Below are 72,089 nucleotides of genomic sequence, written 5' to 3'. Positions count from 1 at the left end.
GCCTAAAAGTTGGGCATTGTAACACCTAAGTTCATCTTGTGAAAATAACTCACAATGCCTTACACATTTGTACATCTCTGATCATGAAAAACCTCTTGTAACATTAAGCACGCAAATATTTAGCGCTGATCGCAGAAATGTCATTAGTATAGGATGGGTCTTGTGCTATCCATTAAGTTTTCAAGCCAAAAGTGCAGTTTACAACATTGTGTCAGATGAAAGCCAAAAACTATCATCCTTTAAAAATCAATTTAGTAAATATCATCATAGTGAAAAATAGATTTAGTGGACTGGAAAAATTGCAGGTCAAAAGGGCAGTCCTCATGCTTAAAGTTCAACCTGTTGTCACAGGGCGGTCCTGCCTGGAGTGCTTTCTTATGACAAGCTGCAGCACAACAAATGTGCCTGCCTCGATTTCCCTTCTCAGGTAACTGAAGGATTCCTTGCCAGGTTTTCTTGTCTCGATAATACCCTTCTTGGGGCTGGATTATTACCAAACTTTTGTGCAAATGGTCCAAAACGTAAGTCCCAATACCTACAGTATGTCTACATTGGAGTAGAGAGGTGTGGTTCTCAGCTCAAATGTAGACATACCCACTCTGTCTCTACTCAAGCTAGCAGCTAAAAACAACTGCATGTGCACAGTGATAAGGATGGCTGCTTGGACTAGTTTCAGAGCAGCAGCCGTGTTAGTCTGTATTCGCAAAAAAGAAAAGGAGGACTTGTGGCACCTTAGAGACTAACAAATTTATTTGAGCATAAGCTTTCGTGAGCTACAGTTCACTTCATCGGATGAAGTTCATTGGACTAGCTATCACAAGTACATGCCTGCCCAACCCCAGGGTACGTATGCAGGCAGCTACCCTGAGCGCCACCCATGCTGCTGGGGACACACTGCTACTTTTAGGCACAAGCTCAAGCAGAGCTAGCATGGATATGCCTATGCCAGCTAGGAACACCTCTCAGCTCAAATGTAGACATAAGCATAGTCCATTTATCACTCCAGTGCAAGCAGTCATTAAAATTCCACGACATCTCATCTACAGATGTAAAACATACTGGCGACTTCTGCCACCCCCACACTCTTTATTTGTCCTCTTTTGTCCCTCTGCCACTCCAGCCCTTCCAGTTGGGGTGCAGCCCCACTCTTCCAATGGGAACCCCCACAGCCTTTCTGCTGGGAAATCATCCTCCCCAGTGGAGCACCCCTCACTCCCGCTAGGGCCAGCTCTCTCGAGTGGAGATGTCAGAGGGCAAACCCCTCCACTGCTCCTCCTGCCCTCTCCAACCTTTGGCTACATCTCTGCAGCACACAGCTAGCAGGCACCTCCCTTTACTTCTCCTCCCACCTTCAGCCCTCTCCGGGCCTGCCTTTCTAGCTTGGGGAGGTCAGGCCTCTTACTGTTCTTCTTACTTTCAGCCTTCCTTCAGGGCATCTTTCCAGGCCCTTCCACAGTACCCCTCTTATCTCTGCCAGATTTCACCTGCTCTTTTTTCCTGACTGAACCATAGTGTTCTGACTCACTGAGTCTCCTTCTCTCAGATTTTCCCAGGACCATTACAGCCCCCAGGTGCTGCCATGCTCTCTTAAATGGCCAAATGAGAGCACCCGTTTACTGGGGCAGTCACCCCATGATGCATCTGCTTAACACTCTGCAGGATCCAAGCCTAATATAATACTTGAAGAAGCCTTCAAAGTGTATGCATTGAATTGTTCTTTGCAGGCAGAGTGACCTAGAAAGTGCTGAGAATACAGGAAAGTACGCAATGACTAGTTTAGCAATAAGACACTTTAGGACAAGAATTATGGCATATTACTTCATGCCTGGCATGTTGTTAAGGGCTGATGCCTTAAGTGTAATGAGGTATGGAATAATACATCATAATTCATACATGAGAGTCTCTTATTGCAATTATAAATTTTTATTGTAAAATTCAATTTAAAAAAATATTTGTATTTGTTTATTAATAAGGCTCATAAATTCCAACCAGTTGTTTTTATTACCTTGTTAGATCATTCAATTTCTCCCACCAATTTTGTAATGACAATTAAGCAAGCCTTTGATTAAAATAATGCCTGTGAAACTCAAGATATTTCTGACTCCTAGACCCTTTTCATTAAGCATTTGAAGGATTTGTTTTCATTTCAATTGCCATTTATTGTCCTGTCTCAAAGGGCTTCATATTTTAAAAATAGGACTTTCAAGATTTCTCATTGTCTTTCTAGTTTATAGTCAATTAAAAGTAAAGTACTGTTTTGTAATAGTTAAGTAATAATTTAAAATATTTGCTCATACTATGGTTGCTGTAAAAACAGGTATGCTACACCTAAAATTAAGAGGCAGTGCTTCCATTGCTGAGAACCACTGCTGACTACAGAGGGCTGCTGATGGCCTCTTTGAAGAATTACTGCCCCTCGGCCCAGCCTTCCACATTATGGACTGTGAAAGACATCCTTTCCTCCCACCCCTCTTTTCTGCTTCTTTGCTCCTCTGAAGTAGCTCAGAAATGGAGGTCCTCAGCTCTGACCACCAACAGCACACAGAAGGAGCTGCAACTGCTCAGCAATATGCTCAGTCCATGGGTGGCAGATATAAGTGGCCAGGGGAGGCTAAGCCTCCCCAAACAAGATGCAGTGCCCCTCCTTTTGGAGTGCCACCCCAAAAGGCACCCTAGCCATGGTCCTGCCCAAGCTCCTCCCTGAGGCCCCACTCCCTTTCGTCCTCTTCCCCCATGGCCCCTCCTGCGCTACTCTTCTTCCCACCCCTGTTCTGCCTTTTCCCCCAAAGCCCCACTCTCGCTTTGTCTCTTCCTGCCCCTGCTTTGCCTCTTCCCCAGACACCTCCCGCCACGCGTACCTCTCCACCCCCTCCACCAATGGCCCTCCCAGCCACCAGGGGCAGAGAGGCCCAAGCAACAGGTGAGGGGGCCCTCAAGGGAGAAGGTGGAGAGTCACAGGAAAAGGGGGGCTTGGGGAAGGGGACAAAGAAGTTCGAGCAGTGGGTGGGGGATCTCGGGGAGGGGGCCAAGCAGGAGCGGGCTGGGGTCAAGCAGGGCTGGAGCAGGAGGCGGGGCCACAGTCCAGGAATCAGTGTCCCTCCCCTACTTCTAGGGAGCTTCCGGCGCTCACAGACAACCTCCCCAAATGCAGGAGTCACACACCACCCATGTCTCAATCTTTCTCTAATCCTCTGTTGAGCTTCATCTTTTCCATGCCCTTCAACTTAAACCCTACCACAAACCAATATAGATAACCTGTTTCTCATGCCATTTAAATGGCAGATGGTAGGGGTCTTCTCTACTGTTCCACATGGTCATTCTGGAATAATTCCCCCATGCCGTCTTTTTCATCCTCACACAACCGTTTCCTTTAAGTGATAGGCTGAATGGGTTTATAAGGCACATGGACAAACCAAGGCACAAGGCCGGACTTCTGGACAGATGTCTGTTGCCTAGGCTGCAGCTGGATCTGAGGGATTTGAACCAGCATGAGAATAGGGCCATGAATAGGGTGTGAGCCATGAAACCTGTCAGGCAACCAGCAGTAGTTTAAAGGGTAGAGTACAATAAGAACTGTCATGACATTGCTCACAAAGAACACTGAACAGATGCAGTATCCAAAGAGGTAGGCAAGTGGGGAAGGCCAGATGTTCACATGTGTCCATTATGTTATTGGGCATATACTTGCAAATAAATATACTTGCAGAAATCTACAAGAATTTGCAAACAGAAAAAGACTTTGATAATTGTAGTCACCAAGCAAGACAGTCTGGAATGCAGCTATTTAAATAAAGCCAAATAGAATACCATATCCTTCTCAGAGACCAGCATCAAAAGTGTGTAAAAACGTAGATATGTCTGATGCTTCTTAATGATAAAAAAGTAGCACTGTAGTGACCATATTTGTTCATTTGTATAGTCTCACAGAATGGTTTGATGCGTAAACATAAATACCAATTAATGCTTGACTATCTTAACTATTTAAAGTTAAGATGAGCCAGAACCTGCAACCTCTCCTGCCAATCAATCTTGCTTGACTTCAAAGGGATGTGGTTTTCAGGATTAGGCCTTACATTTGGGGAAAAGTTGGGTTTTTTTGGGAGGGGATATTTATTTAGTCTGAATTTATTTAGGCTTGAATTGTAAAGAAGTTAGATTCAAACAGAATAAATCCCCATACTGGTTCTATTCCTGATATTCTTGAGCAGATTGAGTCCTAATAGCAAATTAACATGAGATCTGACACTCTTACAGGACTCTACAAAGTAGCCTGGGACTTGGGACTTTGAGGGCATAGCTTTGCTTGATTATTGCAATTGTTTTTATTTGCCTGAATTCATGAAATACAGAGCTTGTAGGAAAAGTTCTTGCCTGAGACTATTTCGTCAGAAATCTAGAAAGGACTCACAAGAACTGTTCAGCTGTTTCGTTACTTAAAATGAAAAGCAGTACTTGTGGCACCTTAGAGACTAACAAATTTATTAGAGCATAAGCTTTCGTGAGCTACAGCTCACTTCATCGGATGCATCCGATGAAGTGAGCTGTAGCTCACGAAAGCTTATGCTCTAATAAATTTGTTAGTCTCCAAGGTGCCACAAGTACTGCTTTTCTTTTTGCGAATACAGACTAACATGGCTGCTACTCTGAAACCTGTTACTTAAAATGTTTCCCTATAGCTGCAAATTTATGCACAACCTCAAGTTGAAATGATAAGAGAGACCCATGGGAGGCTGTTTGGAATGGATTTTAATAGTATAGTTACAGTAAGCTTTGTTTGTTAGAACAACATAATACCAGAATGATTACTAAGCAAGGCATTTTTCATGAACACAACACATCAAATCCCTTTTAGATTATATCATGAAAGCTAAAACTAGACAATTTATTGATCAGAGAACTTTGGTAAATACTTTAAATTTGCATAAGTCAAATTGCCTTCTTGAATTATTCCAGTTACATGAGTGAGAGGAGGGAGGGGCTACATTGAAAAAATGCTTAATAGAATATAACTGGAGCAAAGTTTACACTTATGTTACAGCTATGTTACAGCTGTTCTTAATACACAGAAAATAGGAAATATTTGAGTCAATATAAAATAGCATTGCATGTCTCCTGGATAAGAAAATAAGGAACTTTTCCCCTGTAGACACAGAAGATATTATTCAGAGGCTTTCATGTATTCTCCTTAATTTTAATACATGAATCTAGAAAGTTAATCTTCAGAGAAAAATTCTTAGGGCTTTATCCTTTCCCTTTTTTTGATGCAATTTGAAAGATGAGGAAGACAGCTCTCTTGTAAATTTCTCTAAATCATATTGCCATTGTCAACCCTCTCGATGCATTTCAGGCCATATTCAAGTTGTCCAAGGAAGGTGTTACCATAAACAAAGGATATACTAATGGGTGTTATTTACTCAAATCAGCAAGCTACAATAGTAGACTCACTTCACATTAATTAGACCATTTTCTAATTGTCATGTTTTTAATATAAGAGCTATCCCCAGTCACTAACTATGGGCCCATATAAATACAAATGCATAAATGTAAATACATTCTAGTTCCTTTTATATTTAGTGTCAGGTTTCAGAGTAGCAGCCATGTTAGTCTGTATTCGCAAAAAGAAAAGGAGTACTTGTGGCACCTTAGAGACTAACAAATTTATTAGAGCATAAGCTTTCGTGAGCTACAGCTCATCGATGAAGTGAGCTGTAGCTCACGAAAGCTTATGCTCTAATAAATTTGTTAGTCTCTAAGGTGCCACAAGTACTCCTTTTCTTTTTATATTTAGTATCTTTCATAAATATACTTTTAAATATTTCTCATGATCAATATATGGTAATTTAGGATTTCCTGTTGAAGATTACCATATAAATAAGATACTATGGCTAAGATTGTTCTCATGAAGATTTTGCAGAATCAGCTCCAATATATATGAAGTAAGACTTTGGCCCTTTGATTTTTGTCTCCGTCTGTTTCTTCAATAAAATATCATTTTTCATCAAGATTTTTTTAATCACTATCAAATTATGACTAAAGAAAAAACACCTGTTGCAATTGCTCAGTTTTCTTTGTGTATTGATTACATATGCAAATGTGATTAAACTAAGGAATAAACCCCACTAATTACAGATGACAGTATAGTTATCTAGTAGAAAAATACTTTTTCAGTATATCAAAGGAGCACTTATTTTCAGACAAGTTAGATATCCTTACAGATGTACAAATGTATTAATCCTAGTTAACCACTTTGCCTACAGTCCTATTCACTGTTAAATCAACATATTACATCTAATTTTTAATAGCTAGATTTTGAATCCTTGTAACTATCCAAGTAAATTAATTTCTTTGTAAACATGCCTTAATTAAGGGTATGACTAGACTTTACATAAATCTATCAGATATGTGCTAAGCACTGATCTCCTACTGTTCTGGAATAACTCATGTGCTCATGTAATCAGTTATTAAATTAGCTCCTTACTTTAGGATTAATTTTCTCAGTGTACTTGAATACAACTTCAACAGTGTTACTATATCTTTTGTAACTTTAGTTTTAAATGGAAGAACGAGCAACATTTCACTAAGTATCAAGCACTAATTTTGTCTTTTAGAGGCATGAATTGCACAGCCATGCATGGGTGGGGGGTGAAGCTTCTCCTGGAGGAGGCTAGCTCCCTGTCCTGCCTCTTCTGCCCATAGCCATGCCCACACACAATCCCGGCTTCACCCCAGGCCTCCCCAGCTCTGCCCCAGGCCCTGCCTCCTCCCCACTCAGCCCCCTGCCTTCTGATCGCGACATCTCAACTCACCCCCCATCCTCCATGTCCCTCCTCCCTCCCCTCCCCCATGAAACTCCCCCTTGCCCAGTCCCAACTCAACCCCTGCCCACCGCGTGCCTCCTAACCCGCCCCCCCCCCCCACACACACACACACATAGGGGAGTGGTAGAGAGGAGAGGAGAGAGATGACGAGTGGCGGGGACCTCCAGAGTAGGGAGGATAGAGAGGAGGAGAGGAGGAAGACTCACCAGGTAGCAGCAGCAGACTCGGGGAAGAGCAGAGCAGGAAGGGGAAGAGGCGAGGCCACCATGACACAGGTATCCTGTGGCAGGTCAGCGCTGGCTGCGCCAGGGGAGGCTTAGCCTCCCCTGGCCTATTATACCCGCTGGCTATGGAGCCATTCCTTCTATGCCAAACTTTCACATATGTATATTTTGGATATACTATCAAAAGTATTAATCAATAAAAGACTCTGAAACATATTGGTAGACTACTGAAAGAGAAGGAAGGATAACATGCTTAAAAATAAGGGCCAGGTTGGGCCCTTGTTCCTCTATCTTGCAAGGTCTTGCTAATCATGTTAAATGTTTGCTAAATAAGAAGGAAGAGTCTTCAGGGAAAGGATTTGTACTGCAATAGCTTTAACTTTTTTTAATAACAATCTTCATGTGACCCCTAGAGAGAATCTTTTATCATCTCACTGTACCAAAACAAATGTGTAGTGTACTGTGTTAGGTAGGTACCTGGATATTGAAATACTCACTTATAGAAATTAAAGGATTTATTGGAACACTGAAAATAATAACTCCAGCACACTCAGGCAGGGCTTAACTTCCTCCTAGCCCTCCTGAAAGAAGACAGCAACATAATATGAAAACAAGACAATAACTTAGGACTAAGCTACAGCATTGCCTAATGATGGAATTGCTCTCTGCACTGATCATAACAATGTTTGAAATAAAGAGATCACCACAAAGCTGCACAGACATTATATCTTATCTTTTTTTTTTCTTTTTTTGATTTGTTTCTTGATTTTACTCTTAGGACTGTTTTTTCTTTTGACAAAAAATAAAATAAAATAAAATAAAAAGGTTCATGGCTTAGAAACTTTCTGGTATTCTTTTGTAACTGTGGATTTAAAGCATCTAACTGGATATCATCTAAAAGAATGTACTTAAGCCAGTACTTTGGGAACTGAAGACCTTTAGAGTCATTTATAACTGTCTGGCATTGTCCCCAAAGAAAAGATGGAAATCAATGGAACTGAAGAGCTAAATAGACTTGTCAGTACTCTGAACACTGTTGAGATTCATGATCTAGATGAGTGGCCAAGGATGATGAGGAGAGGAATGAAGAACAAAGGAACCAGAAAGAGGGATCATTGAATCATTCCTGCTTTATTCTAGTTTTGTTTTCCTCTTTTTCTCTTCCATGTTGTTTATCTGCTTTTGTCCCTGGATGATTTGCTGTAATTATTGTAAATGGTTGGAATTAAGGGGAGTTACTCTAACTGAATTGTGAAAAGATCACATACATGTGCTTTCAGTCTGCTATGCCAAATGAAAGAACTGCAGTTTTCAAGCCAAAACATGCTTTGATAAAAGCATCCTAGAAGCCACTGTACAATCCAAATTCTTAGCTACAAAAATCAGCTAATCATGTGCTGCTGTGGATGATGATGATGATTAGTAAACAGGAGAGAGGATGTTGCAGAGATGTATCCACCATGCAGAAGTGTTCTGCGGCTTTCTGCCTTTCCAGGACAAATGCAAGAATATTCCCCGCCCTGTAAAGGAACTCTAATCCCATTGCCTGAATCATGCCATAAAAGACTTTTGAACCTGCTTGTGGAAATTCAGTGTGTGTTTTCTGTACTACCTGCTAGCAGGCATACAGTAGTTTGTGACTTTGTCCACACCCCTAATTCACTGGCCACGCTGACTTGGGCCTGTGAAGTGCCATCAGGCTAGCTCCACCCTCTCAAAAAGCACTAGCATCAGTCAGGGTTCTGCCTGTGTCCTATAGAGATGCACTAGGGTGAGGATGCTGGGAGAAGCTTGAGGCCTTGTGCTCTCACCCTTCACTAACAACCTTCTCGGAAAGGCATGCCTCTGTCTGTACTGTAGAGCAGCTAAAGAAATTGGAATTTATCTCTGTGGGCTAGGTCCACAGATTTTCAATGTGGGTCATCACCTTCCTGTAGCTGCGGGGGGCAGAATCAAAGCTGACTGGATGGCTGAGGAGGAACTAGACCCCACCTTATGAAGACTTCCTCAGTTTTGTTCTGCCCCCTGTAGCTATTGGTGGAATTAGGGTTGCCATCTTTCTACTTGCACAAAACTGAACACCCTTACCCTACCACCTGCGCCGCCCCTCCTCTGAGGCTGCGCCCATGCCCTGCCCCTTCTCTGAGGCCCCGCCCCCACTCACTCACTCCCCCCCATCTTTGCTCTCCCCACCCTCACTCACTTGCTCATTTTCACTGGGCTGGCTCAGGGGGCTGGGGTATGGAAGGGGGTGAGGGCTCCAGCTGGGTGCAGTTTCCAGGGCAGGGCCAGAAATGAGGGGTTCAGGGTGTGGGAAGGGACTCTGGGCTGAGGCAGGGGGTTGGGGTGCAGGGGGAACAGCTCTGGCTGCGGGTGCAAACTCTGGGGTGGGTCTGGGGATGAGCAGTTTGGGGTGCTCCAGACTGGGATTGAGGGGTTCAGAGGATGGAAGGGGGCTGGGGCAAGGAGTTGGGGAACAGCAGGGGGGAGTGAGGGCTCCAGCTTGGGGTGCAGCCTCTGAGGTGGGGCTGGGGATGAGGAGGTTGGGGTACAGGAGGGTGCTCCAGGCTGTGATCGAGGGAGTTGGAGGGGGATCAGGGATGGGGCTGGGGGTTGGGGTGCAGGAGAGGGTCAGGGTGCAGGCTCCAGACAGCACCTACCTCAAGCAGCTCCCGGAAGCAGCAGAACATCCCCACTCTGGCTCCTATGTGGAGCGCAGCCAGGCCACTCTGTGTGCTGCCCCGTCCGCAGGCACCACCCCCGCAGCTCCCATTGGCCATGGTTCCTGGCCAGTGGGCACTGCAGGGGTGGCGCTTGAGGAGTGGGCAGCAGGCAGAGCCCTAGGCGTAGGAGCTAGAGGGAGGGACATGCTGGCTGCTTCCCGGGAGCCACAGGGCGTGGAGGCTAGCAGGGAGCCTGGCAGCCCTGCTGCGTGGCACCACCAACCAGACAGTCAACAGCCCAGTCAGAAGTGCTACTTGAGCCACCAAGATCCTTTTTCACCTGGGTGTTCTGGTCAAAAACTGGACACCTGGTCACCCTAGGTGGAATCCAGCACCTGCTGAAAAAGAGAACTTTAGTTCACTAGTAATATGGATAACATTTGATCTAATTTGGACATATTGGTCACCCTCAAAAAGACTTGAAAAAGTGGTTTATCTCCTGCCTGAAGGTACCACAATGCCAGCCACCCTGCTGAGGTAACAGGCTAGGAGGAGGATGGAGAAGGATCCATAAAAGAGGAGTCTGAGATTCAAGGCCATATTCCTCCTACTATGTACCCCTACCAGAGGGTGCAGAAGGAGAAGTTTGTATCTTCTGCACTCCAGCCTCCTCATCTGCCATGACTGGGAAGGGTTCTCTTTGGCTCTCTTCTCTGACACAAGAATTGGTTCCCCAGGAGTTCCCCACCAGCGGGAAGTCTGGAAGCCGGGCCACCAAGATTTTGGAGAAAAGTAGGAAGATAAAAAGAACTATCCCAATGCCTGAGGCGGATGCATGAGAGAACAGCAGCCTGTCTCGAGGAAACCATTAGTAGGACCAGCTGAATCCAATGTATACAGAGCTAGAAGCAGCTGGTAAGATTTTGTGCCTCGGGCAGTGGCTGCAGTGTCCCTTTGCAGGCTTTCTATCCACTCTCAAAGGGGCAAGGAGAAAAGAGAAGCCTGTTAGCTGAAGAAGTTTGCAGAACTTCTCATCTCGCTCAGGTTCCCAAACTCCACCTCCCTTCCAGAAACTGCGGGAGGGCTTTACCAGATCTCCTGCTCAGAGCAACAGCAAAAGAACACAGCCAAAAATGATTTAAGCATTACTGGGCTTTTATTTAGCCTCAGGAGAGTGCTGCCACAGGATTGCTAGAAACCCTTTCTGATTCCAAGGTCACTGGCTACAGCAGCTTACAGTGTGATATGTCTGCGCAGGCCTTTCTAGCTGAACAACTCACAGGCAATTAAAGGAATAGAGAAGTTAGCAGAAAAGGAAATAAAATGCCTGGGTTAACCAGATCCACTTATGCTGTGGTCAGCTATGCCACAACTACCAGTCTACCTGAACCCTGCCCATGATGCAGGTCAATCATGCCTAGTCAGGCCATTCATCCAGTTTTAAGATCTACTGTCCTGTTTTTCTATGGTTTGTCCCCTGTTTGGTACTGAGCCAAAAACGGATGTGGTTTTTGTCCAGTATCACGCACTGAGAACAGCTTTTTGAAGAGCACACCACTTCACTCCTGCCAGCGTGACTTTCCACGCACAATAAATGTAGGTCACACAATCGGGGCAGGGTGACACACTCTTCAAAATAGCATACTTCATGCAGTGTGACCTTGCATGCATAGTGTGTGTGAGGTCATGCCAACAGAGGCAGGTTCATGTGGAAGGAGGAAGGCCCACGCCATTCCCTGAAGTACTGGAATGTTCGGTATTCTGCCAGGCTAATGGGACACTGCTCATTGAGGGTCAACCCTACCCCAAGCAGCCTGCCTTGCAGGACTGAGAGGGAGAGAAGCCCAGATGTGGAGGAACAAACAGGTGGTAAGGGTTTTTGACTAATTAACTCAGCCCACTTTAATCAGGTGTGAGTCATAAGGACATAAAAACAACCATATTGGGTCAGACCAGTGGTCCATCTACTCCAGTATCCTGTCTTCCAACAGTGGCAAGTGTCAGATGCTTCAGAGGGAATGAAGAGAACAGGGCAATTATCAAGTGATCCATCCCGTCATCCACTCCCAGCCTCTGATAGTTAGAGGCTAATGACATCCAGAGCATACAGTCATATCCCTGATCATCTTGGCTAATAGCCATTGATGGACCTATCCTCCATGAACTTATCTAAGCCTATGTCTATACTACCACTTACGTCAGCAAACTTATGTTGCTCAGGGGTGTGACTATTCGACCACCCTGAGTGACATAAACTACACTGCCATAAACATTAACAAGCACAGTGCTATGTCGGCAGGAGAGCTTCATCCTACAGTTCTTCAGTGTTGTCAATGCCGTGGGTAGACATAAAGGGAGAGATAATTTGGTGCTTCTCTTCTTTGAGAATCATCTCCAGCTGAGGTTCAGGAGACAGGAAGTCTGTGTGAATCAGCTGTTTCTTTGTCAAGATGTAGATTTTCACTCACATCCTCTTTCCTGCTAAAGAATGGCCACTTAATCAGGTCATGGTCCATTTGATTTTGTTAACACCTGGCTGAGGCGTCAGCTAACCTTTTGTCTCTGGGGACACAGGTGCCAACTCTGTGGGTGCTCAGGGGCTCAAGCACCCATGGAGAAAAAATAGGGGGTGCTCTGTACCCACGGGGCTGGCTGGGGCTGCTGCTCTGGTGGCCCTGGAGCTAGCCGCCAATCAGCTGTTCAGCAGCTGGCAGTTCTTCAGCGGCTGCCCCGTGGATCAGCTGTTGAGCACGCTGCCCTGCCACTCTCTCCCTTTCTGCCCCCTTTCCCCCTCACTGCCTTTTAGGCAGGAGGGGGCTGAAAGGAGCCAGGAGGCGCTCAGGGGAGAATGCCTTGCAGGAGGGGAGAGAGCCAGTATGTGGCACTGTAGAGGGGTTTGGCCAGGACTCGTCCCTCTCTGGGTAGCGGGGAACCACACTGCCTCGCTACTTCCTTTCAGTTGTGATGGGGAATTAGCCTGGCCATGGGAGTCTCTCGCCGCAACAGCAGTAGAGGCAAAACGCAAACAGTTATTCATGCCTGGTCGGTGGGCAGTAGTGAGTCATGGGCTCAGGTCCTCAGACAGGAGCTGGGTCAGGGCAGGGCAAGAGAGCATCAATGGCTCAGGCCCTCAGGCAGGGGCTGAGCAAACAGTTATACAATTAGCAGGCCCAGGCCCTGGGTCAGATCGAGGCAGCAAAGAGGCAATGGCTCAGGAAGGGGCTGAACAAAGGCAGGTAAACAGAAAATCCATACTCTTGGCTCCGAAGGGCCTGGGAGAGGGGGAGACTGCCACCCACAAGCTGCGTGTCAGGGGGGACACAGGCCCACCCACTCCAGTGCATCCCAGCCCAGGGCCCTAGCAGTGGGAGAAGACCCGCTGCTGAGTCAGGGGGCACTGGCAGTGCTGCCGGCAGACTAGAGCTGGCTGCCCCTGGGCTACTTTCTAACTGCCCCTCTAGAGGTAACTGCGTCCAGAGGTGTCCTTCGGGGGGGTCAAGCACTATGGGCTCTTCAGGGTACCTGGCAAGGGGTAGGCTTGGCAGCTCTTCTGGGTAACTTGCGAGGGGCAGGCTTGACAGCTCCTCTGGGCTCCGGTCAGTATCAGGTATGGGCAGGTCAGGCCAGTCTCCGGGTTCGCTGCTGATTGCCAGGGTCTCCCAACCGGGAGCTAGTCCACAGGCATCTGGCGTCTCCGGCGGCTGTTCCTCTAGTGAGCTCTGGGGTTGGGCTTTTATACTTCCTGTCCTGTGCCTTGACCTCTGGGGTCCAGGTGCAGGATTCACTGGCTCCGCCCATTTTGGTGTCCGGAGAGGCTCGCCCCTCTCCGCGGCGGCGGGGAACCACACTGCCTCACTATAGGCACCCATCAGCAAAACGAAAAGTGAGCACCTATGTCTGAGGAACTGTTTTGTGGCTGCTCTCCAGACTTGGAACATGTCTTAGTAACGTCATACAGTCAAATCTTATACCTTTACATACAGTGTTGCCACACATATTTTACCAGGACAATACTGATCAGCAAATTTCTAGTTTTCAAATACTTCATATGAAATGTATCAGTCTTGTAAAAGGAGTGAACATGTTACAGTAGTAGTACAGTAGTAACAGCTAATTTAGACCCCATCTTTTAGTATGTACAGTTGGAATTGTTTTATTTTGCATTTATCAACAGTGAATTTCATCTGCCATTTAGTTGCCCAGTCACCCAGTTTAGTGAGATATCTCTGTAACTCTTTGCAGTCTGCTTTGGACTTAAGTATCTTGAGAATTTTGTATTGTCTGCAAATTTTGCCACCACACTGTTTACTCCTTTTTCCAGATCATTTATGAGTATGTTGTACAGCACTGGACCCACTACAGGTCCCTGGGGAACACCACTATTTATCACTTTCCATTCTGAAAACTGCCATTTTATTCCTACCCTTTGTTTCCTGTGTTTTAACCAGTAACTGATCCATAAGCCGACCTTCCCTCTTATCCCATAACTCCTTACTTAGCTTAAGAGCCTCTGGTGAGGCACCTTGTCAAAGGCCTTTCTAAAAGTCCAAATACACGATATCCACTGGATCACTCTTGTCCACAATTGTTAACCCCATCCTGTCCCCACCATCACAAAGAATTCTAATAAATTGGCGAGGCATGATTTCCCTTTACAAAAGACATGTTGACTCTTCCCCAATAAATCATAAAAAGAAAAGGAGTATTTGTGGCATCTTAGAGACTAACAAATTTATTTGAGCATAACCTTTCATGAGCTACAGCTCACTTCATCGGATGCATACAGTGGAAAATATAGTGGGGAGATTTTATATACACAGAGTCTTGTTGGAGTCTGTTTTTGAAGTTTTTTTGTTGAAGAATTGCCACTTTTAGGTCTGTAATCGAGTGACCAAAGAGATTGAAGTGTCCTCCAACTGCTTTTTGAATGTTATAATTCTTGACGTCTGATTTGTGTCCATTTATTCTTTTACGTAGAGACTGTCCAGTTTGGCCAATGTACATGGCAAAGGGGCATTGCTGGCACATGATGGCATATATGACATTGGTAGATGCGCAGGTGAATGAGCCTCTGATAGTGTGGCTGATGTGATTACTCCAACAAGAGACTGCTGAATTGGAATTAATTTGGAAACTGGATACAATTAACTTAGGCTTGATAAAGACTGGGAGTGGATGTGTCATTATACAAAGTAAAACTATTTGGAATAACAGAGACTTGGTGGGATAACTCACATGACTGGAGTACAGTCATGGATGGTTATAAACTGTTCAGGAAGGACAGGCAGGGCAGAAAAGGTGGGGGAGTAGCACTGTATGTAAGGGAGCAGTATGACTGCTCAGAGCTCCGGTACGAAACTGTGGAAAAACCTGAGTGTCTCTGGATTAAGTTTAGAAGTGTGTGCAACAAGAGTGATGTCATGGTGGGAGTCTGCTATAGACCACCGGACCAGGGGGATGAGGTGGATGAGGCTTTCTTCCGGCAACTCACGGAAGCTACTAGATCGCATGCCCTGATTCTCATGGGTGACTTTAATTTTCCTGATATCTGCTGGGAGAGCAATACAGCGGTGCATAGACAATCCAGGAAGTTTTTGGAAAGCGTAGGGGACAATTTCCTGGTGCAAGTGCTAGGGGAGCCAACTAGGGGGAGCGCTTTTCTTGACCTGCTGCTCACAAACCGGGTAGAATTAGTGGGGGAAGCAAAAGTGGATGGGAATCTGGGAGGCAGTGACCATGAGTTGGTTGAGTTCAGGATCCTGACGCAGGGAAGAAAGGTAAGCAGCAGGATACGGACCCTGGACTTCAGGAAAGCAGACTTTGACTCCCTCAGGGAACAGATGGCCAGGATCCCCTGGGGGACTAACATGAAAGGGAAGGGAGTCCAGGAGAGCTGGCTGTATTTCAAGGAATCCCTGTTGAGGTTACAGGGACAAACCATCCCGATGAGTCGAAAGTATAGTAAATATGGCAGGCGACCAGCTTGGCTTAATGGTGAAATCCTAGCGGATCTTAAACATAAAAAAGAAGCTTACAAGAAGTGGAAGGTTGGACATATGACCAGGGAAGAGTATAAAAATATTGCTCGGGCATGTAGGAAAGATATCAGGAGGGCCAAATCGCACCTGGAGCTGCAGCTAGCAAGAGATGTCAAGAGTAACAAGAAGGGTTTCTTCAGGTATGTTGGCAACAAGAAGAAAGCCAAGGAAAGTGTGGGCCCCTTACTGAATGAGGGAGGCAAGCTAGTGACAGAGGATGTGGAAAAAGCTAATGTACTCAATGCTTTTTTTGCCTCTGTTTTCACTAACAAGGTCAGCTCCCAGACTGCTGTGCTGGGCAACACAAAATGGGGAAGAGATGGCCAGCCCTCTGTAGAGATAGAGGTGGTTAGGGACTATTTAGAAAAGCTGGACGTGCACAAGTCCATGGGGCCGGACGAATTGCATCCGAGAGTGCTGAGGGAATTGGCGGCTGTGATTGCAGAGCCCTTGGCCATTATCTTTGAAAACTCGTGGCGAACGGGGGAAGTCCCGGATGACTGGAAAAAGGCTAATGTAGTGCCCATCTTTAAAAAAGGGAAGAAGGAGGATCCTGGGAACTACAGGCCGGTCAGCCTCACCTCAGTCCCTGGAAAAATCATGGAGCAGGTCCTCAAAGAATCAATCCTGAAGCACTTAGAGGAGAGGAAAGTGATCAGGAACAGTCAGCATGGATTCACCAAGGGAAGGTCATGCCTGACTAATCTAATCGCCTTTTATGATGAGATTACTGGTTCTGTGGATGAAGGGAAAGCAGTGGATGTATTGTTTCTTGACTTTAGCAAAGCTTTTGACACGGTCTCCCACAGCATTCTTGTCAGCAAGTTAAGGAAGTATGGGCTGGATGAATGCACTATAAGGTGGGTAGAAAGCTGGCTAGATTGTCGGGCTCAACGGGTAGTGATCAATGGCTCCATGTCTAGTTGGCAGCCGGTGTCAAGTGGAGTGCCCCAGGGGTCGGTCCTGGGGCCCGTTTTGTTCAATATCTTCATAAATGATCTGGAGGATGGTGTGGATTGCACTCTCAGCAAATTTGCGGATGATACTAAACTGGGAGGAGTGGTAGATACGCTGGAGGGGAGGGATAGGATACAGAAGGACCTAGACAAATTGGAGGATTGGGCCAAAAGAAATCTAATGAGGTTCAATAAGGATAAATGCAGGGTCCTGCACTTAGGATGGAAGAATCCAATGCACCGCTACAGACTAGGGACCGAATGGCTCGGCAGCAGTTCTGCGGAAAAGGACCTAGGGGTGACAGTGGACGAGAAGCTGGATATGAGTCAGCAGTGTGCCCTTGTTGCCAAGAAGGCCAATGGCATTTTGGGTTGTATAAGTAGGGGCATAGCGAGCAGATCGAGGGACGTGATCGTTCCCCTCTATTCGACACTGGTGAGGCCTCATCTGGAGTACTGTGTCCAGTTTTGGGCCCCACACTACAGGAAGGATGTGGATAAATTGGAAAGAGTACAACGAAGGGCAACAAAAATGATTAGGGGTCTAGAGCACATGACTTATGAGGAGAGGCTGAGGGAGCTGGGATTGTTTAGTCTGCAGAAGAGAAGAATGAGGGGGGATTTGATAGCTGCTTTCAACTACCTGAAAGGGGGTTTCAAAGAGGATGGCTCTAGACTGTTCTCAATGGTAGCAGATGACAGAACGAGGAGTAATGGTCTCAAGTTGCAATGGGGGAGGTTTAGATTGGATATTAGGAAAAACTTTTTCACTAAGAGGGTGGTGAAACACTGGAATGCGTTACCTAGGGAGGTGGTAGAATCTCCTTCCTTAGAGGTTTTTAAGGTCAGGCTTGACAAAGCCCTGGCTGGGATGATTTAACTGGGACTTGGTCCTGCTTTGAGCAGGGGGTTGGACTAGATGACCTTCTGGGGTCCCTTCCAACCCTGATATTCTATGATTCTATGATTCTATGATTCCCCTTGTTTATTTCCCCTCCTACTGTTCTTGTAAAGTGTTGGAAATGGCCCACCTTGATTATCACTACAAAAGGTTTTTTCTCCCCCACTCTCCTGCTGGTAATAGCTCACCTTTCTTGATCACTCTTGTTACAGTCTGTATGGTAAAACCCATTGTTTCATGTTCTCTGTGTATATAAAATCTCCCCACTATATTTTTCACTGTATGCATCCGATGAAATGAGTTGTAGCTCATGAAAACTTATGCTCTAATAAATTTGTTAGTTTCTAAGGTGCCACAAGTACTCCTTTTCTTTTTACGGATACAGACTAAAACGGCTGCTACTCTGAAACCAATGAATCATGTTCATTTATGCGTCTGATCATTCTGTTCTTTTCTATAGTTTGAACCAATTTGCCTGGTAGTAAAGCTAGGCTAGCATAGATTTATAGTAAATTTTAAAAAGAGTCATCTGTTCATTTTGGAGTACTTACTTCATCTTAGAGTGATGATAAACCCAAAGGCCCACAAAATCTTTCTTGTCAGCCGAAAGCCAGAAAAAGATCAGGTCAGTGATTACCCTCCTGATGAAATGCCAGAGGATGTCAGTAAGCACTCTAATGAGCGTTCTAGGGATGATCATATCCTGCATAGTGATAGTGTCCTGGGCAAGAATGGATCTGAAGACTCTGCAGATCTTTCTGCTGTCCCTTCCCCAGCCATTTTCTGATTTTTCCATATCAAAAAGTGGACATTCCCTCACTTGTGATGAATTGACTGGAAAAGTAGGTGAGTCCAGAAAGGTTCCAGGGAGGAATGAACGTGGTGGAAGCAAAGCGGTCTGTCGTAACAACAGATGCAAGTCTGGAAGGATGGGGAGCGTTTTCTGAGAAGTCACTGACTTAAGGGACATGGTCCTTGGAACAAAAGAAAAGCACAAGTTTTCTAGAACTGAGGGCAATAAAGTATGCTCTTCCACAACTGGTTTCAGCATTGCTGAACAGTCATATACTTATAATGATGGACAATATGCCATCAATCATTTACGTAAACCATCGGGGCGGGGGGGGAATATGAGTTCAAGGATATACAGAAGGAAAGAGCATTACTCATACAGTAGGCAGAGGCCCATCTACTGTCTATCAGGGTCTTGTAAATCAAGGGCACTAGAATACAAATGCCAATGCACTGAGCAAAAAGAAAAAATGATCAGGCAGAATGGGGTCTTCACAACAAATCCTTTCAATCAATCACCAGATTTTTTTATTTGTGTTTTTATTGCATCCAGGGTAAACCAGAAGACTTGCCAATACTTGACAAGGAGGAGAGAGCCAGAAGCCCTAGGCATCGATGTTTCATCGCTCAAGTGGTCAACGGACTTATTTTATGCCTTTCTCCCAGTGCCCATCACCTCCATGGTAATATAGAAGATCAGGAATGAAGATGCTGAAGTGATCTTAGCATCTCCTCATTTGCTCTGGAGGCCTTGGTTTCCTAACTTGGAGAACATGTCAGTGAAGCTACCATTTTTCTTGAATCAAGGCTGGATTTGTTATCTCAAGGATAAGTTCTTCACCAAGCTCCAAACAATTTAAATCTAGCAGCTTGGCATTTTAAAGGAAATTTCTAGAACAAAAGGGTTACTCTGCTAGTCTATGAAACTGTTGGCATCTAGGAGAAAGTTGACAAAGAGGTCTTACTCAAGGATTTGAGTAAATTCAAAGCTTGGTGCAGAGGAAGACATAGCATCATGTAAGCCAAAGCGTCTCATGCACTGGAGTTTTTACAAGATAGTTTCCATTTCAGGTTGCAGGTGAATACCTTGAAAGTTACATGTTTCTGCACTTTCAGCAATTTTGTGTGTATCAAGTCTCCCATTTCCCACCACAAGGACATATGTCACTTCATTAGAGCAATTCAGCTGTGGTATTCTCCTAAGGTGCAAAAGAGCTCCAACTTGGGATTTGAACATTGTGCTCCATGCTTTAATGCAGGCACCCGTTGAACCTATGAAATCAGTTTTAATGTAATACCTGAATATCAGAACAAACTTTTTGATTGCTATCACCTCAGCAAGAAGGGTGTCAGAGTTGGGAGCTTAGTCAACTGATCCATCCTGCTGCATCTTCCATAAAGATAAAGGTAGTTTTGTGAATGGACCTTTATTTCCAAAGTATGTTCAATTTTTCATTTAACATAATAGATCTCAATGCCTTCCTTTTGTCCACATCTTTCTTATCTAAGGGAGAACATATGGCATTTGTTGGATGCAACAAGGCAAGCCTGAAAGATTTATCTGAACAGAACCGAGCTTAAGAGAAACAACAGCCTTACTGGTCTTATTTCATCCCAGGAAAAGAGGTGGTAAGGCATTTAAATCATAAGTCTCAAGGTGGATATGCTGATGCATTGCTGAGGTGTATAGAGCATAACAACTCAATCCTCCAGTGAGCACAAGAGTTCACTCAGTACGAACAATGGCGGCATCAAGGGCTGAGAAAGGACTGGCACATTATGAAAAAATCTATAAAGCTGCAACACTGTCATCCCTACATACTGTTACAAGAGAGGTACTCAGTCTTCAGCCAGTGCATGCTGTGATGATTCCTTAGAGTAATCACTTTCTCTAAATGACATTGTTTTGTTCCCTTCCTAGGAATTTTGACACTGCAGAGAAAATCCCACACTGAGGATCTCTGGACCTAGCCCTAAGAGAGAATGGGAGAATTTGTGGTCACTTACCTGAACATTTTCTCTTCTTCAAAGGAATAAGTCCACAGATCCAGCCTTGCCTGAAAATCCGTTAAGGGAGGCCTGTTTAATTTATGGTTAAAGTTTTCTGCTTGTTCCTAAAGATTTTTGTTCAGTTGGTTTTTTTTCTTTACAAGGTGCTGTCACAGGACATGAGATTATTTTTTTGTTTAACAGTCCAGATTGCAGAAGGGCTAGCTTTGGAAGTATCTCAAACCGAGGGGGTCTTGGGAAGGTGGGGGCTAGTCCCTCTTCAGCCACCCAATCTCGTTTGATTCTGCCCCTAATAGATACTGACAGGCGATAACTCATATTGAGGATCTGTGGACCTATCTCTTTGAAGAAAGGAACATTTTCAAGTAGCAACTCCAAATTCTCCCATTTTAACACTCAGTGGAATTCTGCTAGTAAAATAACTGCAATCAAACAGTGAATAAATGAATTACACCTAGACAAAAATACAGTGACAAGCTATAAAGAAATGCTATCTGTCTTTCTTTTTTGAGTAAAGAACTTGATTGATAGTATAAGGTTATTTAGTTCTGTCATTGTTCTGTCACCACTATAATTATCAGTTCACTAGTGCTGGGATTTCTAAACTTCAGATCATAAAATATATTATTGACTGGATTTAGGTCTTTTGGTTTTCCAACACTTTTAAAAAAAATCTATTAAGTAATAAGATATTAAGGAGTGAGTGCTGTTTCCACTGAGCGACAAGGTGCGTGAGACAATATCTTTTATTCAATCAACTTCTGCTGGTGAGAGAGACAAGCTTTCAAGCTTACAGAGCTCTTCTTCAGGTCTGGATACAATACTGCATGCAACTGTTTCCCTTCTCAAGCACACTTTCTGTTTCAGAACTTCTAACAAAAACTTCAGAAATGTATCGGAAAAGGTTCCCACAAACAGCTAAATTCAGAAGAGACCATGTTAAAGTTTTCCGTAATATCTAGCTCAACTATAAAGATAGTTAAGCACTGGAACAGGTTACCTAGGGAAATTGTGAAATCCCCATAATTGGAGGTTTTTAAAAACAGCTTAGGCACTGGTCAGGGATGGTCTAGGTCCTCCCTCAGCGTGGGCAAAAGGTATAGACTAGATGAACTCAAGGTCCTTTCCAACCCTATATTTCTATGATTCTATGTGAGTAATACAATCTACCACAAACTTGGAGTCTACATAAAATGGGATGTCACAGAAGAACTTATCTTTTTCACTACAGGCAAATTAATACGCCTCCTCTGCCTTATTCAGTCTCTTTGCTACATCACAGGTTTCTTTGCAATAATTCCACGAGTTGGAAGATTTATTTGCTTGGTATAGTTTAAGATCACTCATGCCATATTTATTGCTTGCAGTCCACTGCTATGTCCATTTCAAGCTTCCCCTCAGAGTTTTTCTATTAAACCCTTTGGACATGAATATACATATCAGAGAATCAGATTAAGCACAGTCAGCAAGGCAAACTGACTGTGACAACATCAAGATTCTGTTCGCACTGCAGTGTGATCTATAGCCTGATGCTTCACAGATTACAAGGTGAGGTCAGTGTAGAAGGACCCTGGATTTGCAGTGGGAGGGAAAAGATGATATGTCTATATTCGATTTAGCTGAGACTAAACTGTGGGGACAAGGCGATGGAATAGACGAGCTGATCAGTCTTCAGCACCTTGGGGAACCAGATCAGCTGAAGGCAACTAGCATGGGAGAATTGATAGATAGGCAGAAAAGAATAGTGACCTTTGTCTTCTAAAATCTTAAAAAGCAGCAGCACCAACTGAAAGGGTAAATGAAAGAGCTGGCAACATGCAGGGCAGAGGAAGGGGGAACCCAGTTTCCACCCCGTCTAGTGCAGCAGCCTCCCAAGGAGGTAGAGAGGAGTAGAGATACCTTAGAGAGAGAGAGACAGAGGGGAACACTAGGGTACTGCAAGGGAGAGCAGAAGTACCACAAGGGTGGGAAAGGGTTCCCTGGGAAGGCTGAAAGAGAAATGAAAGATGGGATACCCAAGAGAAAAGTATGGGGAGAAAGGCTCCAGGAGAAGGAGAGAGAGGAAAAGAAAAGGACCAACTGGGAAAAGACAATGAAATAGAGTACTTGTGGCACCTTAGAGACTAACAAATTTATTAGAGCATAAGCTTCCGTGAGCTACAGCTCACTTCATCGGATGCATCCGATGAAGTGAGCTGTAGCTCACGAAAGCTTATGCTCTAATAAATTTGTTAGTCTCTAAGGTGCCACAAGTACTCCTTTTCTTTTTGCGAATACAGACTAACACGGCTGCTACTCTGAAACCTGAAATAGAGTGGAGGACAAAGGTGGTCAGAAAGAGAGAGACGCAGGAAGAACAGTGGGCAAATGGGAAAGAATAAGAGAAATAAGGGGAGGCGAAAATATAACACAGAAGAGGGCCAAGGGGTGAAGAACACAGAATGAGGGGAATCAAATTACAATAAAATAAAAAAGACAGGAGGTGAGGGAATGAGGATGATGCTTCTCAATTAGAGGGTTGGGTGTTGTCCCACTGCTGAATGGCTCCTTTCATCAGCAAAACCTGGCCCTGAAGGAGAGGGCTATATTCAAGCATGAGCAGTTTGTATTGGAGTAGGAGAAAGCCAGGGCTGACCAGGTAATGACCTTTGAGCAATAGGTGAAGGAAAGGAAGGCCTGACTGTACGAGATTGCCCAAGTGGATGGATGCCAATTATCCTTTTGCTCCTCTAACAGACCCTGAGTTCCACAATAGGGAATAGAGGAAAAGACAAGTGGCTTAAAGGTATGTCTGCATCTCTCCAGACACATCATAGGCAACATTTGAGACACTTTGAGAATTGAAAATTCTCTTTTCCGTGGAGGTTTCACTTATAGCAATGCATTCCATGTATAGGGCACCTGTCTGCCAAAGTGCTTTCATTTTGAAGGAAATCTAAAATGTAATAGTTATCCTACAGGCAATGGAAAGAGAGTGGACCTGCGCCATACCAATTATACTGTTTCTCAGAGGGATCCATTACAAGCACTTAACCTCCCTCAATTCAGCATCATAAAGGCAGTCTGTGTCAAAAGCTGAAAGCTACTAGCTGAATTCTGAGTTACAGAGCTTCACTCTCAAGGATTTGGAAGAGCGGATGAATGCCTGATGCCACCCATAATGATGAGGAAACTTCTTTGAAATATTAAAATTCACACTGCATGTTCCATACTTATCTATTTGTACATGATTCATAGGCAGCTAATGATGAATGCAATACACAGAGATAAACAGTTATAGTAATATTTACTTTTCAAAACCACTATCTTTTTTCAGAAAAAAAGGAAATGATCATAAAAATTAATGAAAACTCTTCTATATTTTTCCTTGGATTTAAATTGCTTTTTATTCCCCCCAAGTTGTATTCATTAATAAGAATGACTACCTACTGGTAATTAGGTCTTTATAGCTTTTCATACATCTCTATCACTATACTCTTGGGAAAATAATGGGAGAGGGCAGCTATGTGGGACACTAGACAGAATTTGGGGAAATGGGATTAACTCTTCAGGTTCAAGGGAAGGTGATGAGCTTCCCTCTCAGCTCTTTGAATGCTATTTCTCCAGCCTGCAGGCTGGAAAAGAGGTGGTGCTGGGCCAACCACATCCCTATGCATAGCATTATAGTGATTGGATATGTATAGTCACAGATTCCAGGGCTCCTCTCCCTCTTCTGTGCTGATCTATTTGAGTCTGGCATGGATCTACCCTCAGTGGATCAGAGGATGCAGAGGAGAGGCCACCCTGCAATGCCAGCCCAATCAACAGGCTCCACACAGCCCCAAATTGAGGCTTAACAGGCAATCTTTACGGCACGGATGAATTTACTCACTGGGTTGGATTGTGGCATAAAGTCTCACATTGCCTTGAGAAGGAACAATAGCTAAAGAACACCAAAGAACACAGGAAGAGTTAACTACAGTGTGTGTTGAGAACTGTGCTGAATTGCAAGCTATCGCTTCACTATCCTGCTCCTGGTTGCCAGCTAGGATGCTCTGTAGGGAAGCATGCATGGTGGGTCTCAGCAACGAGTTTGGGTCAAGTCAGTCTAGAACAAGGTGGGGTGAGTTGAGCCTCACAGTTTTAGGGAGAAGCCTACTTTGTCTCTTTCTATTTGTGGTTCTTGTGTGTTATTCTGAATTCTAAGAAATAAAGTAGTATTGCATTGCAACCTGCCAGCAAGAGTAGTTTATGTTTTTTTTATCTAGCTTCTCTGTGATGATGCCATGAACATAACATCAACTTTTGCACCTTCCTTGGCTAGGGTGCAACATCTGTTCCCCTCTGCCCACCAGCCACTACTCCAAGGCTAGTACTTACGCTGTGAAAGAGTGGCTCCTGGTACCCCTTCCTTTCTTACACATTCCTGCAGTGGCGAGGCCCTAGTTCTCTTAACGTGCATGACTGCAACTCACATGTCCTGCAGCAGCTTGAATAACCATAGCATGAGGTGGGGAAGACGATTAGGCAAGTCTTGTTGCATCATTCTGGAAAGATTTTTTTAAAGCAAGTGCAGTCAAGTTACCTGATCCCCAAATCAATGCATTTTGCCTGAGTAAGAAGTGCATGATCAGGCCCAAACAGATTGGCCCTCGGAACATTAGAATAGGTTGTATTTTTCCAACAGAAAAATTATGCCTGTGTTCTGTAATTTGAGTTCAGCACCTCTCTCAAAATTGTAACTCTTCATTTTTTCTTCCCCTTCTGAAAATTGTTCTAATAGGATTTAAATAAATCAATATTTGGCAGAAGCATGTTAAAATGGGGCTATGGAAGTGCAAAGGCAGAATTTTTTTCATATCCCTGTAGAATTCAAAAGCAACTGAAGATATTCACTCAGACTTTCAACAACAAAGAAAAAATGCTTTACATCAGAGATCAAGCATGGAAAGTTTCAGCCCCGAACATGAATATTCTCAAGTGTTATGAGTGTTTGAAAGAAGCAGGTTATACTTATAATGAAAAACTTTGGAAACCTTAGGGCCTGATACCAAATGTGTCTTGCAAACAGTTCTGAGAACCCTCGACTGTCATTAACTTCAACGGCAGCTGAAGGTGGTCAGCGTCTCACAGGATTGGGCTGTTAATTATAGCTGAATTCTCAGTGCCTGCTGTAATACAACTACCACTGTACGCTGGTACATGACCTCGGGGTCTACTTATTGGTGGGCTAGCATAAACAAGCATGGTCCTCAAAATTATGATGCAGGAAAGATCTTAGTAAACAGAACTATTTATTATTCCTACCTATAACTAGCAGAGGGTACAGAGAAGAGCTGATCAAAATATGGGGATAGGAACAATTTCAAAGTCGTTCCCATTTCACAGGGTTCAAGAGAGACCTATTTTTCATGATATTTTTACCAAAATCAGCATTCAAAATCATTATTGAAAGATTTAATTTACTGTAAAGCCATGTTTATTTACTGCCAATTGGGTTTTCAGTGAACAATCATGTTTTGACAATTACATAAAATTTCAGCTTCAATTTCAAGTAACTAAATCTCATGCCAAAAGCACTGGGGGAAGCTCAGTACTGCTCTTTCTCTCTCCAACCTCATCCACCATCCTACAGCATCAAGCCCTAACATTTTAAGTTCCTCAATGCAGGGACCGTGCCTTCACTTGATATCTGTTAGCACAAGAGAAATAAATAATAACAATAATAATAAGCCCATTAATAAGACTTTATCTTGGAAACCCTTTGTTGGTTCAGATGTACTGTAACTTGCTGAGACAGAACTTTCATAAGGTCACCAAGATGCATTTACCTTACAATAGAGCTGGCCAAATAACCAATCTGTCTGCTGGGACAGGAATTTGACCTGGGGTCTCTCTCCTGCCTAGGGAAAGCCCTAATTACCAAGCTCTAGAGTCATTCTTATTCCCTACTTGACTGACTAGCCAAGTAGTTTATACAAAGTGGAACCTCTTCAACAGGAAAGATGTAGAAAGCCTCTACCCCAAAAAACCTGGGAATTAGGGCACTCACCTGAGAGAGGAGATACTTAGGTTCTAATCCTTGTTCCAAAGTGGGCATTCAAATATGGGTGTCCCACTCCCTGCGTAAGGGCTCTAACCAGTGATGAGCTGCCAAAATCTTAACAATGGGTTCCCTCCTCACCCCACGAGGGAGTCGTGGCCCACCCCCGTCCCCCACTCCTGCCCCATCCAACCCCCCGCATTCATTGATGCCCCCCCAACCCCATCTATCCCCTCCCTTGTCCCCTGACTGCCCCCAGAACCGGGCAGGAGGGTCCCATGGGCCACCGTAGTGGGTGCCCACCTCACCCCTAAGAGCCAGAGGCACCTCCTGGGGGGTGAGGTGGGGAGTCCTGGAGGTGCTTACCTGGGGCAGCTCCCAGGAAGCATCTGGCAGGTCCCTCTGGCTCCTAGGGGTGGGGGAGTGTAGCTAGCGGGGAGCAGGGGGAGTGGCTACTCCCTCCACTGATCACATCAAAAGTGGCGCCTTAGGCTCCAATTCCCTGGGTGCTCCGGGGTTGGAGCACCACAGGGAAAATTTGGTGGGTGTAGAGCACTCACTGGCAGCTCCCGACCCCGCGCCCAGCCGCAGCTCACCTCACCTCACCTCCGCTCCTCCTTCTCCCCTGAACGCACTGCCCTGCTCTGCTTCTCCACCCCCCCATCCCCGGCTTCCCGCGAATCGGCGGGAAGCCGGGGCGGGGTTGAGAAGCAGGTGGCGGCTTCCTGCTCAGGGCCAGGGCGGCGGAGGTGAGCTGGGGCGGGGAGCGGTTCCCCTGAGCTCACCTCCGCCTCCCTGGGCCTGAGCAGGAAGCCACGGCCTGCTTCTCAGCCTGCCCCAGCTTCCCACGTGAACAGCTGATTTGCAGGAAGCCTGGGGTGGGGGCGGTGAAGCAGAGCAGGGCAGTGCATTCAGGGGAGGAGGCAGAGGCGGAGCGGAGGTGAGCTGGGGCCGGGGCCGGGCCGGGGTAGAGAGAGGAGGGGAGCTGCTGGTGGGTGCTCTGCACCCACCAAATTTTCCCCTTGGGTGCTCCAGGGCTGGAGCACTCATGGAGTCAGCGCCTAAGGCACCACTTTTGGCTGGTTAAATTTAGAAGCCCTTTTAGAACCGGTTGTCCCTCACAGAACAACTGGTTCTAAAAGGGCTTCTAAATTTAACAACAGGTTCTAGCGAACTGGTGATAAGCGGTTCCAGCTCACCACTGGCTCTAACCCCTGGGTTAAAAGTTGTAAGGTGAGCACCAACACCACTATCTCCGCCTCTGAAGAAGGAAAAAAAATCTGACCAAAATTACTCACCATATTTGTGTCAAATGCACAAATAAGTTTGAGTCAACCAAAACCACAATTTTGGCAAATAAACTATTTGGCTGAAATTTTTCACCCAGTTCTACTTGCGTCAGAGGTCAGGTTCTGCTATTCCCTTCTCTTTTGTCTTATTCCTACATGGTACTTTTTTCCTTTCTGCATAACATAGGTGCAATTTCCTCAACTAAAATGTAAAAGAAGATGAAGCGTAATTCGTTATACAAAAGCAATTAAATATGTGATATATCACAGAACAGATGCAGCAGTAACTGAATGATCAAGTCCTTTCTCTGTATGTAAAATACTGGGGAGAGCAAAGAACTAAGAGATATAAGCAATTTAGGACTACCTTCTTTTTTTCCTTCCTATTCCAACTCCCCAGTAACACCTGTGTTCAAAGATAATGAAAATGGGATATAATTTGACAAAAATGGGTCATTTTAACCCTTTGCTCTGATGGTCATAGAATCATAGAATATCAGGGTTGGAAGGGACCTGAGGAGGTCATCTAGTCCAACCCCCTGCTCAAAGCAGGACCAATCCCCAACTAAATCATCCCAGCCAGGGCTTTGTCAAGCCTGACCTTAAAAACTTCTAAGGAAGGAGATTCCACCACCTCCCTACGTAACGCATTCCAGTGCTTCACCACCCTCCTAGTGGAAAACTTTGTCCTAATATCCAACCGAAACCTCCCCCACTGCAACTTGAGACCATTACTCCTCGTTCTGTCATCTGGTACCACTCAGAACAGTCTAGATCCATCCTCTTTGGAACCCTATTTCAGATAGTTGAAGGCAGCTATGAAATCCCCCCTCATTCTTCTCTTCCGCAAACTAAACAATCCCAGTTCCCTCAGCCTCTCCTCATAAGTCATGTGCTCCATCCCCCTAATCATTTTTGTTGCCCTTCGCTGGACTCTTTCCAATTTTTCCACATCCTTCTTGTCGTGTGGGGCCCAAAACTGGACACAGTACTCCAGATGAGGCCTCACCAATGCCATATAGAGGGGAATGATCATATCCCTCAATCTGCTGGCAATGCCCCTACTTATACAGCCCAAAATGCCATTAGCCTTGTTGGCAGCAATGGCACACTGTTGACTCATATCCAGCTTCTCGTCCACTGTAACCCCAAGGTCCTTTTCTGCAGAACTGCTGCCTAGCCATTTTAGTTCCTAGTCTGTAGTGGTGCATGGGATTCTTCGGTCCTAAGTGCAGGAATCTGCACTTGTCCTTGTTGAACCTCATCAGATTTCTTTTGGCCACTCCTCTAATTTGTCTAGGTCCCTCTGTATCCTATCCCTACCCTCCTGGGTATCTACCACTCCTCCCAGTTTGATGTCATCTGCAAACTTGCTGAGGGTGCAGTCCACGCCATCCTCCAGATCATTAATGAAGATATTGAACAAAACCGGCCCCAGGACCGACCCTTGGGGCACTCCGCTTGATACCGGCTGCCAACTAGACATGGAGCCATTGATCACTACCCGTTGAGCCCAACGATCTAGCCAGCTTTCTATCCACCTTATAGTCCATTCATCCAGCCCATACTTCTTTAACTTGCTGGCAAGAATATTGTGGGAGACCATATCAAAAGCTTTGCTAAAGTCAAGAAATAACACATCCACTGCTTTCCCCTCATCCACAGAGCCAGTTATCTCATGGTCTCTAATCACTGTTTCATATTCAAGTAATGGAAACATTAATGGTCTTAGCAATATGTGCATTACTGAAAGAACCAATTCTCCTTTTTTACAGCTATATTTATTAGGATAGGTCCATAATCTGACTGGTTTCAAAACTGTCATAATCATCCTCTGGGGATTTTAAATATCCAGCCCCAAAAAATCAAGGAACAAAAATAAAATACCACAATTATATCTGCTCTCTTCTCTATCTGCAGAGTGTATTTGCACTTTCATGTAGGTGGACTTTAACTTTTGGAGTGAAATTCATAACAGCTCCAGCATCAGCATAAATATACCCTATGACTGTAATTATTTTAGCAAGATGCACAAGAAACAATGTGACTTTTTCCTAAGACCTCACTATCAGGAGTTTATGAACAAACAATATTCCCAGATACTGGATCAGATTCAGTCCCAGGTTCTTCAGTCTTCTCCAAATAGAAACCTGGATACAGGGTGTCACAACCTCAGGCATTCCCCTGGGGAAGGCAGATCAGCACTGCATGTTGCTAACGCTATTGCAAGCATCGCAAAGTATTTTGGAGAGGGTCAAAGGTGTGAGTGAGTATGAAATGAAGGTTTCAGAGTAGCAGCCGTGTTAGTCTGTATTCGCAAAAAGAAAAGGAGTACTTGTGGCACCTTAGAGACTAACAAATTTATTAGAGCATAAGCTTTCGTGAGCTACAGCTCACTTCATCGGATGCATTTGGTGGAAAAAACAGAGGAGAGATTTATATACACACACACAGAGAACATGAAACAATGGGTTTATCATACACACTGTAAGGAGAGTGATCACTTAAGATAAGCCATCACCAACAGCAGGGGGGGGAAGGAGGAAAACCTTTCATGGTGACAAGCAGGTAGGCTAATTCCAGCAGTTAACAAGAATATCAGAGGAACAGTGGGGGGTGGGGTGGGAGGGAGAAATACCATGGGGAAATAGTTTTACTTTGTGTAATGACTCATCCATTCCCAGTCTCTATTCAAGCCTAAGTTAATTGTATCCAGTTTGCAAATTAATTCCAATTCAGCAGTCTCTCGTTGGAGTCTGTTTTTGAAGCTTTTTTGTTGAAGTATAGCCACTCTTAGGTCTGTGATCGAGTGACCAGAGAGATTGAAGTGTTCTCCAACTGGTTTTTGAATGTTATAATTCTTGACGTCTGATTTGTGTCCATTCATTCTTTTACGTAGAGACTGTCCAGTTTGGCCAATGTACATGGCAGAGGGGCATTGCTGGCACATGATGGCATATATCACATTGGTAGATGCACAGGTGAACGAGCCTCTGATGGTGTGGCTGATGTGATTAGGCCCTATGATGGTATCCCCTGAATAGATATGTGGACAGAGTTGGCAACGGGCTTTGTTGCAAGGATAGGTTCCTGGGTTAGTGGTTCTGTTGTGTGGTGTGTGGTTGCTGGTGAGTATTTGCTTCAGATTGGGGGGCTGTCTGTAAGCAAGGACTGGTCTGTCTCCCAAGATCTGAGAGAGCGATGGCTCGTCCTTCAGGATAGGTTGTAGATCCTTGATGATGCGTTGGAGGGGTTTTAGTTGGGGGCTGAAGGTGATGGCTAGTGGCGTTCTGTTGTTTTCTTTGTTGGGCCTGTCCTGTAGTAGGTGACTTCTGGGTACTCTTCTGGCTCTGTCAATCTGTTTCTTCACTTCAGCAGGTGGGTACTGTAGTTGTAGGAATGCATGATAGAGATCTTGTAGGTGTTTGTCTCTGTCTGAGGGGTTGGAGCAAATGCGGTTATATCGTAGCGCTTGGCTGTAGACAATGGATCGAGTGGTATGATCTGGATGAAAGCTAGAGGCATGTAGGTAGGAATAGCGGTCAGTAGGTTTCCGATATAGGGTGGTGTTTATGTGACCATCGCTTATTAGCACCGTAGTGTCCAGGAAGTGGATCTCTTGTGTGGACTGGTCCAGGCTGAGGTTGATGGTGGGATGGAAATTGTTGAAATCATGGTGGAATTCCTCAAGAGCTTCTTTTCCATGGGTCCAGATGATGAAGATGTCATCAATGTAGCGCAAGTAGAGTAGGGGCATTAGGGAACGAGAGCTGAGGAAGCGTTGTTCTAAGTCAGCCATAAAAATGTTGGCATACTGTGGGGCCATGCGGGTACCCATCGCAGTGCCGCTGATTTGAAGGTATACATTGTCACCAAATGTGAAATAGTTATGGGTCAGGACAAAGTCACAAAGTTCTGCCACCAGGTTAGCCGTGACAGTATCGGGGATACTGTTCCTGATGGCTTGTAGTCCATCTTTGTGTGGAATGTTGGTGTAGAGGGCTTCTACATCCATAGTGGCTAGGATGGTGTTTTTAGGAAGATCACCAATGGACTGTAGTTTCCTCAGGAAATCGGTGGTGTCTCGAAGATAGCTGGGAGTGCTGGTAACGAAGGGCCTGAGGAGGGAGTCTACATAGCCAGACAATCCTGCTGTCAGGGTGCCAATGCCTGAGATGATGGGGCGTCCAGGATTTCCAGGTTTATGGATCTTGGGTAGCAGATAGAATACCCCAGGTCCTGGCTCCAGGGGTGTGTCTGTGCGGATTTGTTCTTGTGCTTTTACAGGGAGTTTCTTGAGCAAATGCTGTAGTTTCTTTTGGTAACTCTCAGTGGGATCAGAGGGTAATGGCTTGTAGAAAGTGGTGTTGGAGAGCTGCCTAGTAGCCTCTTGTTCATACTCTGACCTATTCATGATGACGACAGCACCTCCTTTGTCAGCCTTTTTGATTATGATGTCAGAGTTGTTTCTGAGGCTGTGGATGGCACTGTGTTCTGCATGGCTGAGGTTATGGGGTAAGCGATGCTGCTTTTCCACAATTTCAGCTCGTGCACGTCGGCGGAAGCAGTCTATGTAGAAATCCAGGCTGCTGTTTCAACCTTCAGGAGGAGTCCACCTAGAATCCTTCTTTTTGTAGTGTTGGCAGGAAGGTCTCTGTGGGTTAATATGTTGGTCAGAGGTGTGTTGGAAATATTCCTTGAGTCTGAGACGTCGAAAATAGGATTCTAGGTCACCACAGAACTGTATCATGTTCGTGGGGGTGGAGGGGCAAAAGGAGAGGCCCCGAGATAGGACAGATTCTTCCGCTGGGCTAAGAGTATAGTTGGATAGATTAACAATATTGCTGGGTGGGTTACGGGAACCATTGTTGTGGCCCCTTGTGGCATATAGTAGTTTAGATAGCTTAGTGTCCTTTTTCTTTTGTAGAGAATCAAAGTGTGTTTTGTAAATGGCTTGTCTAGTTTTTGTAAAGTCCAGCCACGAGGAAGTTTGTGTGGAAGGTTGGTTCTTTATGAGAGTATCCAGTTTTGAGAGCTCATTCTTAATCTTTCCCTGTTTGCTGTAGAGGATGTTGATCAGGTGGTTCCGCAGTTTCCTTGAGAGTGTGTGGCACAAGCTGTCAGCATAGTCTGTGTGGTATGTAGATTGTAATGGATTTTTTACCTTCAATCCTTTCGGTATGATGTCCATCTGTTTGCATTTGGAGAGGACGATGATGTCTGTCTGTATCTGTGCGAGTTTTTTCATGAAGTTGACAGATTTCCACTCTATACGGCTAAATTCAGTGCCTTGCATAATCACAGGTTTCAGAGTAGCAGCCGTCTTAGTCTGTATTCGCAAAAAGAAAAGGAGTACTTGTGGCACCTTAGAGACTAACAAATTTATTAGAGCATAAGCTTTCGTGAGCTACAGCTCACTTCATCGGATGCATTTGGTGGAAAAAACAGAGGAGAGATTTATATACACACACACAGAGAACATGAAACAATGGGTTTATCATACACACTGTAAGGAGAGTGATCACTTAAGATAAGCCATCACCAACAGCAGGGGGGGGAAGGAGGAAAACCTTTCATGGTGACAAGCAGGTAGGCTAATTCCAGCAGTTAACAAGAATATCAGAGGAACAGTGGGGGGTGGGGTGGGAGGGAGAAATACCATGGGGAAATAGTTTTACTTTGTGTAATGACTCATCCATTCCCAGTCTCTATTCAAGCCTAAGTTAATTGTATCCAGTTTGCAAATTAATTCCAATTCAGCAGTCTCTCGTTGGAGTCTGTTTTTGAAGCTTTTTTGTTGAAGTATAGCCACTCTTAGGTCTGTGATCGAGTGACCAGAGAGATTGAAGTGTTCTCCAACTGGTATGAACAAGAGGCTACTAGGCAGCTCTCCAACACCACTTTCTACAAGCCATTACCCTCTGATCCCACTGAGAGTTACCAAAAGAAACTACAGCATTTGCTCAAGAAACTCCCTGAAAAAGCACAAGAACAAATCCGCACAGACACACCCCTGGAGCCAGGACCTGGGGTATTCTATCTGCTACCCAAGATCCATAAACCTGGAAATCCTGGACGCCCCATCATCTCAGGCATTGGCACCCTGACAGCAGGATTGTCTGGCTATGTAGACTCCCTCCTCAGGCCCTTCGTTACCAGCACTCCCAGCTATCTTCGAGACACCACCGATTTCCTGAGGAAACTACAGTCCATTGGTGATCTTCCTAAAAACACCATCCTAGCCACTATGGATGTAGAAGCCCTCTACACCAACATTCCACACAAAGATGGACTACAAGCCGTCAGGAACAGTATCCCCGATACTGTCACGGCTAACCTGGTGGCAGAACTTTGTGACTTTGTCCTGACCCATAACTATTTCACATTTGGTGACAATGTATACCTTCAAATCAGCGGCACTGCGATGGGTACCCGCATGGCCCCACAGTATGCCAACATTTTTATGGCTGACTTAGAACAACGCTTCCTCAGCTCTCGTTCCCTAATGCCCCTACTCTACTTGCGCTACATTGATGACATCTTCATCATCTGGACCCATGGAAAAGAAGCTCTTGAGGAATTCCACCATGATTTCAACAATTTCCATCCCACCATCAACCTCAGCCTGGACCAGTCCACACAAGAGATCCACTTCCTGGACACTACGGTGCTAATAAGCGATGGTCACATAAACACCACCCTATATCGGAAACCTACTGACCGCTATTCCTACCTACATGCCTCTAGCTTTCATCCAGATCATACCACTCGATCCATTGTCTACAGCCAAGCGCTACGATATAACCGCATTTGCTCCAACCCCTCAGACAGAGACAAACACCTACAAGATCTCTATCATGCATTCCTACAACTACAGTACCCACCTGCTGAAGTGAAGAAACAGATTGACAGAGCCAGAAGAGTACCCAGAAGTCACCTACTACAGGACAGGCCCAACAAAGAAAACAACAGAACGCCACTAGCCATCACCTTCAGCCCCCAACTAAAACCCCTCCAACGCATCATCAAGGATCTACAACCTATCCTGAAGGACGAGCCATCGCTCTCTCAGATCTTGGGAGACAGACCAGTCCTTGCTTACAGACAGCCCCCCAATCTGAAGCAAATACTCACCAGCAACCACACACCACACAACAGAACCACTAACCCAGGAACCTATCCTTGCAACAAAGCCCGTTGCCAACTCTGTCCACATATCTATTCAGGGGATACCATCATAGGGCCTAATCACATCAGCCACACCATCAGAGGCTCGTTCACCTGTGCATCTACCAATGTGATATATGCCATCATGTGCCAGCAATGCCCCTCTGCCATGTACATTGGCCAAACTGGACAGTCTCTACGTAAAAGAATGAATGGACACAAATCAGACGTCAAGAATTATAACATTCAAAAACCAGTTGGAGAACACTTCAATCTCTCTGGTCACTCGATCACAGACCTAAGAGTGGCTATACTTCAACAAAAAAGCTTCAAAAACAGACTCCAACGAGAGACTGCTGAATTGGAATTAATTTGCAAACTGGATACAATTAACTTAGGCTTGAATAGAGACTGGGAATGGATGAGTCATTACACAAAGTAAAACTATTTCCCCATGGTATTTCTCCCTCCCACCCCACCCCCCACTGTTCCTCTGATATTCTTGTTAACTGCTGGAATTAGCCTACCTGCTTGTCACCATGAAAGGTTTTCCTCCTTCCCCCCCCTGCTGTTGGTGATGGCTTATCTTAAGTGATCACTCTCCTTACAGTGTGTATGATAAACCCATTGTTTCATGTTCTCTGTGTGTGTGTATATAAATCTCTCCTCTGTTTTTTCCACCAAATGCATCCGATGAAGTGAGCTGTAGCTCACGAAAGCTTATGCTCTAATAAATTTGTTAGTCTCTAAGGTGCCACAAGTACTCCTTTTCTTTTTATGAAATGAAGGATTCCTTTGCAGGTTGCAAGAGGCCGGGGCAGTGGGAGGCGGCGGGGGGGGAGACAGAAGAGAGCAGAGAACAGGTTAACTCCACGCTCCTGTTAGACTCGAAGATAAGATGCTGACTCCAGCCAGCTCAAGGCCACGGTACACATCTGACTCTTGGCTGCCTGCCAAGAAAGAGGGAGGCCAGGAATCCACCGATCAGCCGTGAGAGATTCAGCTGAACAAACCTGCAGAGCCAGCCCACAACAAGCAACGCAAGTGAGGCCAGCAAAGAAGAAAACAAGGTCTAAGACTGCAGAGATTGAAAACACCAGCGAGACGGCAAGAGGGGGAGCCAAGCCTTGTGTCCCTGAAGCCGGGGTGTTTTGAGAAAGCTGAAGACACCATGGAAAGCCAGTTTGGACTGGCACAGAGGGCACCAGGAGCAGAGATCCCTGAATGAAGTACCCCCCCCAAAGGAGCCTGGGACTTAAAACCCTCCTGAGAGCTGGAGCAACTTGAAGATCACTTTGGATACTCAGACGACCTTAGACCAGGACAGCACTCCCGTCCACCCTTCCCCTCCTCTTCTTCTTACGTTACACCCAGGCTTGGCCAGTTTTGGGTAGGGCATATGTGAGTAGGAAAGTGGGTTAGGGCTTGGGGCACTAACCGTTTCTTTGTTCCCCTGAGTGACGTGGGGGCATTCCCAACACTCTCTGCTCTTATTTTATTATTTTATCAATAAAGCTTTAAAATTTAGACATTTGGTGTGTTACATCACCTCCTCCCTTCACGATCCTGTGGCCTCAGATTGATCACCTGACACTTCAGGCAGATTGGTAACAGAAATCTGTCACAAGGGCCTCCAGTGATGGTAGGTCCACAGAGAAGGGGTTTGCAAAAGGTCCGCACATCTCTCTCTCTGCTTGGGAGCCAGAGTCAGCTAACACAGCTCCAGAGTGAGTGGCACTGACTTGTGAAAGGACATTGCCGGAGTACCTGGGAGATGTGCAGATTCAGTATACCTCCTGGACATCTTCCACTGGTGAGATTTCTAAGGAAAAGTAAAGCTGCCTTCCCATTGTTTGCTGAATGACACCTGAGAAAGGGCTTTTGCAAAGGTGATAAGGGTGCAGGTTGGTGAAGAGGAAAGAGGTCTTGTTCCTATATGTAGGATTTAAGTTCAGGATTGGTTAGGATAGATATGTAAGCTACATTGTGGGTGCATTCTTATTGTTTTTACCCATCCTATGCAATACAGGGAATGCAAAAATGTGAGCAATACAAGTGGGAGAATGCCTGTGAAAGGCATTCTCTGAGAGAGATGTAAACTACATGTGTCTGCTCAACTTGACAGATGAATTGGCATTAGTTGAAGTGTGATGGGCCCAGATCTTCAGCTGCTATGTCGGTATAGCTCCATTAACTTCAGTAGTGCTATAATAATTTACATCAGCTAAGGATCTGGCCCCTGGTGTTTAATATCTGGTGCAATGTTTCCTGTGGTTTTGATCCAGTTCAAGAGTACCATTCATGGCTAAGTAACCACTGAGATGGGGTTTATTACAACATGCAGCTGTACTGTGTAACAAAGCTACCATAGAATAATTTTTTTTGCTTTTCAAAAGTTGCTGCCAAAAGGCCTTTGTTCTTATTTGGAATTAGATCTCTTTTAGTTTAGAGCATAAATAAAAAGGATCTGAAACTGAGATATTTATAGCTTTTGCCATTCTATAGATCAAACATGGTTCTTTTGAATTAATAAACTTCTCAAATTTTCCAGCTTTGCTGGGCAAATACTGTATATATAGTACGAATAAGTCTGTAAACATTTATGATAAATGGTAAAAAAATAAAATAATTTAAGAAGTGTCTTCATGGACTGACAGGTTACATACAGAGCTTTGGTTTGAAATGTTTGGAAATATCTAAGGTTTAAATCATAAATGCCGAAGTTCAAAAAAAAAATTAGGAAGGACATGGCATAATAAAAATTAATAAAGAATAGCTACAGAGCAAACTCACTAGCTATTTTTCAAATCTAAATGTCTCTATCATTTTAAAGTATGCACTTCCCCCTCTCTCTCCTCTCCAACATACTAAAAAGCAACACCCTTCATTAAGGAATTTATCCTGATCGCAGATGCATCACCTACACTGGAATGATCTCGATTCCTGCAGAAAAGTTACTCGATTGGGGTACTGCCGGCTTCTAAAACACATTTAAAGTCAGATAAGTGTAATATGTCTAACATGCTTGTGTTTAAAAGCAATAAAGATGAGACATGGCTTGGCCTGATAATTTTAACTCTATGCACCTTTGTTTTATATACCTGATTGCAAGTAGAGTATATTTTTAAAAGCACATTTCTGGTGCACTATGCAGCACGTTACACGTATTTACCATACAAGCCTCCTTAGACACACAGGGCTAAAACCCAATGTAGGGGTATGTATGGGTTGGGAAGGACTGAATCATCTAGGACATCTATGCAGATCAGCCATGGCTGCACTGAAAGATAGAGAGTGGAGAGGCAGAAGCAGCTTAGGATTCCATCTGCCCCCACACTCAATTCTCAAATACCTGCCTCAGGCAAAGTCCTTTTATTCAGGCTTTGCTTGTGAGATCATGATTTAGATGACTAAGCTTTCATTTGATTAAAAATGAATCCTTTGAATCAGGGAGCTGAGATATTCACATATACATCCTCAGTTGCCATCAATTCAACATACTGTGTTGTACTGTGGCTCAAGGAAAAACGTACCAGGTAGGATTAGCCTGGATTCTTCAAACCACACACCACCATTTTGCCTTTCCTAGCCCATGCACAATCTAGTGTTCCACAACTGGCAAAACAATCATTTATTCATTCCTGCTCCTGTCACTTACACTCAAGTATCAAATACCAACACAACAGGCTTGATCCTACAGGGATGCACCTCCAGTGAGATAAAAACACAGAGAGCACAGGCAGACCTATCCCTGCATGAAATGGAAAAAACCTACAGTGCAGCCATCTATTTACTTCTACCTGGTAACAGAATTGAGGCCAAAGAAAAGAGCCTGTAACTAAGTGCTTCACTAGTATGATGTAGATATCACCTAAATCTGCATCTCCTCAAACATATCCATCCTCTGTCCATATCCTACCACTTTGTTACCATTCATTCTTCCGGAAAAGATAGTGAGAAAAGGTGAGAAAAGGCCTTGGGACTCACTTCTTCACAGTGAAGACTATGCCTAGTGTTTCAAGTTTATTGCACACATGTGTAGCTTCCACTATCGCTTGTGCTGGAAAGTAACAACCTTACTTCATACAACTCAAGGTAAAAGTGTTAAAACCTTTTTGTTTCCTCAACTAGAAGTTGGCACAAAAGTTGGAAGCTTTAAAAAACAATCTGTGGGACAAATTCTGCCTTCATTTATGATGGTGTTAATCTGGAGTAACCCCACTGAGTACAATGGAGTTATTTCAGATTTACACTAGTACAACAGCAGAATTTGGTTTGGTTCCCCCAATACACAATGTTACATAGGGCTCTTGGGATTTGGAGAGGTTTTGAAGACAAGGAAGGAGGTTTGGTGGGCAGGCAACTTGTGCAAATCAAATTTCAGCCAGATGTAATTAGAAAAAATAATGTACAATCTCTTGAAAATCATAGTTTATAATAGAAACTGACAAGACTCTTCACTGTGTGACATTGCTGGGTTCTATACTAATACTTTAAGACCAGAAGGCTTAATATCAGTATGTTTTTAGGAAGTGTATAGCAGGCTGGTGGAAAATCAGGATTAGGTGATATCTGGAAGCAGAAGGATTAGCAATGGTTCTCCTGTGAGACACCATTGAGGGTTACTTATATTTAACAAAGGAACTCAGATTACTTGTCTGCAAAATATATCCAGGGAAAGAAAAAATAATTAATAAATTAGAAACGGATACCAACCTTTCTTTTTCACTCCCTTGTGAGGATTATGTATGAAATATATATTTCCAGGAGGATAGAATAAGGTAAAAATAATACATTTAAAACTGATGTGTAATAGGGAATCCCCTGAAACCTAACTGAACTGCTCCCCCTTCAATCCTCACTTCCTCCACAGAGACCTGCAGCAGCAGCGCACACAACAGACAGATGAATGCACATACATCTAGACTCCTCTGAGACTGGGCACTCACTTTACATCTCATACCTGCTGATACTGTATGATACCCTGTCTGAATGAACATTATTCAGGCAAAATTCCCATTAACTTTAGTAGAAGTTTTCTCAAAGTGAGGAATCCACAATCAAAATTACTGTCAGCTGAGAGTCCTTGACATTTTCAGAGGGTTAGACCGTAAGATTGTAAATTATCTGTAGCAAGTCTTTGATTATATTTGTACAGCACAATGCACACCTGTGGTGTTAATAAATAATAATCCCTAGCAGAATATTTATGTTGGTTGGAGAAGTCTCCTATTATTAGGAAATGTTTTCTATAAGAATTTGGTCTTACATTATTTTTCAGCTGTATAACAATGAAACTCAGATATTTTTGTTAATTAAGTCATTATTGTAAAATAAAACCAACTGAATTTAATGTTTTTGTTGTCCTTCCTCTTAGTTATTTCTTTCGCAACATTCTTTCTCAGGTATGCAGCACCTCTGAAAATCAGGTCACTTATTCTGGGGGACTAAATTATAAAGTTAGATAGCTATGTACAGCTATCCTATTTTGATAAGTATTGCCTACGTTATTTGCCTGAGGACATAGCAAATCAGTGGCAGTTTCATGAATAGAAACGATGCCTCCTGACTGACTGCCCAGTGCAGTATGGTTTACGGGCCATAAAAACATTTGAATGTGAAAATGCACACAGTTCATTTTGTGGGTATAATAAAATCACAAACACACCTGTATGTAATTATGGCCTACAAACCACTTCCACAAAGAGATATTTCTTTAGAATTATGGCACAAAATTGTTTGTTTTATGACATGCATCAGGAAGGATGTGTTAAATTATAGTCTGTTACACCAAACAGCAACAATTTTGTATTGCAGTCATTTAAAATAGGATATACATTTATTTACAGTCTCTGACTCTGGGCTTCTATATAGTATTTGAAATATCACAAACTACTATTAATAATAGCATTAAAACTATACTTTACAAAGGTATTTTTCAGATACATGATTTGTACATTATCAGAAATTCTCCCTCTTTTTGAGTATCCAAGATGATTGCTCAGGGAAAGTTAGGTGCAATTTTCTTATAAAGAAATAATTGCTATTTTGTGGAGACAATTACCAACTGTAATATTCAATACTATTGGACAGCTAATGATTATGGTTATGTCCAGTAACTAGATACGGATCCAAACAGCCCCAGATTTTTAGAATATTTGAAATGTGAATCCAGGTACAAATTTTATAGCTTGGACCCATCTCTAATACTTATGCAGGATACATTTTAATAGTCCACCTCCATAGCTTTAACAGCTGTTCCTCAAAAATAAGGCTATGTTTTAGTCATGGGTATTTGTAGTAAAAGTCATGTACAGGTCATGGGCAATAAACAAAAATTCACAACCCATGACCTGTCCATGGCTTTTACTATATACCCCTAACTAAAACTTGGGTGGGGGGCCACGGTTGCAGGGGGAGGTGGCCTGGGACCCTGCTGGTGCTGGGGGCAGGCCCGGACAGCAGCAGACAGCCCAGGACTCCTGCTGATGCTGAGGGGGTGGAGCACAGGCCGCAGCACATGGGCTGGGACCCCCATTGGTGGTGGGAGGGGGTTTGACGGGGCTGGCAGGGGCTCCCTACCCGGTTTCGCATGTCCCTTCAGCTCCTAGGTGTGGAGGGGCCAGGGGGATCTGCATGCTGCTCCTGCCATGAGTGCTGGTTGCACAGCTCCCATTGGCCAGGAATCACAGTCACTAGGAGCTGCGGGGACGGAGCCCCCTGGCCCCTCTGCCTAGGAGCTGCAGGGCCATGCCAGTGGGAGCCAGGGAGCTCCCCTGTCCCAAGGTAAGCGCCTCCCCCGCATCCCCCAACCTCCTGCCCCTAGCCCTGACGCCCCTCCCACACACCCAAACTGCTGCCACAGAGAAGTCACAGAGATCACGGAAAGTCACGGAATCCATGACCTCCATGACAGACTCACAACCTTACTCATAAGTGCTTATTAGATGAATCTGCCAACATATATGAGATGTTTATTTCACATATGTATAATTTAAGGATACATGATTCTGGGTTTTCTCTGTTTGGCTTTCCCTTACCATACCCGACTTTAACCTGAAAATCAGTCCCAGTTGATTCCTTTTTACTTTATTTTTACACTGAAGGTCACCATTTACTACTTTTCCATCTACACTCAGACCTGCTGTATATGCATTGACCATTGCAGAGCCTTACTTCTAGTAGTGATGATGGGCTACATGCATTAGCCCCACTGGGATGACTATTCAGGCTGTCTTCTCAGCTATCCTGCAAGGTGAGCTGAAAGAAAAAAGTGGCCTGTAAGACTCTGCAGGCTATATCTACTGTGAAAGACAGGGAAAAAAGGCCCAGGGATATTAATTATTTGTATTATGCATATAGGGTGGAATTCTGGCACCACTGAATCAACAGGAGTTTTTCTATTGACCTCAGCGGAGCCAGGATTTCATCTACAATATACAATGTGGCATGCAATGAGCATTAAAATAAAATTATGACAAGCACCATAGTTACTTACTGTTTTTACCCCAGTCCTGAAAACACTTGCACAAGTGCTTAATTTTCTGCACTTGAGTAGCTCTTTTGAAACCACTACTCATGTTCACACAATTAAGTATATGTGTAAGAGTTTACAGAATTAACATCCAGGTACATTAGCCACTTTTCAAATTTAAGGTGAAAGCTCCAGTCATTTTTGCTGTTCTTCAAAATAGAAAGACAGCCTAGTCAATACTATAAATTTATCATTTGCAAAATTATTTTTTTAAATAATGCCTTATTTCATGAGAGCATAAAAAACATCATATCAAATGTCAAATTCTGGTGGGTTGCTTTTCTGTAACTAAAATATGCCAATTGAAAATGTTGTTCAAAAATTGTCATCTGGGCTGAGCATAGGCATGCCAAATTTAAGCCCAATGAGAATTAAAATGAGATTTAATAATAGAAACACTGTCAGATCCTTAAATATACCAGAGCTTCCAGCACAGTTATACTACTAGCAATAGTTGTTTGCAGATGTTCTTGTCATTTTAATCATCTAGTTAACAGAATTAGCAATGACAATTAGCATAGTTGTCTTTAGTATTCTGTTCTGTTATGTTTTGAAAAGATGAGGACAGTCATGATAGTTTAGTAGAAAAACTTTAGCTCTTTTTTAAAAATTGTCATTCACAATATTTAATGTGAAGTGCTGATAAAACTGTATTAATTTTTTTATTTTTAAGAACATTTTCCTTCTGTTTTACTGCAATTTTCATCCCAAAGGAAAATTAGAATATTTACTTTACATCACTGTTATTACCAAATATGCTTTCATAGTAATGCTCTTATTATCTATTTCCAAGTTATCTCTTATAGGCATTACAGTTGTTACGTATAGTGTTATCAGTTATATATCAAGCACATCTTAAAAAGCCTATAAAAATGTGACTGAGAATTGAAAAGGTCCCCAATAGATTTAGACAAATACTGTGAAACTGTCATCTAAATGAAACCCAAATTATTGTTTTACTGAATAGGCAAAAATACATTATTTCTAATCTATATTTTCCTTGTTAAAGAGTCTAAGACTCCTTCCTGATATGCAGTAAGTGGCCACTATATATTCTAAAAATTATGGTTAAAATTTTCTAACTTGACTGCCTCAATTTGGTCACCTAAATCATCTTTTAGGCATCTATTACTATTATTATTAATCATGTTTATAGTAGTTCCTAAGGATCAACCAAGAATGGGGCCTCATTGTGCCAGGCACTGTATACGCAAAAAGTAGCAAACAGACCCTGCCCCAAGAGCTTATGAAAAAATAGACTGGTTTTGGGAGGAGCCAAGAACCTGCCACTGCCATAAATCTGAGTGGCAGTTGAGTGTTCAACACCTTTTAAAGCCAACCTGCTTCTTTGGCTGTTCAACTTCAGGTGCCATCCTTTGAACATGTAGGCCATTGGATAGCCTGCCAACATGTAGTGCTAAAATTAAAGTAACACATAAAAGTGCTCTTGCTAATTTCTTTGTCCATGTCTTATACAAAAAATCAGTTTGGTACCACAATTGCAAGACTAATGCACCCTTAATTTTGATTGCAGGATCCTCAGTACATCACAGATTGTGTACTTATGTCCCACTTCATTAAGATATTTAAATATGTGCATACTTTTAAGTATGTGTGTACTTCAATGGGAATACTCATGCTGAAAATTACATATGTACTTAAACGCCTTGAAGAACTGAAGCCCTAGTCTCTTAGAAGAGTCTCAAATTCTTTAAGTACTAAACTTTTGAAAACTTACCTCTCGCTCTCAAAACTGTTTACATCATTACACACTTGATCTGCTGTAGGATTTACAAAGGACCCATGTGGGCACTGAACTCGATTGGTGTGCATTTGGCAAACCAAATCAATGAGATAAGAGATTCTTTGCAACACTTCTGTGATCTGACATAACAACTAACCAGCTAAAGGACACTGAAGAGTTTGATTACAAGAAGTGATCAAATTAAGTTGACCATGCTGATATTAGTTTGTTTGGCCAATTATCAAAACTACACTATGTACAGTGCTTTAGTATAAAATAGCTTTTCTCCTTTTTTAAAACTACACCAACTCAGGCAGCCTAAAGAAGCTCCAATCCAGAAGTCAGAGATATGTATGGCATGTTTTTCATTAAAGTATCTACATAGATATATGTAGAGCTAGAGAGAGTTGGGATTTTTAATAGTAGATCTGCAGCATACAGCTACAGGCTCTGCACCCTCAGCAGATCCAAGACGCCTCCTCATGAAGGGGGGCACAACCCCTGAGGGAATGAAGTGAGCTGTAGCTCACGAAAGCTTATGCTCTAATAAATTTGTTAGTTTCTAAGGTGCCACAAGTACTCCTTTTCTTTATGCAACCATGGTTACTCTACTATTTTTAGTGTGCTAGCTCAATGAGAGTTAATATGAATATATCTACTTGAACTGGGAATCACAGCCCTAGTGTTGCTATATACCAGATATGGCCAAACTTACTGACTGTCTGAGCCACATACAACAATCTTTAGAATTTCAAGAATCAGGGTACTCCTGCCAAAGCTTGGGGCTTCTGCCCAGTGGGGGAGGATAAGCTCGGGGCTTCAGGTGACATATGGGGGGGGGGAGAATGTGGGGTCATTTCCTTGCCCCCCCCCCGAGTTTTGCCAGGGTTTGCTGGCCCTGCTCAGTCACCTGGTGCATGGCAGCTGCTGGAGCGAGTAAGGTGGGAGATGCAGCCATGAAGACAGGCAGCAGCAAAGAGCTGCAGGGAGAGCTGCTGCTTTTGCTGCTGTCTCTCCCCATGGAGCTAAAACAGCGGCCTCTCCCCGCAGCTCCCAGCTTTTTGCTGCTACCTCTCCACAAGGAGCTAACACCTGGGAGCTGCAGGGGGGTCACTGAGGGTTAGAGGGTGTGTGTGCTGGGGAGGGGCATGACTGAAGGTATTGGGAGGTATACCTTTAAATTGTACTCCCCACTCTTATCAGGCACCAGACATCTGTGGCAGAAGCCCCATCACCCTGTCACAGGGTAGAAGCCTCGAGCCTTTCTCCACCCCAGTCTGGTAGGTGGACAATGGAGGAAGCTCCACAAGCCACATTTTAACTCTAAAAGAGCTGGACACAGCTTGTGAGCCACAGTTTGGCCACCCCGGCTATATACCCTCCCCCACCTTCTTTCATTTTTGGCATGCAAAGAGTAGAATTATGGCTACTCTTTGCAGACATATTCAGGAAGAAGAAAGACTCCTTTTGCCCTGAAGCAACTTATCCCCCTGGCCTCAGGTATGGTCACTGCCTCACTTTCTCTCTTCTTGGAGTCTAAGTCTAAATGGTGGGGAGAAAACCCTCCTTCCCTTCTAGAGTGAATGAAAGACCACCATCTTTCCTCCCAGATCCATGCACCATTCTTCACTTGCTTCAGGAGATGGGGGTGGCAAGGGTGATCTATTTCCTTTTGCCCTCAGGTTCTTCACTCCCCCCGGGCCTCACAAAAAACAAATTCAGGCATTCCCTTCCTGGGTTTCTCTCCTCCAGCCAAGAGGCTTTCCTCATAAGTGCTTCACTGTGTTTTGCCCCGTCACAGCATTCCCAACTCCAACCAGTCAGAAGTCATAAGATTAGCTTAAAACTCCTGAGATTTTTTTTTAAAAATAGTAAGTTTGGGGTTTAGTGATTTGCCTTCTACTTTCTGAGCCTTTAGGATAGACACCTTCAAGCTTTTCTCTTTTGGGGTGAGATTCTCTTGTTTACCACTGGGTCCTGGAGCTAGGGCTTAGAGGGAAAAAAACAAATATAACGAATCTAACAATAAAATCTCAAGATCTGGCAACAATGGAGAAAGACCCATGAGCAGTCCCTAATCACTTACAGCTATCTGTCTGCTTATAAGGAGCTTTTTTATATCCATGCACCCATTTCCCAGCACTCCTTGCTGTCCCAGATTTCATTCTGGGCTTAAATCAGTAAAAGACCTGGACCTGACTTTAAAGGGCCAGCACACCTAGTTATATATTCCCTCTGCCCACCACGGGGAAAAAAATTAAAAACGTTTTGCATAGTATATTTAATGAACTGATTTAATCTTTTCCTTGTTATTACAGTATCTCCTCAGGGACCCAGGAGATCAGAGCCCCATTGTGCTAGATGTTGCACACACACAGAGTAAAAATCAATCCTTGCCCAGAAGAGTTTACAATTTCAAGACACAAGACAGACAAAGGGGAAGTTGTAGGCACCACTGAAATCAACAAAATACCCACTCAGCTGCTGCCTAACACTGTAGGCACCTAAACTCATTTGGTGCCTACATTTTCACTGTGAAGTTCCCTAAGTACCTGTGTTTCTGCCTCTGGGCATGTGCACTGTTGCCTCCCTGTAGTTACCCAGATCCCTATCTCCTGCCTAAGCTGCAGTGCAATACATCAGAGGGGGAAGAGAACCATTCCTCCACCTAGCTTGCCTGTGAGGCTTGATCCAGTAGGCATTCTCAGAGCATGGCAACCACAAAAAATGGTCGGGCAGGGGAAGATGTACCTCCATGCCTCCCTTATAAAAATTAGCCCAGTGGTTTGGTTATTTATCTAGGAGATGGGAAACCATGGTTCAAGTCCCCTTTCTGCCTAATGAAGATAAGGGATTTGAACAGGCATCTCCCATCTCTGCAGTGATTACTCTAGCTTTGGACTCTGAGATATTATGATGTGGGTCTCTTTCAATCTCTACTGAAGTTGTTTCACTTTAATTAAATAATTAAGAGAGAATCACTCTATACTCCAGTGGCTAGGGCATTCACTTGGGAAGTGGGAGATCCCATCTTCTCATCAGGTTGAGGAGGAGATTTCTGACATCCCAGGTGAATACCCTAACCCCTGGAGTAAAGGTTATAAAGGAGCTCCTCTTCCCTCCTCCATTTGTTTTGCGTGGAGTTAGGCATCGACCTAACTCCTTCTTACAAGAAAGAGCTTAAATGCCTGAGTCACCTGATTCAGGAGAGGGTTCCTGCTAAGGTGACCAGATAGCGAGTGTGAAAAATCGGGACAGGGGGTGGGAGGCAATAGGAGCCCATATAAAAAAAAGCCCCAAATATCAGGTCTGTCCCTATAAAATCAGGATATCTGATCACCCTAGTTCCTGCTTATGAATCACAAGCAGACATTGACCCCTGCCTGCACCCTAGACTTATTTCCAGGAGACGGATGGCACTTTGGACACACCCCTCATTGGTATCTCTCATTGGCTAACTTAAGCAGCTTCCCACCTAGCATACTGGTTTTGTGGATCCCATTCTTTGGCACCATTCATTATATAAAGAAAAGGAGTACTTGTGGCACCTTAGAGACTAACAAATTTATTAGAGCATAAGCTTTCGTGAGCTACAGCTCACTTCATCGGATGCATTTGGTGGAAAAAACAGAGAAGAGATTTATATACACACACACAGAGAACATGAGACAATGGGTTTATCATACACACTGTAAGGAGAGTGATCACTTAAGATAAGCCATCACCAGCAGCAGGGGGGGGAAAGGAGGAAAACCTTTCATGGTGACAAGCAAGGTAGGCTAATTCCAGCAGTTAACAAGAATATCAGAGGAACAGTGGGGGGTGGGGTGGGAGGGAGAAATACCATGGGGAAATAGTTTTACTTTGTGTAATGACTCATCCATTCCCAGTCTCTATTCAAGCCTAAATTAATTGTATCCAGTTTGCAAATTAATTCCAATTCAGCAGTCTCTCGTTGGAGTCTGTTTTTGAAGCATTTTTGTTGAAGTATAGCCACTCTTAGGTCTGTGATCGAGTGACCAGAGAGATTGAAGTGTTCTCCAACTGGTTTTTGAATGTTATAATTCTTGACGTCTGATTTGTGTCCATTCATTCTTTTACGTAGAGACTGTCCAGTTTGGCCAATGTACATGGCAGAGGGGCATTGCTGGCACATGATGGCATATATCACATTGGTAGATGCGCAGGTGAACGAGCCTCTGATAGTGTGGCTGATGTGATTAGGCCCTATGATGCTATCCCCTGAACAGATATGTGGACAGAGTTGGCAACGGGCTTTGTTGCAAGGATAGGTTCCTGGGTTAGTGGTTCTGTTGTGTGTGTGTGGTTGGTGGTGAGTATTTGCTTCAGATTGGGGGGCTGTCTGTAAGCAAGGACTGGTCTGTCTCCCAAGATCTGTGAGAGTGATGGGTCGTCCTTCAGGATAGGTTGTAGATCCTTGATGATGCGTTGGAGAGGTTTTAGTTGGGGGCTGAAGGTGATGGCTAATGGCGTTCTGTTGTTTTCTTTGTTGGGCCTGTCCTGTAGTAGGTGACTTCTGGGTACTCTTCCGGCTCTGTCAATCTGTTTCTTCACTTCAGCAGGTGGGTATTGTAGTTGTAGGAATGCATGATAGAGATCTTGTAGGTGTTTGTCTCTGTCTGAGGGGTTGGAGCAAATGCGGTTATATCGTAGCGCTTGGCTGTAGACAATGGATCGAGTGGTATGATCTGGATGAAAGCTAGAGGCATGTAGGTAGGAATAGCGGTCAGTAGGTTTCCGATATAGGGTGGTGTTTATGTGACCATCGCTTATTAGCACCGTAGTGTCCAGGAAGTGGATCTCTTGTGTGGACTGATCCAGGCTGAGGTTAATGGTGGGATGGAAATTGTTGAAATCATGGTGGAATTCCTCAAGAGCTTCTTTTCCATGGGTCCAGATGATGAAGATGTCATCAATGTAGCGCAAGTAGAGTAGGGGCATTAGGGGACGAGAGCTGAGGAAGCGTTGTTCTAAGTCAGCCATAAAAATGTTGGCAACTGTGGGGCCATGCGGGTACTCATCGCAGTGCCGCTGATTTGAAGGTATACATTGTCTCCCTCCCACCCCACCTCCCACTGTTCCTCTGATATTCTTGTTAACTGCTGGAATTAGCCTACCTTGCTTGTCACCATGAAAGGTTTTCCTCCTTTCCCCTCCCGCTGCTGGTGATGGCTTATCTTAAGTGATCACTCTCCTTACAGTGTGTATGATAAACCCATTGTTTCATGTTCTCTGTGTGTGTGTATATAAATCTCTCCTCTGTTTTTTCCACCAAATGCATCCGATGAAGTGAGCTGTAGCTCACGAAAGCTTATGCTCTAATAAATTTGTTAGTCTCTAAGGTGCCACAAGTACTCCTTTTCTTTTTGCGAATACAGACTAACACGGCTGCTACTCTGAAACCATTCATTATATAGGGAGTCTAGGCACCTTACTCATGCTTTGTGATCCTCAGTCTTGTTCCAGTGATTTTTTTAGGCACCTAAAGGTTAAGCATCGCAACACCTAAGTCCTCTTTTGGATCCAGGCTAGAGAGATTGCCAGTAAGTGCCTTGCCCAAAGACAACAAGAAGTTTGTGGCAGAGCCAGGAGTTGATTCCAGATCTCCCTGGGCTCCATGCCGTGCTTGAACCGCAAGCCCATCCTTTTCTTTTGTGATACGAGCAATATTTAATGTTCTTTTTGAAAAAATATTTTGGCATCCTCCACTCACCTATATATTTATTCTATTTTATTGGACTGAATGAAGCAGAAACTAGCTCGCAGAAAGTTTTTCATTGACATTACTAACCAATGCACTCATACATAGTGTTTCCATTATACCAAAAGCCCACTCAGTAGAGATTAGAGTTAATGAAACATACTCTCACCACTGGGGGGTGTCCCTCTTGGGGAGTGAGATGTAATTAGGTAGGGAATTGTTCAATAATCAGTGTCTGAAGTTGAAAATTGGAATAGCCTGAGGCTTAGTACCAGTGAGACATCAGAGTTGACCTAGTTCTTTTGAAAGGTCATACTTTAGGAGGAGATGACATATTCTTCCTGTTTAGATATTACACAGTGAAAAAATCAATCATTTCACATGAAGCAGTCAGGGGGACCAGACCTAAGACATATGACATCATAATAACCTAGTTAGGATAGTTATATTTAAACTCCATTTAAAATATATCCGTTTTTATTTTACTTTAAATGCGAACAAAACAAAGCCTCGTTTTTCATCATTAGCCAAAAACTAAATAAAAGGATGGGTGTATAAATCTTGAGGTATGCCATGCATTTCAGCTTCCATTAGTGTCTATGGGAATTGCAGGTGCTCTGTGCCTCTCATGTGATGCTTGGCAGCTCAAAAGATCATGTCCTAATGTTGTTACTAAGTTGCTGTTCATTTTTCCTTAGTAAATGAAATACAGTGTATCTGAAGTGAGAGCTTCTACAGAGAAGCAGAGCAGGGAACTGAATCTGGGTCTTCCACATCCTGGGTAAATGCTCTAACCACTGAGGTAAAATTTACAAGGAAGGTGGAACCACCTCCTCCACTGTCGTTTCTTGCAAGAGGAGCAGGCTTAAGACACCCTCTACCCTCCGCATTCCCAATTGTGAGTTTATCCAGCTCCCCATCTAGTGTGCTGGCCTTTGTGGAACCCATTCTTAGGTTCCTGTTTCTCCCCTTGCGCTGTATAGGGATCCTAGGTACCTAACTCATGCTTTCTGTACCCAGTGATTAAGTTCACAAAAGTTAGGTATTACATTACATCACCTAAGTTCCTGTGTTGATCCAGGCCTAAGTGTCTTGTCCGAGGTAGCCAGGAAGCTGTGTCAGAGAAGAAAGTGTATTCAGGTCTTCTGAGTCCTACGCCAGTGCTTAAACCCAAGATCATTGTTCCTTTAGTTATCTGAATCAAATCACCCATCTTGCTTTGAGAATGTATGGATTCAGACTCCGCAGCTACCTTGAAAAGTAGTATGAGAAATCAAAACACCACAAATGCTTCCAAATCTAGTCTCATGTGAATTTTAAAGAAACTTTTCACCATAAAAGTGCATCATGCTAATGAAGGCTCCAATTTAGCAAGGTTTTTAAGTACTTGCCTAATTTTAAACATGAGTAATTCCATTGAAGTCAATAGCACATGCTTAAGTAGCTTGCTGAATTGGGGCCTATTCCTAAATGGGAAAAGAAAAAAAAGACCAAAAAAATCAAAGCCCTAATCAAAGTAATTGTACTGGTAAAAAAAATGTGTTTAAACCAGGCCTTAGCTTGTTAGATAATCCATCTAGATTGGGGCTTAGCCAGATTTGTTAAAATTTACTGGGACATGTGTTCACAGATCCTCAATGGACATTTACTTGCCCAAAATCCTCTACCGTTGAGTGCTGTCCCTTGCCCCAATAATTTTATTGTGTGTTTACACTTCATGACTTTAGCTTGGAGTTTCAGAACTGAATGAGCCAAAAACTCAGAGTGAAACTCAATCAGAGCCACCAAGTTTCACCTGGTTTCATGTTGAAACCATGATAAATTATGCAATATCCCCTGCTTTCAGTGAAAATCTATAAATACACCCAGATGAAGTGCAAAGCTTCACAACTCTGGGCTGAGTTTCATATCCCTAAAAAACCCACGAAGTTTCACATGGTTCCAAACACTACAACTAAAGTTGGGCATTTAGCTCTGTTATGAGGCCTTACTATACTGTACGTGATCCATGGGGTTAGTTCTTTATCCTCATTGTGTTGCAGCTATAGATTGTATAAAGAGAAAAGAAAACCTTCACAGAACAATCAAAATGCATTTATGATTATGCTGTAATGATACTGGGTTGCTTAATTTCTTTTTACCTAATTAAGTTTAAATACCTTCATAAAAGATAAGTATTTTGTTGCTACCATATTCCACTTGAAGCATTGCCACAATTGCCTGCAAAATGCAGCTATTTGTCTTTGCAGTCAAATCATTGGCTAGCTCATTTAATTATTAGGAAGACATTTTATTTCACCAGCCACTGTGTGGAAAAAGATTTCCCAGGGCCTTGGCTTACATCTCTTGAAAATATAAAACATGCTTGAAACTTTGCGTCAAATACAATCAATGGTTTATAAAAAAAAGTATCTGTGTTTAACAATGAATATAGCAATGAAAAAGATAAAATAATGTGTGTCCTGTGCCTAGTGTTAGTGAATTAGCAGATTAGACAACAGTGATATATGAATCCCCTTTAATCTTACAGAAAACCACAGCTTGATAGAGAAGGATTACATGACATGAACTCATTATCAGCCATTTACTTCTGGCTTATCATGAAATGTCTGTCCCTTTTGTACAGTAGGAGTTGAACCAACCCATAACTAAATGTGGAAGGAGGGTATCAGAAAAGCCCCTTTACCATCAGGCCCTGAAGAACAAAAATGAAACTTAAGTTAAATGGTCTAGTTTAAAATAATTATGGCATAGTTATCTTTCACCATCGTACACTCTAAGATGTCAATCAGCCACACACAAAATCCTTTTACAGCACTTGTTGGGATCCACATTAGCAATGGAAAAGATCAATTCTATCCAGTAATTTCTGTGATAGTGCATAATGCCACACTAAAACCATCTCTATGGAACAACATGAACCTTTGAGGAAGGGGATCCTGAGAGAGAATCATGTGTGATTTTCTTCCCTAGTCTAAAAATGTCCCTTCCTAATTCACTGAGAAATATGTCATTGAGACACCCTGTCACCCCAATATTCACCAGTATCATGTAATTAGGATATGCTTTGTGAGGTATCATTCTAAAAGTCTTGATCTGCTAGACATTAGTATCTCATTGGATTGTATGTGCTATTGTCGTATGTGAAGTTATGAAGTTTGGCTATGTGTGTGTTATTGAAACATGTTGTGAGGTTGAAAACACCCACAAGCAGCCTTTCAGATACAACAGTAAAAAGGCCACACAATGTGAATGGCTTATTGAGGAAATGCACACAAGCACACAATTTACCCCAGGAACTGTGTACAATATAAACCTCTCAGAGATATCACTACACAGTGGGAACTGTTTGACCCAGGTCACAAGAAAAGACCTTTCCAGCAAGTGGGAAGAAGATATAAAAAGGGGACAATGACATCATGATGGTACCTCACTCTCCCTATAACACACCTGGAAACACCTGAGGGGCACCGACTGAATTGTGGGAAGTGATGGTCTGAGGTTAGAGGGATTTTTAGCCTATGAAAACCTGGGAAAGCCAAGGCAGCTTGTGCCTTAAGAATCTGCCAGCCTGTTTATCACTCACAGTGAGAATTTGCTAATTCATATCCTACCTATCTAATATGTTAAGCTCAGTTTGCGATTTTGTTTATTTACTAAGGTGATCTACTTTGATCTGTTTGCTATCACTTATAATCACTTAAAATCTATCTTTTGTGGTTAATAAACTTGTTTTTGTTTTGTCTAAAACCAGTGTGTAGAAATTATAACTTGGGGCAGAAAGCTGCTGTATATCTCTCTCCACATTGAGGGAGGAACACAAGGTGGTATAATTTTGGGTTTATCCTCAAGAGGGGCTGTGTGCCTTAGCAACTGGGAGATGCTTTAGTTGAGCCTTCCCATGCAGAGCTGATCTCAGCATATGTGTGTGAAGCTGTAGCTGGGTGTGTCCCTATCTGTGTGTATGCTGGTGAAAGAGCAAGCTTGGAGAGTTTGGCAATTTATCACAGCACTACAGTATGAAAAGGGATCCCAGACTGGTGAGTCAGGTGGGCTCTGTGGTACCCCAGTTCCAAGTGTCACCCCAGGGGGAACCCATCACAGTTATCATTTCACATTTGCAAATAATTTGTATTTTAAGTACTGTCACCTGCTGCTTGTAAGCCCTGAGCCTTTTTAAAAAAAGTTTTGGCCTTTTCTTACAATAGCTACAATGAAAAACTCTGTTGTTCCCATTGGTCTGCTGCATTAAATGAATGTAAAGAATCATTTACTGAAGTGTATATGCTGGCCTCTTGTCCTAAACTGTCTTTTCCGGATTTAACTTTTTCAACCAGTAACTCCAGGGGGAAGATAGAAAAATAAATGTGTTACCCAAGAGGACAAGTGCCACACATTTTTTTCAGTCTCCAGAACAGCCTAATTTGGAGACACCTTAGGTGTATTTCTGGTAACTTTATTTCTTGTTTAATAATCATAGTGAATGAAGAGCTGGTAAAAAAGAAGCACTTGACTTCATGCTGTCCCAGTACAATACTTATCTGATTGTGCATGATTTCTACTATGGTTCAGCCATATCAGGAAATGATTTACTTATAAAGAGCTAGAGATGATCTAATAAAGTATTAGTTGAAAAATAGCAATATTCATCAAACACTTTTTTTGACAAATACTTTTGGGAGTAATCAATGAGCTGTACAGCTGGTCAAGTATTTGCTGAACAATGCTAATATTTTCAAATTTTTCAAAAATTCCTTTTATATATTTGACCAACAATATAAAAACATCTAGCTATAAATTATTTCCCAAATGTTAATAATTTTTGAAATTGCCACCCAGAAAAGTAAAACTCCTGATGGAGAAAAAAATGCAATCGGTTCGTCACACGCTGTTATTCGCATTAGAGCATGTCAGCATTAGATCAAGGGCTTGATCCTTCTCCCATATAAATCAATGGGAGAACTCCCATTGACTTCAGTAGTCCAGGATGCATAACACACCCCTTGACCCATGCCGCTTCCCGCAGCCCCCATTGTCCTGGAACGTCAAACTGCGGCCAGTGCGAGCTGCGATCGGCCGAACCTGCAGATGTTGCAGGTAAACAAACCGTCCTGGCCCACCAGCAGATTTCCCTGATGGGCCGCATGCCAAAGGTTGCCGATCCCTGGTCTAACCTGTTCTTAAAAACCTCGAGTGATAAGTATTTCACAACCTCCCTAGGCCCCAATTCAGCAAGATTCATAAGCATGTTTGCCTAGCTTTAAAGACAACTTGTTGAATCAGAGCCTTAGTGCAATATGATAGATGTAATTTTCTAATTTGGGTACCAAGTATTCCCCCTTGATTTTTAACGCTTGTAAATGTAATATAAAGGCCAAAAGCTGTGCCACGAGCTTTTAAGCAGACCTCCTTATTAAAATGAATTTGAAGTCTGCATGGCATGGCTCTAGGAAATGAAGTTCTGAGATAGCACATTTTTAAATTGGATTATTTTTATGTCTGGTTTGATGGAACAGTGGCACTGCTAGGGAAGAAATAATTCGGAGCAGAGTATGTAGCACTGCAATGAGCATTTGGTGTGCTAACAGGGGCATGCCTCCCCCCCCGAAAAAAAATCCATGTGTCCCAGTAGCCTGTGGAAGGAGGAAGCTCCCCCCATCCCTACAGCTGCTGCTTCTCCTTCCCTGCTTCTGGAGTCCCACGCATTGCCTCTGCCTCCACCCCAGACTCACCTCAGCGGGAGGTCTGCAAAGCCAGCCCTGGGCTCCAGCAGCCAGGAAGGAGATGCTGCAGCTGTAGGGGCCAGGGAGGAGCTCAGCCAGCAGCCCTGCTGCTGCTTCCTCCCTCCCCGAACTGCAGGGACACAGAGAATGCCGGGAGAGCCAGTGCCTCCTTTCTGCTGGGTGTCCCTGCCAGAGGTGTCCCAAGAAATCTGAGAGTGCTCAGGCAAACCTTTCATTTGTGTGTCTTTAACGTGCCCCTTCAAAAGCGGTCACATTTAAATTCCTGTGCACACCCCCCTGAAGGCTAACACATAAAAGTGACAGGTTTCAGAGTAGCAGCCGTGTTAGTCTGTATTCGCAAAAAGAAAAGGAGTACTTGTGGCACCTTAGAGACTAACAAATTTATTAGAGCATAAGCTTTCGTGAGCTACAGCTCACTTCATCGGATGCATTAAAAGTGTTTAGCAACAGATATTTTGTTACAACTTTATTGATAGTGCGACAGCACACTGTGTGCAACAAAAATGTGCACCCAAATGCATGACGACATTTAGACAAACAATTACTGTCACTATGTGCGGACTAAAATACTTGTCAAAGCTCAGTGCACAGTCAGGTATTGGAAAGGATTCTGGTTTTATTTATTGCTGAAGCTGTATTAAGCATCTCCGACACATTTGAAAAATAGCTACATGATCTTAGCTATAAATTAATGTGTTTCTGCATTATTTACACACCCAAAACTCCCACTGCAGTTGAGTAGAGTTTGGGAGATAGAAAAAAATAAAGGGGTTCATTAGTGGGCTTTATTAAGTAAAATCACACGTACTATATAATCTTATTATAAGGTAAATTATTTGGGGCAAATACTGATGTAACGTAAGTATTATCTTAACCAGCATTATTGTTTGTTATACACTAAATAAAATAATGCCAATTTGAATTCAATGAGAGCTTTGTTCCTGACTTATATTAGGAGAGGATTTTTGTAAATGATAGCATAAATGGCTTTATAAGGCTTTAGCTTTTAATGTGGTTGTCTTACAAAGTATTTCCAAGGACAGAAAGATTTTTTGTTTATGTTTTAGTATTGTTATCCATTGTTATGTATGTATTTTATTGCATTCCCAATAAATGCATTACTTGTGGCCTTGCTATCAGTGTAGCAATGGGTACCTCCTTTCCCATGGATAAAACATGTATATTTTAAAAACACCAGAGAACGGCCAAAACAAAACACTTCACTGCACAGACAGCTCTCCCCCCTGGGGAGGATGGCAGACAGAACAACCCACAATGACAGATGTTAGCCATGTTGCTTAAATGCACTACTGGATGCCACTCAGATGCTACAGGGATGAGGGCAGTATAAGAACCTAGCTCTAGATCACATTTTAAAAACTTAATTAAAATAACATTTAGGGCTAAAAAGTTGAGCACTCAAAAATTAGGAAATGCCAGAATTAAGATTGGTAATGTAACCTTAACTCTGCCCGTTGTGTGTATTCATTATGATACTGTTTTATGCTCACACACTGTTTTTTCCATAGTCATTAATATATAATTAAAAAGCCTTACTATACCGTGTCCAAGTGCTTGATTCCATATTCCTTACCCTTGATAGATTATTTATGTGAGTAAAGATTGTAGGATCAAGTTCCAGACTCTACAGGGCAATTTTTTATCACAGCAATCCTTACTGTTCTGCTTAGTGCTAAAAAGTATCATATTAACTATTCATTCTTGGTAAGGGGCTGAGCCAACTCTCACTTAACTCATTGGAAAAACTCTAACGGACTTAAATGGGAGCAGGTTTCTGTTGTTAATGTGTAGACTAAGGGTAGGCCTACACTTTGAGCTGGAAGTGTAATTTCCAGCTTGAGAAGACATACCTGTGCCAGCTCTGGTTGAGCTATTGCACTAAAAATAGAGTGGAGTAGCAGTGACATGACAAACTAGCCACCCACATATGTCCCTATGATTTCAGATGGGATCATTCTCAGGGCAGCTAGCTCATCCCACCACTTATGCTGTAGTGGTTATACTTCTATTTTTAGCATACTAGCTCGATCAGTGTTAGCAGAGGTATGTCTCCTTGTGCTGAAATTTACCCCTCCATCTTGAAGGGTAGATATAGCCTTAGTCAGAATATCCTGGTAAATGTGAATATGGTACTCCTGGAGGAATTTTGTGCCAAAAAATTAAAAATTCCGCACACAATATTTTAAAATTCTGCATATTTTATTTGTTAAAATACCACTAAATAAACACTCCAGTTTCAATTATTTCAGTAATTTCTTTCAAAATACCTGTCAGTAACTATTTCTGTAACAATACAGACACAAAAAATTCCCCCAGAAGTAGAGAGTTAAAGAAACCCCTGTTTCTCTGCCCTCTCCCCCTCCCCCTCAGAGCCCAGCAGAGAGGGCAGATGCCCGCACCCTCTATCTCCCAGAACCCAGCCAAGGAGTGCCCCCCAGCCCAGACACCCAAATCCCTTCCCCCCAAAGCCCAGATACAGAGCCCACCCCCACCCAGACACTCAAACCCCCTCCTCCCCAGCTGTGCCCCCCCAGCCCAGAAACCTTCATTCCCTCCCCGCCAGACGCCAGCTGTGGGCCCCCCTCTGCCCAGACATCTCCACTCCCTAACCTCAGAACCCAGAGATCCAGAGGGAGAAACAGTCTGATGCTGGGTCCCAGGCTTGTGTGGAGTTTCCTGCAGGCTGCCTCCTCCCATCAGGGCATGCTGAGAACGGCAGCTGTGGGCAGCCTCCAGCTCCTTCTCTACCCTACCCTACCTCCGCACAGTGTCTTCTATTTGTGAGCTGGGCTCTGCTGGGTCCAATGACCCCTAGTGGTGGCCAGCAGATCTGCAGCCCATTTCTGTGGAAGCAAAAGGAAATTTTGCACACACAACATTAATTTCTGCACAAATTCTGCATGTGTAGTGGTGCAGAATTCCCCATGAGTAATATGAAAAAAATGTAATTGATCATATAATGAATCATGCAGATAAGGTTTAAGGGCCAGATCCTGTTCTCACCAATATCCATGACAGAATTGCTATTGACTTCCTTGTGTAGAGGATCCAGCCTTAGAACCTGATTCAGGAATGTATTTAAGCACATGCCCTTGACTTTAATGGGACTACTTGCATACCTGAAGTTAGGGACACACTTAAGTACCTTCCTGAATCAGAGTTTTAAACTTATTAAATGATATGCTCTCACCTCATTTTAAATTAATGATTATCATTTCAAATTTCTCATGTATGCATTCAAGTCAATGGCGTCAAAGAGAACAACTGAAGTTCACTGGTTATTTGAACTTCTATTTATAACATCTTAGTGCATAATATTTTCAGTGCAAAAAAGATGATATTTTTGTCAAAATCTGAAAACACTCTAAAAGCTATTTTTATTTTAGAGCAGAATAGAAATTCTGAGAACATGCATAATGTAACCACTCTCCTTGAGCTCTCTGAAAGAGAATCAAGGTTCAGTTTTGAAGATGATGGCCGGCTTACAAACATATACAGTGTCTTCTAAATGAAAAATTACAAGTTATTGACTTATGCTATCAGAAAAGGCATACATTCATAAAATACATTATTTAACAGTGCAGAATGATACAGTGGACCTTTATCTGAAGACTCAAGTTAGAAAGGGAGAAAATATCATAAACAACCCAATTCTCACACACTATCGGTTAAGTAGAGGAAAAAGGAATCTGAATACATGATCAGCACTATAGCTACTGAACTGGACAGGTTATTGAAAGTGACTGCTACAAACATCTAAAAGCATCCCAATGCTTGAACAACAAAGCAGATTTATTCATTCAAACAATTTTATCTTTTTCTCATTATATTCTTCTGTTTTGAACACTTTAATGTAGAAAAGTATACTGATTTTATTATTTAATATGGGCCAGATTCTGATGCCCTTATTCACATGATGAACAGCACACTACTCTCTGAGTAGTACTGTTGCCATCAGTGGACTTGTGAAGTAAAGACTCAAGGTGAGTATGGGTATCAAAATCTGGCCTTCAAAATCTGGTAAATCATTGGTTGGGTTTTTCTGTTTTTGTTTTTAAATGAAAAATCCACATGCAGATTCCCCAGTCAGGTTATCATCAAAAATAACCTGTTACTAACAAGAAAAAATCATAATAAAGGAGAATCCCATAAGGAAGAGCATATCTGAGACCTAGAAACAGAATTAAAAAGCATCTTTTCCCACAGTGCAGTTGAGTTTAATTGAAAAAGAGCTATTTGCCATTCCTTATGCAAAAAAAAATAAAAAAGGGTGCATCAGATTGCCTATTGTCATTAGCTTTTTTTGTAAGCTTTTTTTGTGTTAAACTAATGGGGCTATGTACTATAAAGTTACAGGAATATGTGCAGATGGTAAAAGTTCTATTTTTTCTTCAGTATGGCTGATATCACGATGGCTTTTAACAACCAGCAGGTGTTTTTTCATCATTCCAAGAAAATCAGGCAAATCAGCAAATTGCATGGATCATGCTTCCACAAGCATTGCCATATAAGTCTCAACATTTGTGTTGTTATTTATACACACCGGGGATCTTTAGTGCAGTTCAATCTACTGATAGCTATTACAACCTGTTCTCACCACCTTGACTTTGGTGATTTTCAGAAATACTGCATTCAGATGTTTCCTTTAAACATGCTCCACTTTAAAAAAGCAATGAGATTTTTCGCAGATTGTAACTGTAATGCAAGTATAGTGCCTCATGCTTTAAAACAATCTGTTTCTGCCTCACAGCAGATTTGAAAATTATTATGGAATGGTAAATGTATTGCAACCCTGCTTGCTTGCTATTTGCCATCTGTATCAAAATTAGGATTTTTAATTATTAAGCCCCAATCCTGGAAGGAGACCTCTGCACCCATGAGGAGCCTCTTTATTTCAGCGCAGGATTGGGGGCATTTTAGCTATGCTCCCTTAAAACCATACTCAAGATTGTGATTGACATGATTTAATATATTGAAAAATAAATGAAGTTATAATTCTACCAATTATGCTTTTTCTTTATATTGAATTGTAACACATCGCATAGATAAATGCATGAGTGTGATATCTTTATTTTAATTTAGTTGCTAGACATTTGAGCCCAGGAGGAAATGTACAATATGAAACTTCAGAGTAAATGTGGCTTCTTTTTGTAGAAGCTGGGGAGGGAGGGAGATTGTAAATCCTGTTTCTAATGAACAACTAGCTTCAGTCTTAACTATGGAGTGGTTACCACTACTATATAACATCACCATTTACAGCAGTACTGAATCTGGCCCAGTTAGAGTTTGGGGTGAAGAACTGAATGATCAGGCCCAAAATATTTTACCTCAATACAAGATTCAACTACAGCATAAAAGGAATAACATGGATATTGAGAGATATTAGGGACCAATTTCAACCCGGAGTTCCTTTGACTTTAATGAGATTAAGCCAGGGACTATGTGGCTTGATTTCTGGTTTAAGCAGAAATCAGAGAACGTAAGAAAAGGCATATAATCAGTTTAATAATATGTATGCTTCTGTTTTGGAATATGTCTGTTTATCTATCACCTGTATTACTTTAACATATATAGCACAATACTCATTTTGAGGAGACAAAACTCAGACAGGATTTAAATATTATGCTCAGCAAATGTATTTTTCTAACATTTTAACTGTGTGACCAGACATTTATGGGTTTTCCTATGTATATTGCAGATCGAAACTGAACTGAATTGGTTGTGTTCTTTGGTTGTTTTAGAGATGGAATGTGGGGATAATTATAATGATAACAACATAGTTTCGCTCATTAAAATAAAATTACTATAAAATAATATTTTGATTGATCAATAGGATTTTATTGTAATATTTACCACCTTCTCTTATAAAGAATGACTGTATTACAGTGAGTTGCTTACATTACAACGTTCCAAAACCTCCAGGAAAGGAGAAAAAATGTGTAGTAATACCTTCCCTCCGAAAGCATTGAAGTCAGATTATGCAAAAACACCCTATTCTTTTTCCTGAAACAAATACAATTATACAGTAAGCTGGACTCCTTCTCATTAGTGTCGAAAGAATTTCTACCATAATGATTCCTCAGCATACTGGATGGTAAAGTTAGTCTACAGCTCAACATCCTTAATACTAATCATCAGTCACCATAACACCTCACTCACATTTAACAACAATGGCTACGTTCATGTATGTGATTTTCATGATCTGCAGTTTTATTTCAGTTACACAGGCATATGGTCAAGTGCATATTGACTGAGTAACTGAAGGGTTAAATTTGTTACTCTGTATAAGTTTGTCTGTTTTTCTGAACTCATAAGGTGTGCCATTAAATTAAATAATGACAAAATGTAAACCTGAAAACAAGTTCTATGTTGTGTAGAGTATGAATATATGAAATCTGATTGTTATACATAGCTCTTACAAACTGTTCTGGTCATATCAGATTTATTGCTGTTATGAAGAAATGGTATTAATGAAAATAGCCTCCAAAAAATTAAGGAGGCTTGTGTGGACATGCAGTGCTGTCTTGAAACAGTAAGAAATGCCTCTAGCTGAAATTGTAGTCTCTTCTTTCTTCTTTGTTTGGTCAGTATCAACAGGTCAAATAGCTGGTGCTCTGCTCAACACAGCCAGATACAACAATTATTAAAACATGATGCTTATATTTATGGACAGCGGTCTGAACTTTTCTCTCTCTCTCTCTCTCTCTCTCTCTCAGTGATAAGAAACATGGATTTGACAGACTTTATTTATGCTCTAGAGAAGGGATGGCCAGAATTATCAGAAAAGTCTTCTCAGCAAGATGCTTTTAAGAGAATGGAGTAAGCTTACCTCACAAATGGTCTGCTATATCTCACAAGTCAAGGTTCAGCAGCCCTGAAGAAACAACTAGCACTTCTGGTTAAGTTTAGGAGGATTGTACTATCTTCCCACCATAAAGGGACACTTGCAAGTGAATGAGACACTTGATTTAGTGAAATGCCAGTTCTATTGGCCACATGTGGCTAATGGTGTGGGAGATAGCATTGCAAGGCTTTTTTTAGATGTATGCAGAGGAAGACATTGCCAAGAAAATCTGGTTAACATCACCAGCAGTGGACCCCTTAATCTTGTATGCATGGACCTTGTAATTGTGGAGAGTGATACTAAGAACATTAGAAACATGTCCACAGTAGCAGATCATTTCACCAAGTATGCAGTCTTTCCCCACCAGGGACCAAAAAAGTCACTACCATCGCTAAAGTGTTGTGGGGAAAGTTCTTTTTACACTATGGATTGCCTTGTAGAATCCATTCAGATCAAGGAAGAGACTTTGAGAGTCAGTTTATTAAAGGATTGTTGCAAATGGTGGTTGTGAGGAAATCCAGAATCATGCCATACCATCCCCAAAGAGACCATCAGCCAGAAAGATTTAACAGAACACCGTTAAACATGTTGAGCACTTTAAGTCCCAATCAAAAACCCAAATAGAGTCAGCACATCGAGTTTCTGGTTCATGTCTGTAAATGTACAAAAAATGAGTTGACTGGATAGTCTCCAAATTACTTACTGTTTGGAAGAGAAGCCAGACTTCCAGCGGATTTGTGCCAGTTGATGGAGCTTACCCTGAGACATAGTCCCAGTGTGCTCGTGACGGGGTGTACCAACCCTGAACTGGGCCGCCAGGGGCGGACCAATCATTGTGGGCCCAGGTGGCCATGCCCCCTTTCCCCTGCTGTGCATGCTCCAGGTGGAGAAGCCAGATAAAAGGAGACAGTCCAGCTCAGTCGGGGCGGGCGACAGAGGAGGAAGGATGTACACTGCTGGTTCCTGCAGGGAGAGCCCGAAGACTGGACTGCGCTCCAGGTAACTTGCCGACTCCAGAGACTGCCAGGGAAGCCAAGCCACCACCCACTGAGAAGGCTGCTGCCTGCTGTACATCCCTGCTCAGGGGGAAGTAAGGCCTACAGACTGTTTGTTTGCTTTGCCCCGCCCCGGGGCTGCAGCCTGATTGCCGTTTTGCCCTGCCCATGGGGCTAATTCCTCGAGTACCACTGCCTGCCCCAGCCAGGAGGCTGAAGGGCTCCAGACTGTTTGTTTGTTTGTTTTGCCCACCCAGAGACCATGGACTATTCATTTAAATGATCCAATCAGGGGGCCAGGACCCACTGGACTGAAATCCCCCACTTAACGGGGAATCCCGACGACTGGGTGACAGGGTGTACCAACTCCTCACTAGGCACTAGGGGCACCCCAGCGTGACACACAAGGCCCCTGTAATAGTGCTAATCAACTAAGAAAGTAGCTAAAGGAGCCTATAAAACAGCAATGGATGCTGCAAGAAAAAGCAAGGAATCTAACAAGGCCCGCTGTGATAACTGAATAAGAAATCATATCCTGCAACTGGCAAGCACATCTTAAGAAGGAATTTTGGATTTCAGGGAAAACATAAAATTGCAGATTGGAGGAAGGTTGACCCCTATGGCACTATAGAATAGTTACTGAATCTACCTGTTTATAAAGTTCTGTCAGAGGATGGGAGAGGATCTAACAAGACCCTCCACAGGAATGATCTGTTACCAATTGAACTATTTACCCTAAGCAGTAATCACATCCCAAACAGGTCTTCAAATAGACCTCCTATCATTAGAAGCAGAAATACAGGCAAGAGGATGTTACTGCATTCTGCACCTTCTCCTGATATAGCATGTTCAGCTATAGCTGAAGAACTGGTTGTTTCAGATACTGATAGTGAGTATAGCTTCCTGTGTGGAGAAATGGTTTATGAGCACATCAATCTGATTATGTTTGGAAGGGACAAGACTCATGATTAAACTGAAACTCCATTTTCAACAAAACCTCCAATATCTGATCACTCTATTCCTGATACCACTCTAGGGGAGTTAAACCCTTTGGCAGAACTCTTAATTCTCCCACAAAATCCAGAAGATATGGCCATGATTACAAAGGAAGAGCCCAGGAGGGGAGCTTAAGCCGCAGAGTGCATGCCCTACTGCCACGAAAAATCCAGTGGTACCCAGATGCTCTGGATGAGAGATAAACCCATTATAAGGTTAATCCATGAATCCCCTAGTGACTCTCCAGGTGCTTTATAAGTGGGTGTCAGAAGTGTACTATCCAGTGTTCGAAACCCTTCTATGTTGTCCTCAAGTTTTAATAGGACATTGTGTTGTGTATTATTGGATGTTTTTTTGTTATGTATTAATTTAAGTGTTTAATGAAGTTTTCTCATGTGGGGGAGGGTGTAAACTCCTTGGAAGCGGTTGCTCCTGAAGTAACACACTGAGCCTCTAAGGGACTTGCCCCCAACTAGGGCAAAGTCTCACAACTCTGTTTCCCACATTGCCTACGCGCGGAGCTAGAACCCCTTGCAACACTAGCAGGAGCAGTCATGAGCCAGGATTGAGAAACAAAGAGTTTTGTTTTGTTTTCTGTTTTGCCTATGTTTAGAGTGAAGTAGGGAAAGTCACTACACAGCCAGAGGGGACACTTTTACCCTCCAGTTTCCTATGCAAGGGAAGACTTTCAGTTCTTTGGGGATTTCCGGGACACTGAACAGTGTCATCTCAGCAGAGACCAGTAATACAGGAGGCTGAGGAGAGAGGCAAGGTCAGGCTACCCAAGAGCCAGACTGACTGCACATTGGAATCCCAGACCAAAGAGCCAAAAGGATGATCTTACTTTGTAAGAACACCCTTGTTTGTTTATTCTTATATTATGTTTTAAGATGGCCACTGATTTCAGCACTGCACCACCTATCAAAGACTGAGCCTAAACTCACTATTTGGGTAGGCAGGTGCTGGGAGGGAGCAGAGTGGCATTTGTTGGCTGTAATTTTTGGGAGGGGGAGAGTTTATGTATTGATAATTTTTGTCTTTTATTATCCTGATCCTTTTTTCACTATCTCCCATTTTGAGTTCCCCATTCCTGATAATGCCCTACTTACTGTTTCATTACTCTGGGGATTTTGATAACTATTTTATTTTTGTGTGTTCTGACCGACACTCCTTTGTATGAGATTGGGAGTTGAATATTTTCCCAAGGGACAGTCCTCTGTGTTCTCTGCACTATGAGGCGTTTCTTTGGGTGGAGGCACCAGGTGACTTCATAGGCAAATTCAGGACCCATACCCCTGAGGAGAAAAAGCTGCAGTCATGCCTCATGATTGGGTTACATAGGTACCTAGAGGACTTAAGCATCTAGGAGGTATGGAAGCCCTTTACCTGCAGCTTTGAAAATGTCAGTGGCACCTATATTGTGGACTTAAGTGCCTATCTGCCTGCTGATGTGCTTAAATCCCTTTAAATCAGCTTCCCAAGTGCCTAAGTCACTTTCTGAAAATGATGTTTAGACCCCTAAATCAGTTAAGCATTACGATTCTGAGCAGAACAACATCTACATAAATTGTAAAAAATATCTGAGCCTAATTACCTCTGTTCCTCAGTTCCCCATCTGTAAAACTAGGATAATTATTACTTCCCTACCTCACAAGAATGTTGTGAAGATAAATACATTAAAGACTGTAAGGTGCTCAGATATTATGGTAATGTGCTAAATAATAAAGTAATAAGTATCTAAAATAGAATAGATTCATGGAATTATAAGCTCAAATAAATTTAATAAATTCAAATAAATAAATATAAGCTCAAATTTGCTGCTTCAGTCCACTGTTGAATACTTTTCGGTGCCAATGTCCCATTGGAATCCCAGCAACTCAAGAGAAATTAACTAAGGAAATATGCCAACAATAATACTGCATTCCTGCTTTCACATAACCTGGAAAAGATACATGAAAAATGCATTAATGGAAGTGGGGGGAGAGAAGGGGTAATGAAGTCAGAAAAACAGCAGGGGAGACACAGTAAGTGATTGATTTTTCTAGGAATTAATTTAAAATCTCATTTCAAATGGTTACTACTACAAAATATGTGTGTGTGTATCATTTTGTATGTAATATGAATGCACATATTTCTGATGATGAGTTTAAGTATATTGAATGTATTTTGCATGCATTTCTGATGGAGAATGTACTGGAGCACTTGGGGCTCTGTGTTTTGGTGCATAATATTTGTTGATCATTTAACAGAACATAATTTGCCACTGGCAATTCATTCCAGTACAGACTTCTATGTAAATAACCATTAGATCTGCATTTTAGAAATACATAAGTTTTTGTTTTTAAATGCCTTAAAATCTTCTAAAATGCATTAAGTCACAGCTATCATTTTATATGATTCAAGAGCAGGATCTTCTTATTTATTTATTTTTTCCACAGCACAGTCCATCACAGCTTCTCCACTTCTGTCTGACTAGCTACAGGGTCTGTGTGGCTGAAAATGACACATCTACCTTTCCATACCAATTATCAAGCCCTAATGGCCCTTTTGCACATTAGTGAATCTAACTACAAATGCTGAAACCTAATATGCTGGGCTAGTAGTTTGAACCACTATCATTTTCACACTCAAGTTGACCTCTCTCAACATTTGATAATACCCTTTGATCTAATCAACATGGTATATATGTTTCTGGATACTTTTCTTTGCTAGGTCGTGGCCTTTGCACATAGCTAGTTCCAGAGAAGGCATCTATGTTAGGTTTCTCTGCAAGACCCTTAGTGTGTATAAGGACCAATCCCATTATAAAAGTGTGCATAATAGCATGGAAATAAGAATAGCCTCTTTGCATTCAGCGCTCATGATCCTGCTGCTAGGTTCTGAATGGGATCAGAACTTGTCCGACTGCATGTCTCTTACACGCACATTGGAACCTTGCGTGTCCTCATCACAACAATGATTTACTGTAATCCACTATCAAAACGTTGCCGGACTTTCAAAGCTTCAAATCTCATTTTTAAGAGCAAAAGTTCCTTGACCAATTTAATCCAACACTGTTAGAAATTGCAATACAGAAATTAGAGAGACAAGGTGGGTGATGTAATGTCTTTTATTGGACCAACTTCTGTTGGTGAAAGAGAGAGACAAGCTTTTAAGCTTACACAGTTTAAGCACAAGAGCATCTCTCTCTCACCAACAGAAGATGATCTAATGAAAGATATTACTTCACCCACCTTGTCTCTCGAATATTCTGGGACTGACATGGCTACAACAACACTGTATAATACAGTAATTAATATTTGTTGCTCGACAGAGTTTATCTCATTTGCTTCAATTAAAAAAATGAGTACATTTGCATGAGCACTTCAGTACAGTTCTAAATTGGATTTGTCACACTGGAACAACTTTCCTCTAAAATTCCTGTGGATCTTCTGAGTCATTGGGATAAATTATTGGATGGCACCTACCTATTAACTTTTTACAAGACAAAACCATCCTCCAGCTTCCAGAGAAAAAAAAATCACAGCCGTGAACATGCTACTGAGATGACAGTGAGAGATCCCATTGGAAGACAATTCACACATTTAAAAAAAATTAAACGTATAGTTATTTTCAGACTTTAAACACAAACAAACCAATAGTTGAGATTATATTTCCTCTTCTTACCAAATTGCATCTTTTTTTTCCTCCTATAGTTGTAACAAAAACTAGCTGAAACTACATTGCTCAAATAATTTATGGGCACGGTTGGATCATTAGGCAAAAAGCTGCCTTGATGAATTCTTGCGGACACTCAAATAGTCCCTGATTACTTCCAGGGCCTGTTTTATTCTGCTTAAGTGAGCAAATTTCTGTTTAACATCTACTAACTCATTTTCTTCTGAATATTAAGCATCTGGTCACAGAAGCATTTGAGATATTAATGCATCACAAATGGCTCAGCTGGTCACCCATGGCAGTTATAGGTTAGGCACACCTACTGTATATACTTATAGAATTTTTGCTAAGGCCCCAATTCAGCAAAGCACTTAAGCACATATTTCAGTGCTTTGCTGAATCAGGACCACTCTGAATAGGATTTTTGAATTCCTGTCACATTTTTAAGGTATAAAATGTCCATAAACACAATGGCCAAGTTACCCTGGTGTAATTGGAGTTACGTTCAGGACAAATTTGGCCTAGTAAGAAGTAACATGTAGACAATCTCAGTAATGCACCACACGTAGTCAGGGGCACGTGCAGGAATTTAAATTTGATCTGTTTTGGACGGACACATTCTGTGCCCATGCCAAGGCCTGGGACCAGAGAAACTGTCAGCTCCCACTGTGGCTCTGCACCCGGGCAGAGCTCGCTCTCTCCCTTACCCTTCTCAACACGGCCCTGGGGCTGGAGGCACAGTCGATTCCCATGGCAGCACCAGGACTGAGAGGAGCTCTCTCTCTCTCCCGCGCTGCAGCCCCCAGGCTGGAGGAGTTCTCTGCCCATGACTATTACTGGGGGTGCCCCTGCTTGCCCCTTTTGTGCACAACTGCATGTAATTTATGATCAGAAAAATAATCACCAAATAATCCATTGTTTTTAGCTTACCTGTACAGGAACCATTTTTGTGTGTGTGAAATATGCCTCCAAAAAATAAAGGGGTAAAATTCATTACCATAATTGTTTTCTGTTTCATTAAAGGCTCAAGCAGTTCATTACAAACAGACTCCCACTGTAGCAGATGTTATTATTAGAGGATTCTACTGAATCTGAATTGCTGAATTAGCTGTACTCACTTAGCATCTTGATTATAGTGTGGTAACCCCATATAGCCAAGCAATTTTAAAACCTTGCAAGACATGAATAGTAGGGATGATATATTTTTGCACAAATACTTGTATTTGCAGAAAAAATCATATCTTGGTGTTGTAATTCAGCTCAGTGCAGATAGACATCAGCCTGCTAAATTAGTTTCTTTATCTGATCTTTAACCATTCACCACTAAAATAACTAAGGGCTTGTCTACACATGGAGTTAACACAATTAATCAGGAACAGTTAATCAGAACTCCTTGTGCAGACAAGCCCTAAACCTGGATCATTCCCTCGAGCCCTACATATGGTAGGACACTCTGCTTACAGTTTTCCCCCTCATTAAAGTAGAAGGAGGTTGGGGGGCAGGCTGAAGTCAGCCTCATCAACTTCTTTCTCTGGACCCTGTGAAAGTGTTCTGCTGATCAAAAGATCTACATAGGACGGGGGTGGGCCAATGGAGGATCAGATAGGCCAAAGATACAGCTGGGAGCGAGGAGAGACACGCATTGTCCCACTACTACCTTGTGGACGTAAGTACAGGAAAACAGGCAAGATCTCCATCTGTCTTGTGTATCCCTTTTTAAAGCAGAGGCTTTGGGGCTACTACTAGCAACAGGCACCATGGGAAGTCCTGGGAAGAGAGCTCCACTGAAGTGGTGTTGTTTGGGAATGAAGATGTTTGGTACAGAGAGCCAGCATGGAGGCACAGGACCACAACAAGAATGGTTTGAGCCTCCCATTGGTAGCTCAGAGGTGGTGTTCGGTGATCATTCATGCCCAAATCCACAAAAGGGACTTGGGTGTTGTGACACTCAGGATTGCCTAACTTTCAGATGCCAGAAAATGAATGGAACAACCCTGTGATCTACAGATCCTGAGTTAGGCACCTAAAAGAAAGACAGGCACCTTAGAATGCAATTCACGAAACCAGCATGGTAAGTGGCGCCCCACTTAAGCTAGCCAATGAGAGATGCTGGTGAGAATGATACGTGCTAAGTTCCACCTCCCTCTCAGAGTTTGGCACCTAAGTCTGAGCTGCAGAGAGGTGCCCAGCTCTGCTAGCAATCCATGAACCAGGGGAAGCTAGGTATTCAACTGCCTAAGTCAGATGTGTGGCCCAGTCAGAAACTGCCTAGCTCTACACAAAGCAGCTGGGGGTACAGGGTACTCCTGTGACCCGGTGAGGGCCTGCTTCCCTTCTAATCTTTAGCCCAGTTATTAGGTACTCACCCAGAGCACAGGAGATCCCTAGTTCAAGCTCTCCCCAATGAGGAGTAGGAATATGAACAGGGATCTGCCACCTCCCATGTGAAGGCCCTAACCACTAGGCTATAGTCATTGTGACTTTTGCTCAGGCCCAATTAATATTCAGTTAAAGAGGAACAACTCAATAAGAGCAATGGAAGAAAACGCCATCAGAATACTTCAGAGAGTAGGGCACTAACTGGAAAGATAGAAGTTCCCTTCTCATTGGGCACAAGGGAGACTAGAACCCATGGTCTCCCCCATCTCAGGTGAGTACCCTCACAACTGGGCTGAGGGTTAGAAGGATGGGCTGCCTTGTCTTGTCTCTTCCCTGCCCCCATTCAAATACCTGTCTTTCCCCTGGTTCCTGGATTGCTCCGGGGTTTAGGCAGGAGATAGGTGCCCAGGCACCTACAGAGAGGCAGCAGTGTGAAAGCTCTGAACCAAAAACTTAGGCACTTAGGGAACTTTTTAAAACAGGACTTAGGGGCCTAAACAGAGGAGTTAGATGCCTAAGTACCTTGTGGCTCCCACTCAGCGCTTAAGATGCTTACAAGAGATCTGCTTTATTCTGTGTCCTCTTCCAACTGGCTGTGCATAACAATAAGAGCTTCCTAGCACCCTACTCAGACTCCTTCTAGGAAGCTGAACCCTAAAAGACAAAGTCCCCAGTACCACATCAGGCTCCAGGGTGTTTGGGGACAGGCCCTGCAACCTATTCCACAGCACAGAAAATCTTCCTCCTTCCTCTCTTCCCCACCCCAACTGAATGAATGGAAAGAAGATTCCCCAAGAGGAAATTTACAGAGATAACTTCCCCTTTAGGCGCTTCCCCCAGTTTTTCCTACACAATAGGGATGATCTGGTCCTATATTTATCAAATACCTGAAATCCAAAAGGAGTTAACCAGTAAACTCATTTTCAAATCATTTTGCTGGTATCATAAGGGACAATTCATATGGTGTTTGGAAAATTTAGAGTTATGATAATAGCACACCCACCTCGTTAAATCCATTAGCTCCTCCAAAGCATTCCTTGGGTCCTCCTAACTGGATTTAGTGATTTTGGGTAAATTTGTTATGGTTGAAAATGACACAAATTGCACAATTATCATTGATTGCAATACAGCAAAAATTGTACAAAGTATTTAATAATGCTATACGTTTTACTGCTTCCATAAAAGCTTCCACTATGAATCTAATTTGCTGAAAATGATGAGGAAATTGGGACTAAATGACACAGCAGAGACAAAATTAATATTGTAAAGCAAATGTTCAACAAGTCTCTATCTAGTTTTGAATTTTGTCTTAGCAATCAGGAATTCACTACTGGTATGGAGATTCATGTATAACAAAATCCCAGTTCTGTATAAAAATAACTTTTTAATGTACGTTACTCAACAGCATCATTATGTATTGAAGTTGAGGTACATCATTGCCTTGCTGTACATTATTTAGATTAATTGGTTATTCCTTTCTTATTGTATAGCAAACACTGTGTTAAGAAGATTGTTATTCTACCATTTTTGCAAATGCACTAGCTGTTTCTGGGCCAGTCCAAATTCAATAGCT

This window comes from Dermochelys coriacea, chromosome 1, assembly GCF_009764565.3.
Source record: "Dermochelys coriacea isolate rDerCor1 chromosome 1, rDerCor1.pri.v4, whole genome shotgun sequence".
NCBI lineage: Eukaryota > Metazoa > Chordata > Testudines > Dermochelyidae > Dermochelys > Dermochelys coriacea.
This window is presented reverse-complemented; position numbering follows the sequence as displayed.